This window comes from Helianthus annuus, chromosome 12, assembly GCF_002127325.2.
Source record: "Helianthus annuus cultivar XRQ/B chromosome 12, HanXRQr2.0-SUNRISE, whole genome shotgun sequence".
NCBI classification, from domain to species: Eukaryota; Viridiplantae; Streptophyta; class Magnoliopsida; order Asterales; family Asteraceae; genus Helianthus; species Helianthus annuus.
In genome coordinates this window covers 145,307,527-145,379,615 of record NC_035444.2, presented here as the reverse complement: position 1 = coordinate 145,379,615, position 72,089 = coordinate 145,307,527, and the positions used below count along the sequence as shown (strand labels likewise).

The window sequence follows — 72,089 nt, the reverse complement described above, 5'->3', positions numbered from 1 at the left end:
AAAACTCGGCTAGCGGTAGATAGACATCCCAACTTCCCCCGAAGTCGATAATACATGCCCGTAACATATCTTCCAACGTCTGTATTGTTCTTTTGCTTTGTCCATCCGTTTGTGGGTGGTACGCTGTGCTAATGAACAATTTAGTCCCCATTCGCTCTTGGAATTCGCGCCAGAAGTTTGACGTAAACTGAGTATCCCTGTCGGACACGATGGATATCGGTACCCCGTGGCGTGCCACTATTTCATTGGTATACACCTCTGACATCTTTTCGGACGTATAAGTCTCACGAATCGGAATGAAGTGAGCACTTTTTGTCAATCTATCCACAACTACCCATATAGTATCGAATCCGCGGTTGGTTTTGGGTAATTTGGTCAACAAATCCATTGTGATTTGCTCCCATTCCAAACTGGGATGTCCAACAGTTGTAGCTTACCGTATGGCTTTTGGTGTTCTGCTTTGACTTGTAAACAGGTCAAACACCTCTCCAGATACTTCACAACATCTCTTTTCATCCCGGGCCACCAATAGTTTTGCTTCAAATCGTTATACATCTTGGTTGCCCCCGGATGGATAGAATAACGGGATTTATGGGCTTCGTCAAGTAGGAGCGCCTTGGCTCCACACGAATTTGGAACCCATATTCTCCCAAAAAGAGTCTTTAACCCTTGGTTACCATCCGCCAATTCTTTAAGTTGGCCAACTATTCTTTCCTTCTTCACATTTTCCTCCTTCATTGCTTCAACTTGAGATTTCCGGATTTGTTCAAGTAAACCCGATGTTACAATTAGTTGAATTGATCGTACTCGAATGGGCGTATAATCTACCTTTCGGCTCAACGCAACCGCCACCATATTAGCTTTCCCCGGGTGGTAATGTATATCACAATCGAAATCTTTGACAGTTTCTAACCACCGCCTCTGCCTCATGTTTAATTCCTTCTGATCGAAGAAATATTTCAAACTTTTAAAGTCGGTAAAGATAGTGCATTTTACCCCATACAAATAATGCCTCCATATCTTTAAGGCAAATACCATTGCTGCCAACTCGAGGTCGTGTGTAGGATAATTCTTTACATGAGTCTTTAGTTGTCTCGAGGCATAGGCTATAACCTTGCCCTGTTGCATCAAAACGCACCCAAGACCCGAATGCGACGCATCCGAGTAAACTACCATATCATGCGACGCATCCGAGTAAAAACTCCATATCATCAACTCCATCCGGCAGTGTCAATACCAGAGCGTGGGTCAATTTTTCTTTAAGTGTTTGGAACGCTTTCTCTTGATCTTCGCCCCAAATAAACTTTTCGTCTTTATGGGTTAGTTTGGTCAACAGCGTAGCAATCTTGGAGAAATCTTGTATGAATCTCCTATAATATCCCGCAAGCCCCAAGAAGCTTCTGATTTCCGAAGGATTCTTCGGAGGATTCCATCTTGCCACAGCTTCTATTTTTGACGGGTCTACCAACACCCCGTTCGCACTGATAATGTGCCCGAGAAATTGCACTTCTCGTACCCAGAAAGCACATTTCGATAATTTTGCATATAATTTCTCTCTTCTGAGCGTCTCCAACACTTCGCGTAAATGGTTTGCATGTTCTGCTTCATTCTTTGAATACACTAAGATGTCATCGATGAACACTATCACCGACTTATCCAACATTGGTTTGCAAACCCGGTTCATGAGGTCCATGAAAGCCGCGGGTGAATTGGTCAATCTGAAGGACATCACGAGGAATTCGTAATGTCCGTACCGTGTACGAAAGGCAGTCTTCGGTACATCTTACTCCTTGACCTTTAACAGATGATACCCCGACCTAAGGTCAATCTTTGAGAACCAACTCGCGCCTTGTAGCTGGTCAAATAAATCATCAATTCTTGGGAGCGGGTATCGATTTTTCACCGTGAGTTTATTTAACTCCCGGTAATCGATACACACGCGCATGCTCCCGTCCTTCTTCTTCATGAATAGCACTAGTGCGCCCAACGCAGACACACTCGGTCTAATAAACCCCTTATCGAGCAGGTTTTGAATTTGAGACATTAGTTCTTGTAGTTCTGATGGCACGAGCCTATACGGTGCTTTGGCTACGGGTTTCGCACCCGGAATCAATTCGATTCCGAATTCTACCTCTTGTTTAGGTTGTACCCCCAGCAAGTCTTTCGGAAACACATCTGTATACTCTTGTACCACCGGTACGTCTTCAATCATTGGCGAATCCTTGTCTGGTTCGTTTGCGTATATCATGAACACTCTACATCCTTGTCTCATAAGTTTGTGAGCTTTTAGCATTGAGCATATCACGGGATTACCCCCTTTCTCGCCAAAATGGTAACGTGTTTTCCACTTGGAGACGTTAATTTTATCTCCTTGCGGAAACACACGACCTTCGCGTGATGTCGGGATAGCCAATCCAACCCGACCACCACTTGGAATTCCCCCATTGACATCGGAATCAAATCTATCGAGTATTCTTCACCGTCGATACTCATCTTGCAATCTTGACATACGTCACAGACAATAAAACTTTTATTGTAGCCTATTTCTACTTATAGAGGCATAGGTAATTTTGTCAATACAAATGAAGGATGTCGAATAAATCCATGTGAAATGAAGGATTTATTCGCACCCGTATCAAATGACACATGTGCGGGAATCGAATTTATCGAGAATTTACCTGAGACCACATCGGGCTCCATCTTTGCTTCGGCCGCAGTTAGCTGGAAGGATCTGGCCTTTGCCTTTGGAGTTTCTGTTTGCGAATCCTTGCCATCCTTCTTTCCAACCAACTCCGGGCACTCTGATTTCTTATGACCCGGCTGGTAGCACTTATAACAAACTGACACTTTTCCCGGGCATAACGCAGCTGTATGCCCTGTCTTCCCACATACGGGGCACGACTTATCCTTGAACTGACACTCGGCCTTGTGCCCTTTACCACAAACCTTATAACTCGGTGACCCGCTTTTCCCTTCATGTTTCTTAGACGACTCTGTTGTACGCGCCTTCTTCGTAGGGATTGGATTAACAACTTGTGCCTTTCTTTCACCTCTCTTTATTTGCTTTTTCAGCTATATCTTTCTTTCTCGAGCAGTGTTAATGATTTCAGTGAGAGTCTCGTATTTCGAAGGAGTCATAAACTCCCGATACTCTGCACTTAGCATATTATAGTAATAATACACTTTCTGTTCTTCGGATGTCACCAACTCATCACAAAATCTCAGTTTGTCGAGAAAGATCCCTGTGATCTTATCGATAGATTCACCTTTCTGCCTAAGCTGAATAAATTCTTTCTTGATTCGATTGATAACTGCCTTGGGACTGTGGTGTTTAAGGAATGGTACCTTAAACTCGTCCCAGGTTATTGCCCTTGCCGCTTCACTTCAAATTTCCTTTTTCTTGTTATCCCACGAATCCTTTGCTTGACCTCTAAGCTGACCCGTACCATAAGCTACGAAGTCGTTTGTGTCGCAGTGGGTTCTCTCAAACACCCCCTCAATATCGCTTAACTATCGTTGGCATATTATCGGATCCACCTCTCCATTATAAAGTGGTGGTTTACATGCCATAAATTCTTTGTATGAGCAGCCCTTGCGCTCTCAAGAGTTTTGCTTTGCTGTGTTGGTACCATCTTCCAACTTCTTGATTCTCTCTTCGACTACTGAAAGTACCGTGTTTTGGATTTTATCTATAAAACCGGATAGGCTATTTTCAATTGCCTTTCCTACTTCCTCGGCAATCACTTCTTTCATTTTCTCGGTGACTATCGACACCGCATTATCATTACCTTTTTCCGTCATCTTTGAAACTGAAATGTTTACACCAATCGTCAAACATTTCATCTATAATATATACTTTATTTGCTTCGGATTAGCCAAGTTCGTAACTTGCTTTAACCGTTCTCGTTTAGTGCACTTTCCGGGTTTGAGTGTGTTAACACGCTCTTCCCGTGCACATCGATTTATATTTCCCTTCTACATTTAATAAGTCTACTAAAATAATTAACTCTTACCACATGTTTGATCAAGCTTGAATCGAACACACCTTGTTAAAAACCTTGAGCTCTGATTACCAACTTGTAACACTCGTCTTATATTTCCATTATTTTATTATAAAATATGCACTATTCAAAACCAAAATGCTTAGTTATCATAAACTTAGTTAATAAGTTAAGAAGTACATCATTATAATGTTTAACATAACCAACTAGTTATTTAAAACATTTGACAATCAGTAGTGTTTACAAAACAGACATTGTTTAATACAAAACTAGATTAACGCGGATGTTACAAAATTTGGTGTTCGGTTCTTGCGTCCTTGCTTGATCAGCATCCGGAAATGAGATGAGCATTACCTAAGGTCAAAACCACATCAATTATTAGTTTTGACGATGTTATAATAAGCATATACAAGTCCTATTACCATACACATAACAAAAAAATAAAAATCTTAATTTATGGTCTTTCGCGCCACGCGCCAGACTCAGGTGAAACCTTCGCGTGCCGCAGGCGGCCTCGCGTGTCGCGCCAACAACAAGTGTCCCTGTCGCGTGGCGCGGGGGAGTATGTTTTCCAGCAGGTCCAGTTTCTGGACTTACATGTTTGCCCAGCTCCGAAATTTCTTAAAATCTAGAGTTTGAAAGCTCATAACTTTTTATTTACATGTTCATTTTAGTCGATTCTTTTTCCTACGCATCCGTAATAAAATTACGGATCTATCCTTGTAAATTTCACATAATGATAACCCGGTTTATGAACAATGGATCACAAAATCCTTGTTTCGATTATTCGACCCATTAACTATGTGTACCCATTTTTCATTATTCAGTTCTTTAGTGTACTAGGCTTGATTACCCAATTCCCGGGCTTGTAAACCTTGGCGTATCCATGTCATTACATGGGTTTATGCTCGCATTAAGATTTCATGCTTGTTTTCTCAAAATTTCAAGCATGCCCCTTCATGCAACACTTGCAATTGACTTCTACCATTCAACCCGATATTTCAGATTTGTAAACTAATCTTAGCATAACCAACCCATTGGCGTATTGCCCTCCAACATTAGCACTATATGAGACTTTCAAGTCTCTACAACCATAATCGTTTTAAAGACATCGTTTTGACCCATTTGGTTGTCAATTGAAAACCATCACTTTAATGACAAGCCAACCCATTTCCAACCATTATTTTGACCCATTTGATTGTCGAGTGAACTTCGCCACTTCAATGACACACCAAACGAGTATACTACACTATGACACCATTATCACACTAATTTCAAACGTTTATGCATAATGTAACGGGACTATAGTTACGTACCTTTAGAGCACTCCCTTCAAACACGTATCCCCTCCGGCTTGTCCACTCGACGATCCGGATTCTTTGCCTAAAGAGTTCAATTCACAACCAATTTAGAACTCTTTTCATAATCTTTAACGCATAATTCGCTATAAAAATCAAACCTGCGTTTTTATCTGATTTCTAACATTTTAATCCTCACTTAGGCATTTTAACGAACACCTAGCGGGTCTAATTTTTATCTAGCTAGAATCAAGTTCATAACTTGTCATTCTTGCCAATTTATTCACACATTTCGGTTCCATCATGTCAAGCATGCATACAAACATTAAAATCAACATATAGATACCAAGTAATACTACTTGTGATAGTTATAATTCTAGTATTCATCCTATTTTGCAAAACCCACTTAACCTATGAATGGGTTATCATAAATTTCATAATTTTAGACATGATTCCTGCAATTATCAACTAGTATTCATTCTTAAACTTGTTTTCATTAAAAGTTTCATCTATACGTCACATAATCAAGCTCAATTTCGATTTTCACAATTAACCTATAATTTAAGATGAATCAAAACATCAAGATTTTGCATACCTTATGATCCCTTCAACAAGGTGATCACTAATTCATGCTTGAAAATCTATTTGAAACTGATTTGAACCTCCAATTTGATCAATTTAGCACAAGTTAGGGTTTGGTGGGGGAGCTCTTGTTGGCCCTTGTGTTTATGATCGACCAGACACACACACTAAGTGTGTGTTTGGTGTAGATTATTTTCTTTTAATCATTCAAGTTTTCAAATTAACAACTTAAGTCCCTCAATTTTATTTAACTTATATTTTAGGTGTTTTAATCCTATTATATGTTACCACAAGACTCGTAACTAACTGGGTTATTGATTCCTAGTTAGTTTGTTCTTGTTTATTTAATACTTTATAATTCTAATATAAAGTTTTATATTTTCGGGGTGTTACATTGCACCTCAAACCGGGGGGTGGCACCCATAGTGAAAGATTTTCGATTGCCCTGTTGAAAAGTGATTTGAAATTGCATGATTGATGGAAAGTTTCATGATATTAATCGAAAATAGTAAGAAACTATCAATTACTAATTTATCATTAGTAGTAACTGATCAATAATTTGTCACCAATAATTAATAATAACATATAATCAATTAGTAACCAATCATCAACTGTATAATTTGTGCTCAAAAGCAACATGATCCATCTGTAACAACTACCATATGCAACACATGTATTGTTAGTACTCATCATGGTCAATAGTAACTTGGGGTATCAAAATTAAGTATGCATCAATAACAATTTGGACGATAATTAATAACCAATTTACTTCAACTAATTCTACTAATACTAAAGAAGTTCCCAGTGAAGGGTTTAATGATGGTAACTAATAATTGCTAACCGTTTTTAGTGACCAATTGACATACTCTTTAACAAAGAGTTATGTTGTTTCAACAAAACGTTATGATGGTTCTATACCTATATAAGGAAAGTCTTTAGGCAGTTTACATATATTTCTGATACATATTTTTCATATCATTCTTCATTTCTCTTTGAATTATCAGATTAAAGATCTTAAGAGCACAACCAAAATACTTATATCTGAAAATGAGAATACATGATTCAAAGAGAATATCTCAGGTTATTCCAACTACAAAACCTAGAAATTAAGACATCCCAAAAAATGCATAAACAAATAACCTATGAAGTTGTTATTTCTTATCAGGTAAATTACACATACATATGGTCCCCTTGGTAAGGTTATATTTTGCTTTTGATATCAGCTTTTTAAAAGCTAAGGAGAAGGTCCCAACTTCTCACCTAACAGTAACACTTTTGGTTATTTTCATTAACTGGTGTTAACAATTGTGCTAAGTTTGTGTGAAATTATAATTTACCATGTTTTTCCTCATCTCACGTGGCCTAAACTCCTCCACGAATGGCTTCCACTATCCTCATACCTCCATTATCCTCATCTAAACCAAAAGCCTTGCAACAGAAATATTTCCACAACTGACAACAAAATGGAGCATGTAGTTTATGTCGTAACTGATCATAAATAACATATTATCTTTTGCAATGACAACGAGAATATGTTCCACAATGGTGGGAATGATTTGTATAGACGATGACAATGAATGACGTATTCCACAAGTATGTTATATATGTTTTGTCAATTGGTCTTGATCTTGTTCGAAGATTCAAGTTACAAATTCCCAATCTTTAAGTAATGTAACTTTGTAAATCTCATTAGTCAAAAGTAAACTACAACTAGAGCAAAGAATTCCCATCAAACAAAGCCTCATGTCAATGGAAGCATATTCTTTTCGTATAATCAAATTATGGAACGCAACATCCTAAGTTCGGTGAATATAATTGAAATATTTAACTTCATATTGTAATGACATACTTTTTTGTTTGTGACGTGTTGGCCTATGACAATCTTAAATTGCTATCAAATTTGGACTCACGATGGTAGAATATACTGAATGTTAGGCCAAAAGTGCATATTTCAAATTTTGTGATAATCCAATCGATAAAAGTTGAAAGGCTAGTAATTAAAGATCAAACTTGATTCAAGTTAATTTTATAGGATTCTCATCCCCTCTTGAAGTCAATTCCCATGAGGACATAAAACCAAATATCCCATGCATGTGTAGTGTGTGTTTAATTAGGAACCAAGAAAGAATATTATGGCTCACAATGAAGGCTCAAATCATTAGTTAAGCTTACTTTTGACATCCTCAAGTGACTAGATTCATCACAGAAGCATTTGATAATCTTCTATCCATACATTCTATCCAATATGATATTTCAAGAAAAATATGAACCCAACTTGAAAGTTAAGAAATTAATGGTTGTTAAAGTGTTTAATCATTTAGAATCTCCACTAATGTGTTATACAACATATAAATTATATCAAATACGGCGTAAAATCAACCCTTTTTCAGTACTAATGTTGGAAAAAGCTTGTTTCTTTGTTTCTTTTTAATTTACAGGGTCAAAAGAGCATAAACGCACAAAAGGAGCAAAATAACAGCAAAAACCTACATAAATACAATGAAGGAGGATTGACACAACTCGCCAAGCCCCCATCCACATTCAAACCAGAAAATAACAAGATCAGAAGCTCTAGCATGGGGCCGTGCCCAAAGCAAGATTCTCTGCAGAAGAAAAGACAACATCAAAGGACAAACCACACCACCAACACGAAGCCGTTCTAAGGCAACACGGGGCATGGTCAACTCTAAGATTCACGGAATTTGAGATAGTACAGCAAGTACAATGGCCACAGGCCGTGCCATTGACACACGGGGCCGTGTTAGTACAAGACCTGACACTACAGTTAACGAGAAAGAGAGAGGAGGATGGTCACGGTGCCATGCCAGGCAGGCACGGGCTATGTTGATCGTCTGACTTCAGCTATAAATAGGGCAGCTTGGTTCCATTCTAATCCATCCCTTGGCAAACCACTTCTATCGCACTTGCCACCACTCCATCACCACTACAACACCAACATCCACCACCATCATCCATCTTCCATCATTTAGAGTGTGTAGTAGTCTGGGGATCTAAGATCGATCGTAAGAGTTCTTGTCAAACAAAGGCCATGCTTGGCTAAACTCTTACATCACTCGGTGAAGACAAATATTTTATGTATTACTTTTTGATGTCCAATCTTTGGCTCCTTTTTATTAGGGTATGTATTAGTGACTTTAATAACTTGTTTTTTATATTGAAGGCGAATTTATTTAACTATTCTTCATATGTTGTTGATTCACATATTCATGTCTTTACGGTCCATATAAAGCACGCTAACTACTTGGAAGGGGGTTAGATGGGTGGTTGGGTAATTTTATGTGTCGTTCAGTGTATAGATCCTGTGAGAACTTGGTTCAAGCTTAGTAAGACTTCACGAGTGGGCGGTACTGTTCGCCTTGGGAGAAGTAAGAAACCACTTGAATCCCTTATCTATAAACTACTATTAAAACTTTAAACCAGCCTTGCAAGGACTGTATCCTTGCTGACTCAGACCAAAGGGTTGAGGGTAACGCTGCCTGGAAGGGGGCCTACCACTTTTCGCATTAATAACTTACTTAATTTTCTTTCAATAATCCGACCTTGTGGGACTGTATCATTGCTGACTCAGACCAATAGGTTGAGGGTAATGCTGCCCGAATTTATAACTGTAAGTTGGTCCGAGCTTAAGTGTGTGTAAAGTTTATTTATAAAAATAATAAATGTCCGAGATTATTAATCATGTATATGAGTGTATGGGTTTACATCATGAAGGGTCCGAACTTCTTTAGTTGGGTCCGAGTTTCGTGTACATATATATATATATATATATATATATATATATATAGGGGATGGTTCAAATGAAAACCACTTTTAACGCGAAAACTCGAAAACTAACTAAAAAAAGCCTAAAAAACACACAAAAATTTTTTTTTTTTTTTTTTTCAATTTTTTTAATAAAAATCGCTAGTTTTTATATATATAAAAAAAACTTTTTTTCAAAAAAAAAAAAAAAAAAAAATTTGTGTAGTGCACATGTGTAATAATACACATGTGTAGTACACAGACACATGTGCAGTATTACACATGTGCACTACACAAAAAATTTTTTTTTTTTTTTTTTTTGAAATTTTTTTTTTTTTAATAAAAAAACCTGCGAAAATTTGATTGAAAAAAAAATTTTTAAAAAAAAATTTTTTTTGCATGTTTTTTTGGCTTTTTTTAATTAGTTTTCGAGTTTTCGCGTTAACTAGTGGTTTTCATTTGAACCTTCCCCTATATATATATATATATATATATATATATATATATATATATATATATATATATATATATATATATATAGGGTAAGGTTCATGCGAGAACCACCCTTATTGCAAGAACCGTGAGAACCAATGTGAACACAAAATAAAATCTAAAAAAAATTAAAAAAGCACTCAATTTTTTTTTAATATTTTTCTTCAAAAAATCGCTATATTTCGTTATCGTAAAAAAAACGTTTTTTTTTGACTAACAGTTATCCATGCACATGTGCATATGTATCATTAGTTCGACAAATTCGGTAACCCGTTATCAGGAATAGACAATTGCACTTTAATTTACAATACCATTAGTAATACACTACTTTTTACATTAGCAATATTCAAAATGCACATGTGCATCATTAGGTATAACCATGATATAACGTGTTTTGGTACAAAAAGTTTGTGATTTTGAATGGAGAAGTAGGCCCATATACATGTTTTTTGGTTAGTTATATCTAGTGGTTGATGGTTTGGTTATAGTTGTCAATTTATGATGTAATATGTTGATTGGATGGTATAAATGTTGTTTACATACATGTAATAAAGTGAGAATATTATTAATGGTATTGTATTATGGATGGTAGGACGTAATGGTATTGTATTATGGACGGTAGGAGGTAATGGTAGTGTATTATGGATGGTATGATAGATGAAAGGGAAAGTGTTTTCAAAGTAGTGTACCAAAACACCTTATTTCATGTTGATACATATAAATGCACATGTGCATTTCTAATATTGGTAATGTAAAAAGTAGTGTATTACATATGGTAGTGTAAATGAAAGTGCAATTGTCTAATATGTGTAATGAATTACGGAATTTGTCAAAGAAATGACAAAAATACACATGTGCATGCTTGTGTATTATGGATGGAATAATAGATGAAAGAGAAAGTAGTGTACCAAAACACCTTATTTCCTGTTGATACATATAGATGCACATGTGCATTTCTAATATTGTTAACGTAAAAAGTAGTGTATTACAGGTAGTAGTGTAAATGAAAGTGCAATTGACTATTATTTGTAATGAATTACGGAATTTGACAAAGAAATGATACATATGCACATGTGCATGGATAACTGTTACTCGAATTTTTTTTTTTGAATTTTTTTTTATTTTTTATTAACAAAATATAGCGATTTTTCCAAAAAAAAAATAGTAAAAAAATTAAAAAAAAAATTTTGGGTGTTTTTTAGATTTTTTTAGGAATTACTGTTTGTGTTCACACTGGTTCTCGCGGTTCTCGCGGTTCTCGCAATAAAGGGTGGTTCCTAACGGATCTTTGTCCTATATATATATAGGATAAGGATCCGTTAGGAACCACCCTTTATTGCGAGAACCGCGAAAACCAATGTGAACACATGGAAAATTTGTAATTAAGTGACATATAATAAAAAACACGTGCTCCTCTTATTTCCAGCTCCTGTTCACTATCGTATTTTACAAACTAGGGTTTCGTTGGAGATCTTGCTTAATCGACGACGGCGACTGATCTCTCCAGTTTCACAGCGGCGACATACACATTTTACGGCGGATTCACTTGGGATACTGATTACGGTGTTGGGGATACTTATTTCAGCTACACATGGCTTCGTCTGACTCATCTCATGTCGGAGTTGAACCTAACGCATCTGATGATCATCATACAACATCTTCTGCATATCATCCACATCCCGATGCTGGATTTGGCGGCCCATCTGATGTCAATGTCAATCCAATTTCTGCCATCGGTCCGTCTGATGTTGATGTCAATACCTTACCTGCCGTTAATCCAAATGAAAGTCGCAATCCTGTGTTTACAACAGTTGCAAGTCGACACACCATTCATGGGTTTGAAATACAGACGCTTGATTCCATGTCTACATCAGGCAACGTAGGCTCTGGGACTGCTAATTTACCTGATCAGTCATTATCAGTTGACACCACATCGACTGGTAACACCACATCGACTGGTACAACACCTACAAGCACAGAACATCAACACTTACAATTCATTCGGTTTGAAACTAAGGTATTTATATCCATTTTATGTAAATTGTGACTTGTTCAATGATATACTCCTTTGCAGCATGTTCACAACTGTTTTATGTTGTAAATTATAATTACTCAATATTATATGCACATGTGCATTGTGTTGACTGCTTGTTCACAATTGTTTTATGTTGTAAATTATTATTACTCAATATTATATGCACATGTGCACTGTGTTAACTGCATCATATTACAAATTATTCATCATATTTCAAATTATGTTACATTGCAAATTTATGCACATGTGCATTATGATTGAAAAAAATAACTTATGACCTCATACATTAACTGACAATGCACATGTGCATATTAATTAAAATTCTACTAGTCATCCGTATATCATGTTGACCATTTTTTAATTTATTAATTATTTCTCACAGAAACAATTACGGCTGCCATACATGCTACACCTAACGGCACCCCGTATTGGATACCTGAAGTTGATGTTAAATACCTTCGTGTTATAAACAGTACATTTACCCATTGGGAAGATATTGTCATGATGTACAATACGTATGCTACACAATCCGGATTTTCTACTCGTATCGGCACATCGAAGAACAAAAAATATCATGACAATCCTAATATGAACATCCGCACTCATAGATATATATTATGTTCGAGAGAAGGACAACCACAGGTCACAGAATCTGACCCCAATGCTCCATCCAAGAATGCTCCAACCAAGTATGATAAATCCAAGAAACAACATCAACGAAGCCGATACACAGTTTCCGGGTTCCGTGCGCGTATCAAAGTGAGTTATGATCGTGCCACCGAACAATACAAAATATACAATTTCATCACTGCGCACAACCATTGTATGATTGGCAGCGGCAACGCCAACATTTTAAAACAAAATAGGAAACTCGGCTTTGAAGAACAACAGTTCATCCACAGAGTTAGCCTTAACAAAATAGGCCCAAATGTTGCACATAACATCCAAGTATCACTTAAAGACGGACCTCATAATGTTCATGGCACGGTAGAAGATTTCAAAAATTGCTCTAGAGATATACATTTATTCATTGGTGAACGCGATGCATACATTATCTTACATACCATGAGATCCCGAGTTACCAATCTTAAAGATTTCTATTTTGATTGTGTCATAGTTGATAATGAGTTGCGATCGTTCTTTTGGGTTGATTTCGTATCATTGCGAAATTACGAGGCTTTTGGTGATGTGTGTGCATTTGACGCTACGTATGACACCAACAAGTAAGATACCATACTTTTCAGCATGTGAAATTTTTAATAATTTTTTAACATCATATGTTTTATTTATAGGTACAAAATGATTTTTGTGCCATTCACCGGAGTTGATCATCACAAGAAATGTGTTATCTTTGGCGCTGACATGTTATACGATGAGACTATAGAGTCATATACATGGTTACTAAACACCTTTCTGGCTACACACAAGAAACAACCAATATTTGTTCTCACTGACCAAGATGCATCAATGAAACAAGCTGTATCAACCGTTTTCACAAACTCTATCCATCGTTTATGCATGTGGCACATAATGAGAAAACTTCCGTCCAAGGTAAACACTCTATTTTAATATTAACACGATTCCAATTAAACCATATAATATGATTAACTAATTATATTTTTTTATTATTCACATATCTTTATTTGTAGATTTCAAATGACATCCTTGATAATACTACCCTTCGTTCATCAATACATAAATTCGTGTGGAGTTTATTCATCACACCACAAACATTTGAAGAAAGATGGCATGTATTAATGGATGGATATCATCTAGACAACCATCCTTGGTTGTGTGAGATGTTTGCTATACTGCATGAATGGGTCCCGTGTTATTTCAGAGAGATACCGATGCGTTGTTTGATGAAGACTACATCAAGATGCGAGAGCTCAAATGCGCGTTTTAAAGTTAACTCATCAGAAACTAACAAATTATTTCAATTTCTAATGTGTTTCGATAACAGTATTGATGCTCAGCGGCACACACAACGAGATCTCGAATTTAAAAGCGACATGTCGAACCCTCGCTTATCCACCGGTCTTCGTATAGAGGCACACACGTCCGAAATATACACATGGTCCATGTTTCTTGAAGTTCGAAAAGAAATATACATGGGCATGTTCTATTGCATGCCAATTGAACGTCCTGGATCGACCGACGTAAAAAAATACACTGTTCGTCACTGCAAATCAAACATGTCTTATGTCAATGAATTCGAGGTATGTTCTTACTATCCAATATGTTTTAATATTCAATATACACAACATAACATTTATATATTAATATTTTTTAAACATTACCATTAGTGCATATTACCCTCAATACAGCTATTTATACAACTAATATAACTGTTTGTCTGATTATCTTGTTATGCACATGTGCATGTATCATCCAATGTATTTGTGCAAGTTACTCTCAATATACCATTAATGCATGTTACTCTCAATATAACTATTATAACTTCACTATAACTCTTATAACTGTTCGTCTAATTATTTTTTATGCACATGTGCAAGTATCAAACATTGTATTTGATTCACTTGTTCTATTGTACACAATAACCTATTCACCTGTGCATATTACCCTTCATGTATACACTATTTTTACAATATATGTTATACACATGTGCAGGTATCACTCAATGTACCTGAACAAACAATAAGTTGTACATATCTTGGGTTCACTCGTATTGGATACCTATGCCGACATGTATTCTGTATATTTCGTTACAACCGAATCGAACGAATACCGTCCCACTACATGTCCCACTACATCATTCCACATTGGAAACGAGATGCGCTCCCGTCAGTTGTGCATAGCATATCTAATATGTATTCAACCGACAACATCGAGTTTGCTATCATCAACAATGAAATAATAGATTTAGTCACCCAATGCACAAACCGACTCAGACGCAATCCTGATCATTTACGTTCATTGTCTTCTGAAATCAAACGCATCAGAAACCGCATTTTCGAATCGTTCCCATGTGATCCTCAGCCTCGTTCCGTCCAAAAAACTGCAAACATCAGTGACATTTTAAGCATACCTGCAACTCTAAGCACAAGTGTCCACCCTCCTCAAGGTATTAGAAACAAATGTTGTGGGACCAAAAAACAACGGACCGGCCCCGGTGGTCAACAAATTAAAGATAAACGAAAGAAAGCTGGTAAACGACAAAAAGTCGCCTGTTTATGCAATAAATGCAACAAGTACGTATTTGACCATGATTCACGCAACTGCGAGAAAATCAAGGCTGCCAAACTTGCCGCACGAGCAGCTAAACGTGTCGCTGCTATTGCCGCTGGATTACCCGCACTGTCTGATTCCGATTATGATGATATTGATGTTGATCTTGATGACACCGATGACGACACAACCGATGATGCTGATGATGCTGATGACACCGACGAGCACACTTATTCTGATTATGGTGCATCTAAAGACCATGCCCGCATGAAAAAACAGTCTGAACCTGAACAAACAACTCTTAGGCGTGAATTTACGAAAACTCGTGAACCTGAGCACACTCTTAGGCGTTCAACCAGACGTCGTAAATCATCCAACCCAACTCGTGAACTTTGATTTATCTATTATATATGGCAACCTATTATATAATGCAACTTATTATTATTGACATGAATTACTGAGGAGTTTCATTAGTTTCTTATTATGTTTGTTATTTGAATATGCGTAAAATTTGATTACTATGTTTTTTAACTGACTATTTATGCGTCTTTCATATATTCATTATTACAATCTTACTGTGTTTAATATTTAATGAAACAAAAAAAAATAATAATAAACAAAAAATGCATGTGTGCATATATGCTTTACATTTTGTTATGTTCTACACATTCACGAACATATCCGGATGTAATACATTACATATTATATCACGTGTACATTCTATCACTTTATATAACAAATGTACATTTTCGCATTATGCACATGTGCATACCCACAATACATTACATACCATATATATATAAAAATGTACGTTTTGTCGCTTTGACACTTCATTCACCTGTGCATACCCAACATTTCATTTACTAAACAACGTAATATAACAAATATTACCAATCATATCTATTTGTAACATATTATATCAAACATCCAATTAACAATTAATATCGTTCCTTAACAACTATATTCAACATTTAATCATCACCATGCACATGTGCATATCAAATCAACCATAACAAAATCCAATTATCAACTAAGTATCAACTGATGTAAACCAAACATAAAACGTGAAATAATAAAACATAAAACGTCTAACCATGCACATGCGCATATCAAATCAACCATAACACAATCCAATTATCAACTAAGTAATTATCAACTAAGTACCATCTGATATCAACCCGCATCACAACAACTATCCACGTCTAACCAAACAAAAACATAAAACCTCTAACCAAACAAAAACATAAAATGTGAAATAAGTTGTAACCTACACACACAACCTATATTTTCTGATCCGTTTTCCACTTGCTAAGCATCCTCCAACATTCATCTTGTTTCAACGCCTCTTCGTTTAACATCTTCCGCACCCTTTCATCTTTCATTCCATGTATCGTCTCCTTTGCGAGCTCCATAACGGTTCCTTTATATACGTTTGCATCTGACAACAGCAGCTTTGTCGCTATTTTCATCCTCAAATTTTCCAGCTGCATCTTCTGAATATCTTTATTGGTACTAAAACCGCATTCAAATCTAACATCACTACCTTTATACATTTCCATGTGTCGCATCGCGAACACACCGCAGTCGTTAAAATTGTCAGTCGTTTCCCATCCCAGCCTCTTTCTCGTCACATTTGCGTTCACCATGCATGATGCCGTTGGATGTCCGACATCTTTCAAATACCCAACAATGTAATGTTTCTGTAATGCATATATACATTGTCATAAATTAATATAATTATTCACAAATATAACACTAAATATAAAATACATACGTACCACTTTAGAAGGCGACCCTAAATTTCTAAAACTCGTTCCTTTTCCTGATGTCATCTTGTAAAACGCGAGGCTATCATGCATATTATCGATCACTTCAACCGTTGCGTTATCCAAATGAAAACAAATCAGGTAGAAATGTTTTTTTTCAATCATGGGTACGATTATAATGTTGAAATCTCTCAACTTCAACAGTTCGTTGTCACACTCAACCACCTCTTTCAGATGCGATGTTATTGTTGCAAACGCCCTTTTTTCCGTTTGTTTCGTTTTTAGCATATACTCCAGCTGCACATATTACATCAATACATGTCATGCACAAATAATACTTAATTTATTCACAATTGGTTTTTAATCATAAATTATGACACACTTACGATTGTGGTGGTATAGCACCATAACCTCCTTTTCCCTGACGGACTTTCTTTCTTCTCCATATAGTTCAACAGTGCTGCCCAACAATCTATTACATTTTGTGAAATCCACTTTCCTTCTTCGAGTGTATTTATCAAAAATGCTCTGGTTGACATTCCATGTTGAGTTTCAAATATATAGTTGCTGCATACATCACATACATTTCATTAATTTTCTTTTTTCTATGCACATGTGCATCAAACACATTACATGCATTATAAGCAATATTTATAATAATATAATTCATGTGACATATGGTGTCCATATGTCATAATGCATAACTGTATATGCACATGTGCATCAACCAACAATAATAATAGGAATCATAATAATAATAATAACAACATTAATAGTATTAGTAATAATAGTTATAATGCATATGTAAACTTACTTGAACGTCAACTTTATCTCCTTCATCTCCTGTTCGATGTCTATCTCCTCATCATCATTCTTTTTATCATTCTTTTTATTACGTTCTCCCCTATAACATAAGTTTGTAGTTCAGTTTGTCATAATGTCAACACAAAACATGTAATAAAACTATAACATTCGTAATTATACTTACCCACGTTTATCGTCCATAACCGTCAACAGATACTGCCATATCATTTTTTCATGATCATTCAATGGTTCATTCATTTCAATAACATTCCCATGCACACTTGATTCAACTTCTGGATCTGGTGAGCTCTGTGAACTTTGTGATAACAGCATGAAACTTGGTATCGAGTAATCAACTTCTTTTTTATCTTGCGATTTTCCCTTCACTTGTCCCTTAACTAGACCTTTATCCGCATCTGCCAACGTATCTGCCAACTTACCCGCACCTTCCATCTTAAACGTATCATCAGAAAATTTAGCTAACTCTATATCTTTATCATTTTTCATTAATCCTTCTACATGACCCGTCACGGTATCCACTTTGTCCTTTTCATTACCATCAACCGTACCCGTACTAATTATCAAATTTGCCTTTTTGTGTTCGCCTCTAAACACCTTATCATACTGTCTAACAAACTCTATGACACTCTCATTTTTCGGATATTTTGAACAAGCTTCATCCAACTTTTTAACTAGCAAGGCTTTCGTCCTCAATGTATCATCCATTAATCGTTGGATTGAACCCATATGTTCCTAATTATGAACACATATAAATGTAATAAAACTAATATGTGCAATTGAAATATCATTTTTTATATTCATTACATGTTATGCATTATTTGTATTCATTATCAGGGCCGGCCCAAAGGTAAGCCAAATGAGGCTTGGGCCTTGGGCCACCAAAACTATAGGGCCTCCACAATTTGATGAAACCACAGTCCATTTATAAAAGATTTAGGGTGTGGGTTATCAACAGATTGATGGTTGGTAGTGTAGTGGTTTTGTGTATGTATGGATGTTAGTGAGACCTGGGTTCGAATCCCTGCTTCACCATTTTTTTTTCTTGTTTTTAAATTTTAACATAATATTTCAAATAATTACACTTGGGCCCTTCAAGTTTAACTTTCAATCACATACATTTTTTTTTTGGGAAAAAGGCCACAAGATTTTACTTCGCCTTAGGCCACCAAAATGGTTGAGCCGACGTTGTTCATTATGCACACGTGCATTATATAAAACTAGTATAATTATTAACTTTAACGCTAACACCAAACCATTGTGCATAATGTGCATAAATTCTTTTTTATGTGTGCATTAACTTTATTTTAACTATTCTTTATTACATAACATTTGCATCCACCTTTTTTTTCTTTTTTACTATTAATTTACATGTGTGTTTTTTCATAAATAATTAATTATTATAACCAAATATGCACATGTGCATTTTTTCATACATAACATTAATCTGTTCATCACAAATTATGCACATATTATACAAACATCATCAATATTTTTTCAAAAATTACTCATTAACATTTGACTTATGTGTAACTAACATAAATGTTATATTATTATCATCAATTATGCACCTAATTATGCACATGTGCATTTTCTAACAAATTAACATTAGTGTACACATTTAGTATACTAATGAATAAATAATACATACCTCGAATGAGAATGAAACGGACTGATTTTTGCCATCACATATATCATCATTTTCAGCCATCTTCTTGTATCCCTTACCGCCAATATCTCCTACCTCATTCTCTCTGCCATGTTCCACCGTTTCATCCATCTCGTTTGCAACTTTATCCTCAACATACCCTTCCCGTAACACGCCTTTTCCTAACCCACCATTTTTTATCTCATACTTTTGCCTCCTGCTCAACATATCTTTTGTCCAGAATGATAATGGGCTCATTGTGCGGATCGAATTGATATCTCCACATACGGTTCGGTCCGCATAAATCATCTGCACATGTGCATTATAACACACGTGACAAACTTTCTTTTAAACAAAATGATAATAATACAAGAAAAAATAAAATAAAAAGGTACTATTTTATATAATAAACCAAATAATTTATATAATTTACAAACCTAACAATTAACTTACCACCAGAATTGTGAGCGCCCCATTAAAATATATTGATATATTATCCCGTTGCCACCCATCCTTGCTAATTTTGATCATGTCGCAGATATATTTGCACCAATTCACGTCTTCCACGACGATATCTTCACCCAAACATTTGAGAAACTCGGTTTCGCATGTCCCGTCCTTCTTTGTCTCCACCATCGTGTTCATGAATAACGCCAAAAAGTCGTATTTGAATAATATTACGTCATCATCTTGATTATCTATTATTCTTTCCACTATCCTGCTTGGTGTAATTGCACGCCCTTCATACAACTGGGTCCACTTAGCGTATGTCCCATATTTTTTATCCCCGTCTTGTTCTTCTTCTTCATATTGTTCTTCTTCTTCATCTTGTTCCTCATTATGTTCCTTTGTTTCTTCCTTCTTTTCGTCTTTCTTTGTTTTGTCCTTCTTTTTCCCTTTCTTTTTCTCTTTCCGTTGATAGTTCAAAACAACCTCACTGTTCTTTAACCCCAACAACCCACTGATTACATCCTCGTCCACCTTTAAGTTACCAGCATCCAATTTAATGACCATCTCTTTCCCTCTAAACTTACCCACCACAAAGTGCGACAATTTTTATGGCAAGCTGTCCGTTTTAAGATTCAAATTACTACCAAACCCCACTTTTTTAACTACAACCTTCTGTTTTTTAAACATTGCGTCCAACCCCATCAACATTTGATGTGGCGACAAACGTGTCCGTATAGATCTCCAGTTGACATTTCTACCAATTTTTTTGCATTCTGTCCCTTTAAAAAAAAATTTACTCCTTGTCTGTTTTGCGATCGTTTTAACTACTGGTGTTGTTGACTTTTTTGCTAGTTTCTTAACTCTCTTTGACGATATCTCTCCTTTCATTGAACCTGTTAATTAAAAAAATTAATCAAGTAAATACAATGTCTATATCAATGCAACAGTGCAAACACTATCACACTATCAGAAAACAATCAAAATTAGATTCCTAAATCAATGAAGCATCTATTCTATACTTTCATACTTCACACAACTCTTAACAAAATACTAGTAAACAAAAGCCTCCACTACACTAATTTTTTCATAAAGATAAAATATAACAGAACCAAACCAGCTACTGATCAATCAATTAGTTGTCCCTTTTTCTACTAGCTTAATCATTTAAACTTTCAGATTTCAGTTACAATTCAATCAGTAACATAAACTAACAGTCAGTCACATTTCATAAACAACTAATTCAACTACTAATTCAACTCCATAACATCGAAACCACAAATGCAACACAAATCCTAATCAAATTATATGCACATGTGCAAACACAATATCACAGTCAATTACAGTTCATAAACAAACACGAATCGAATAGATTTCAATTACAGTTCATAAACAAACAAATTCAGTAACATAGTAAGTAACATAGTAACATACATAGTAACATACCGAAATCAGAATATTTACTCGTAATCGAGTAAATTATATGCACATGTGCAAACACATTAACACATGTTATGATATGTTCTTACATACTAATGTATATGTGCAACTTAAAATTTAATTAAAAAAAATTAATAACACATACCATTAAGAACAGTGTTATCTGCCTTATTGACATCCTTGTCCTTATTGACATCCTTGTCACTAATATCTTTTAATAACCTTCTATTCTTTGTCGTGCGAACTTCAACAACACCTCCATTTGCTGTTTCCCCTTGTTTCCGCTTGTTAATCATCCTATTAGTGCCCTTGTGCACATCCTTCATAATTGTTTGCACACCTGCATTTGTAAACTTAACATGTTTATACAAATTATACTATCAACCAAAAAAACATTATTAATACAATGAAGCACATGTGCATAAAAAATGTTTAATTACCAATCAATTAAAATAATTATTATAAATAATCAACATGATATAACCTTTTTGTTTATTATTCATATTACCTTTCGTTGCGACTGTTGCATTTGCGTCCGCGTCCGCGTCGGGCATCTTTGACGATCCTTCATCTCTTGATTTTAATACAAATGTGACTTTCTTTGATTTTTTTTCCGATATTTTTTCCATTGCTGATATACAATTGACATATTTAAAAACGTGAAATACCTTAATAACTGTTAAATACTTCAATAACATAATATGACAGATTACGGACGTGTGCATATTAACATATTTTGCAAAAATATGCACATGTGCATATATGTATATGTATGTATATATTACACAACAACAACTTATTAACATATGTTAACATAAAATGCACATGTGCATAATATGTATTACAACAACATACAAATATAATACATTATTCATATGTTATTTCAAACTATGCACATGTGCATGTTGACTTATTATTACAAATTATGCACATGTGCATATATAATACTAAACATTTCCTTAATAACATATTCTGATAAACTTATATACTAAACATTTCCTTAATAACATATTCTGATAAACTTATGACGTCAACCTATGCACATGTGCATACCACTATATCACACAATAAAATACGAATTCCAAATCAATAAAATAATCAACAATATGCAAACGAATCAACAATATGCAAAAGAGTCAACAATATGCAAACGACGTGATATATATCTATGTTACAATGCATATTATGCACAAGTGCATACATATAAATGAATCAAATCTATATTATGCTACAAAATATAAACATATTTTATTACATTATGCACATATGCATAACTTTAGCTATGCAATTATAAATATGCACATGTGCATACATATAAATATTACATAACACATACCAAATCAAATATGAATCAACCAAAACTACAGTCGGCTACAAAAATCTACTTGAACAATCACGTAACTACCACACTGTCATATATTTACGAATCGACTATTATCATATACGGATTCAAAATTTTGTATGAATTGCAAATTTTCAAATCGATGCAACTGAGAATTGGTATTAACTTACAATTTTATACGACTTATGTTCTTCGGCTAATTCCTCTTCGTGTAATAAACCTCATCGATTATGATCGACTTTCCCTAATTTCGATTCGAATATGGCCGATTTGCCCTAATTTCGAGTCGACGATTAATGTGCGGCCGACGATTGCACTAGCAACGATGATCGTAGGTTGAATGTTGATGATGAACAGCTGGATTTGTGATCGTCGGTGAGCAACGGACTTGATTTTGTGAGGTTTTTTGGGAGAATTGACTGATTATGGAACTTTTTTGTTTCGATATGACAGTTATCGGACACGAGGTTGTATTATGGAACGTAATTAATTTCAATTTTCAAGTCCGTATCGTATAAGCGGGATTTTTATAATTTTTTTGGTTATTTACAAATTTGCCACCCGTTCACATTGGTTCTCGCGGTTCTCGCAATAAAAAGGGTTCTCGCATGAACCTTACCCTATATATATATATATATATAGGGGAGGGTTTAAATGAGAACACCCATCTTTTGTGAGAACCATGAGAACAAATCTCAACCACTCATTTAGTCCCCTCGTGTTTTAATTAAAAGGGTAAAGTGGTAATTGGTCATGGCTAAACAACATTTCTCCTGTTCTTATGACAATACGTGATCTTCAACCATTGTTTAATCAGATTTGTTCCATACGACCTTCAACCATTCTTCAATCGATTTTAGATCCATATGATTTTTGCATATTAAGGTATGTTCTTGCTAATCTTTTGTTTACCAATCAATTTCAGTCTTAATTCAACCTATCTTAGATCCATACGACCTTCAACTACATCGATCCTGGATCCATATGATTTATGCATATTTTATTGGAATTAGGGTTTTGTATTGTATTGAACTTCATATCTCTCATCATTATGTGTAGTTTCTATTCTTGTGTTGTATTTAATAGATGCTGGTTCTTTAACTTCATATTAAGTGGTGGCGTGTAGAGGGTATACATATTATGTGTTGTTCTACTTGAAGTTAAGCTTTTAGAGAGTACTATAGGTTATGAGGTGGAAGTGAATTCGTGAATTGATTGTATAATGAAGTTTAATCTTTGTAAATTTTTGTTGTTGGATTGAGGCTTAGTTTAGTGAATGTAATTAAGAGTAAGATGACTTAAGATTGGATTGTTTCTATGACTGTAATTAAAACAGAGCATAAAAATGAAGTTTTGGGTTCATTATGTTTACAAGTACATTTAGCTCTATGTATATCATATGATTATAAGCATTTGTTTAGTTTGAATAATTTAATACAATATTAGAGTTTATTTATGTTTTTTTAGATTTTGCATTCTTACATTGTGAAATCTTTTCATGTAACTAAACAACTAGATATACTGGTGTTTATAGATTCATCCAGTATAGTGTGTTTATTTATTCATTTGTTTTACACATGTGTAATGATGAATTAATGTTCAGGATAAGCTGGTGCAGGAACTAGCTAGGCACGTTTGATACTGTGAGGAGTCAACACGTGTTTATGATCTTGTGGTGAGCAACTAATAGCGTAAAAAAACCAAGACAAACTTTAAGATACCATTGGTGTTCTCGTTGTTTACATCTACACAACACGAAAGGAGACAAATAAAATCCAACGGCTGTAGTATTAACACTAGCAACAAGTGTCGCATGGTGACTTCAATGGGTCAACTCTTTAGTCTTAGTGTTATGATGGCAATAAGAATGATGGTGAAGCCTAGCAATACAACTAATCAAGAACTGAACGGAACTTTGTAGAAGTCAATTTGAATCTTGGTGGCCCTTTGAAAAAATAGGAGAAAAAAACTATTTGTACATGTTATTACTTCGATGTAATTAATACTTACGTTTATGTTTGTTATGTTGGTGGATTTTACATATTTTTTATCATGTCATTTTTCAAATATTATTATATGTACGGGTTTTATATTGTGTCAATTTATATTTGCATATGCGTGGTTGATCTACATGTCTAAATTGTTCACTATCGCATATCTATGTATCTCCTACACATGTGAAAATAATTATCCATGTGTAAATTGTTCTCCGTCACATATTTGTGTCTATTTTACATATTTGCAACTAAATTACACTTGTGTAAAGTGTATGCTGTCATATATTTGAGTCTGTTTTAAATTGCACAGTTGATTTACACATGTGTAAACTGTGAACTAAACAAGATAGTATATTATGTAAAAGGGGACAACGCCCTAGTAAATTTTGATAATAACAAAATATTTACAACCTACGGACATTAGGCTTCCCGGGATATACCCCAAGGAAGACACCAACCCCAAACCATTAGCTATGGTCTAACAATTAGAACCTAATAAGGCCCCGAGCATGAGCTAAACCAGAAATTATAAAACAACATATTCTAGACTTAAAGCCACACACGGCCCAAGTCCAACTTAACAATAAATCTATACAATCAAGTTTCAAACAACCTAAACTTTCTAAAAAAACAAAAAAAAAATCAAACACGACCAAAACATTAAAACAACTTCTAAATCGTAACATCCGAGAGTCCATCTTGAGCTTCCCAAAAACCCAAAAGTTGACGAAGCAACAACATCATCCTTTTTCTTCAACCTGCATAAACTCCAAAAATCCATACACCAAAGAATATCACCAACAAACACCAAACCCAACCTGATATTCACATCCGTAAACCAATATTTAAGTCATTTGTTTTACATGCCATTATAAACAATGAACGCTCTGACTTACGCATGTGTAAATTTATTTTATACGTGTAAGTTTCTGTATTACACATGTGTAAATTCTCAGTTACACATGTGTAAATTTGTTTTACAAAGGTTTTGTTTTACACATGTGTAAGTTTTTACTTTACTTGTGTAAGGGTTTGTTTTACACATGTGTAAGTGTTTATGTTTTACACATGTGTAAATTCCCAATTAAACATGTGTAAATTCCCAATTAAACATGTGTAAATTCTCAGTCAGACATATGTAAATTTGTTACAAAGTTTCTGTTTGTAAATTCTTAGTTAAACATGTGTAAATTTGTTTTACAAAGCTTCTATTTTACACATGTGTAACTGTTCCTGTTTTACACATTTATAAATTCTCAGTTACAATAAAATTTAATTAAACAACATTTTTAATATGCGCAAGTTGCAGGTTATGCAATTGCTTTCTTACACGTGCAAAAACAACTTACTTACGCACGTACAAACATCTTATTTACACATGTGTAAATTGCTTAATTACACAGGTTCAATATTAACTAAGATGATATACACATGTGTAAACAACTTATTTACACATGTGTAAACATCTTGCTTAATTACACAAACGCAATAGGAGCTAAGATGATTTACGCATGTGTAAATTGCTTAATTACATAGGTGCAACATTAACTACGATGATTTACACACGTCAAAAGATTTTTTTAAGCTTAAGCATGATAATGTACACCTGTGTAAACCTACATATAGATGATTATCTTTTACAACTTGAGGAAATATTTTATGTCCTTGAACAAGCTCAATTATCATGAAACAACAAGCAATGTGATTCCAACAAATATGTTAAGATCACAGATTCCAACATGGTCCTATTGATAGGTCTCACCAATTGTACTAATATACCATCATCAATCTGGATAAACTATAATATACACTTATAAGATATATCTGGATAAATTATAACATACACATAGACATTTCATCAAACATATTCTATAGCTACTCAAACAAAAAAAATCCAACAAAATCAACCCAATAGACACTTAGACATTAAGCCTTTATTTAAACACCTCATATGCAAAAACTTATACATAAGTAATTAAACAAAATCAATGTAATAGACACTTAGAACATTAATCAATTTCCTCATATGCAACTACTCGAACAGAGGTAACCCAACAAAATCAACCTAACACATACTTAGACATTTCATCAAACACCTTATGTGCAACTATTGAAACCCAACTATCCCTCTTACATCCTCAAATAACTCTCAAACCCCAACAAGATACAAACCAATATACATCAAACAAAACAAAAGAAGACCAAATACTCTTAATCAACAGCAAAACAACAATCAGTTACACCTTTGAAGATTAAAAGGTGAAGGAATGGAAAATCAATAGCTGCAACACACAAAGAAGGATCAGAGAATAAGAAACAAATTCACACCTTATCTATGGTATCGACGTCGGCTTTTGGTTTAGTTATCTCCGATGTCAGCCTTGTCTCCAGCATCGGAAAGAAGTTGCAGAGAATTTGGGGTTTTTGATTTCATGAGGATGAAGGTAATTTAGGGGCTGGTGGGTTGTGCAATGGTAATACGGTTTTTTTAAATATACTTTTACAATAATACCCTTTTGAGTCTTTTATATATAATTCCCTTCACCTTTAAACCTCTTTCAATCTTAGCCCTTGATTGAGGATGATCAATGGATTAAAATGGTTCCTAGTGTTCTCACAAAATTCCATGTTCTCAGGATAACCCTCCCCTATATATATATATATATATAGAGAGAGAGAGAGAGAGGGTAGGGTTCTAGAGTGAACACTAGGTTGAGAGTGAACTGTGTGAACTAATCTGGGCCATTGGATTACGTCGTCTAGAGATTTTTAAACATTAGTTATAATGTTGTAACTTCCTTTAACATAAATGAGATAAGGGTATTTGCGTCTTTTATAAATTTCATTTATTAAAGAATATAATTAAAGTCCCTAAATCTCGCTAGTTTCCGTATATACGAGATACACAACCGTTAGAGTATACATATGTGTACAGTCTAGCTAGTATCAGTTTATACAAGATACACAGATGTCAATTTATACACATGTGTACAGTCTCGCGAACTATCAGTTTATACAAGATACACAACTGTTAGTTATACATGTGTACAAAATTTTATACATATGTGTATTATATTCAGAAATGGTTACATATGTGTATATTAACAACATATAGTATATTATGCATGCACGCGAGTAGATTCATATAAAAATTATGAAATTAATGAAAAGGAAACAAGTCACATGTATGCAAAAATAAATAACTTTATCACATATTCAAAAAAAAAACTTAATGCCCAAAATAATTACAATTTCTGCAACATCCCGAAAATACAAATACTTAAATTACGATCATGTTGAAAATAAATAAGTAAAATAAACTAACTAGGAATGGCACTAACCTAGTTAGATGATGACTTATAAGTAGTTAAAGGATTAAAACAAAATAAAAACAAAAGTTAAGGGACCAAAAGTGTTTAAATTGAAACACACCATTGTGAGTATGCTGGAGATCGACTAAAGCAGGGGCGACCCAAGCTTCTCAAAACCCTAAGTTCATGTTATTTGATTCAATTGAAGGCCAATTTCAGTCCCAAATCAAAATCCGAACATAGATTAATGATCACCTTAGTGAAAGGGATCATAAGGTATGTAATTGTCATCTAAATTTCTGAATGAACATAGGAAATTCGAATTGATGATTGCATGTTAGTTGTTTGGAATGAAATAATGTCTAGGGACAAACCCTAGTCAATTACTTGATGAAATTTCGCCTATTTCGTGTGAAATCCATAATCACCATTAAAGGTGATAAGTGGGTTTTGTGAAGCTTGATAAACACTAGGATTATAGTGGTTGTTCTAGTGAAATCTATGATTTGTTAGTGATTTCAGAATTATAGAGGCTAAAATTTATGTTAGATAATTGATTGATGAAAATTTGGGCTATATGACAAGTTGAGAACTTGTCATATAAATGGTGTGAAAATTTTGCCCATAATGTGTTTGTAGAAATGCCTCAAAGAAGACTTAAAATGAAAATTTAAAGTTAAAACGCATAATTTCGATATTTCGGTAAAATATGCGATACATGATTTGCAAAGAGTTCTAAATATCCCATGATTGAACTCTATAGGAAAGGATACCGGAGCGTCAAGTGGACAAGCCGGTGGCGACTTGCGTTTAAAGGGCGTGCTTTGAAGGTATGTAACTTGATTTGTTACATTGAGTAATTTCGATACGTTTAGTTGCGTTGTAGAATGAAGGTTGTGAAAATTGAATGACAATGTTCGTTATTTGAAAACAATAGGTTAAGAATCGGCTAGAAGTCGTTTGGTAGTCATCATAATGGAGGATTCCGTAGATGAGCCAAACGGGTTGAATAATGGTGTAATAGTAGCGTTAGAATTATTAATAGTTAGCATAGGCGGTTAAAATCATACGAGCATGAAACCATAAGATTGGTAATAAAATGCCGGTGATAACAAGCCCCGGAAGTTGGGTAGAAAGCTCCCTATGTTTACTATTAAAAAGCTAGCTAATTGAGTGAAGTTAGAATGAGTCGAATAATTGCATAAGTGACTTTGTTGCTTACGGAACGGGTCAGTTGAGAGGGCAAGCCAAAGACTGGTGGGACAATAAAAAGAATGAAATAGGGGCCGATGCGGCGAGGGCCATGACATGGGAGGAGTTTAAGACGCCGTTTCTTAAACATCATAGTCCCAAGGCGGTCATTAATAGAATCAAGGAAGAATTCATGCAACTTAGGCACAAGGGCGAGACCATAGACAAGATTACTGTGACGTTTATGGATAAGATGAAGTTTTGCAATGAATTGGTGACGAATGAAGAATACTTGGAATGAAGAATAGAAGATATACTACTGCAAATTAAGCATCGATGATGAAGAATACTTGGGATGGATTGGCTATCTCAGCACCATGCAAAGGTCGTGTGTTTTCGAGCGGGAAACACGTCACTATCTATGGCGAAAAAGGAGGTAACCCCATAATATGCTCAATGTTGAAAGCTCACAAGCTTATGAAGCAAGGATGCAAGGCTTTTATGATATACGCGAATGAGCCCGAGAAGGAATCACTGAAGATTGAAGATGTACCGGTAGTACGGGACTACAAAGATGTGTTTCCGGAAGATTTACAGGGGATACCGCCCGAACGGGAAGTAGAGTTCGGAATCGAATTGATTTCTGGCGCAAAACCCGTAGCTAAAGCATTGTACCGGCTCGCGCCGTCGGAATTACAAGAGTTGATGTCACAAATTCAAGACCTGCTCGACAAAGGATTCATAAGGCCGAGTGTGTCTCCGTGGGGCGCACCGGTACTATTCGTGAAAAAGAAAGATGGAAGCATGCGCATGTGTATCGATTACCGGGAGTTGAACAAACTCACCGTAAAGAATCAATACCCGCTTCCGAGAATAGACGAACTATTCGACCAATTACAAGGTGCGAATTGGTTTTCAAAAATTGACCTTAGATCGGGATATCACCAACTAAAGTTCAAGGAGGAAGATGTACCGAAGACGGCTTTCCACACGCGATACGGACATTACGAATTCCTCATGATGTCATTTGGGCTGACAAATGCACCCGCGGGTTTCATGGACCTTATGAACCGGGTTTGCAAGCCAATGCTGGATAAATCGGTCATCGTGTTTATCGATGATATTTTGGTGTATTCGAAAAGTGAAGCTGAACATGCACACCACTTACAAGAGGTGTTAGAGACACTTAGACGAGAAAGGTTGTTTGCGAAATTCTCTAAGTGCGCCTTTTGGTTACGAGAGGTGCAATTCCTTGGCCATATCATAAGTGCCAATGGAATATTAGTAGATCCGTCAAAGATCGAGGCCGTGTCAAAATGGAATCCCCCGAATATACCTTCAGAGTTTAGAAGCTTCTTAGGGCTTGCGGGATATTACAGGAGATTCATTCAAGACTTCTCCAAGATTATGTCACCGTTAACTAAGTTAACTCGGAAAGAGGAGAATCATTTGGGGTGTCGAACAAGAAAGAGCGTTTCAAACGCTAAAAGAGAAGTTAACTCAAGCTCCGGTATTAATGTTGCCGGACGGAGTCGAGGACTTGGTGGTTTATTCGGATGCCTCATTATCGGGACTCGGATGCGTTCTGATGCAACGGGGCAAAGTTATAGCTTATGCCTCGAGGCAATTGAAGATACATGAAAAGAAGTACCCCACGCACGATCTCGAATTGGCTGCGGTGGTATTTGCGTTAAAAATATGGAGGCACTATTTATATGGGGTAAAGTGCACCATATTCACCGATCACAAGAGCCTAAAGTACTTCTTTGATCAGAAGGAGTTAAATATGCGACAGAGGCGATGGTTAGAAACGGTGAAGGACTTCGACTGTGAAATACACTACCATCCTGGAAAGTCAAATGTGGTGGCGGATGCTCTAAGTAGAAAAGCGGACTATGTCCCAATACAAGTGAGGTCGATGTAGCTTGTGGTGACCTCGGGTATACTTGAATGCATCCGAGAAGCGCAAGTAGAAGCAGTGAAAGAGGAGAACTGGAAGAAGGAAAGAATAATCGGCCAGTTAAAAGATTTACTGGATGGAAAGGACGGGTTGAAGACTCGATCCGGAAGAATATGGGTTCCAAATACTTGTGGGGTTAAGGCGCTTCTACTCGATGAAACTCATAAATCTCGATATTCTATTCATCCGGGTGCGACCAAGATGTACAACGATCTGAAACAAAATTATTGGTGCCCCGGAATGAAGAGGGATATGGTGAAATACGTAGAGAAGTGCTTGACTTGCTTACAAGTCAAGGCGGAACACCAGGAACCTTATGGAAAACTGCAACGCTTGGAGATCCCGGTTTGGAAATGGGAACATATTGACCAAACTACCTAAAACGATTCGGGGATTCGACGCCATATGGGTGATTGTGGATAGATTGACGAAGAGTGCCCATTTTATTCCTATACGCGAGACATATACTTCGGAAAAGATGTCCGAGGTATATACAAACGAAATAGTGGCATGTCACGGAGTACCGGTATCCATTGTGTCGGATAGAGATACCCGGTTTACTTCAAATTTTTGGCGAGATTTTCAAGAACAAATGGGGACGAAACTCTTCATTAGCACCGCCTACCATCCTCAGACGGATGGGCAGAGTGAAAGAACAATACAGACGCTAGAGGATATGTTACGGGCATGTATCATCAACTTCGGTGGAAGTTGGGATGTTTATATACCTTTGGCCGAATTTTCGTATAACAATAGTTACCATTCGAGTATCGGCATGGCACCTTACGAGATGCTATATGGTAGAAAATGCAGAACCCCGGTGTGTTGGGGTGAAGTGGGACCGCGTGAATTAGCCCATAAAGATATTGTCCAAGCCACTAATGAGAAAATTGAAGTGGTACGAGCCCATTTGAAAGCAGCCTAAGATAGGCAAAAGTCTTATGCCGACAAAAGACGAAGACCGATCGAATTTCAGATAGGCGACATGGTTATGTTAAAGGTTTCCCCATGGAAGGGTGTGATCAGATTCAGAAAAAGGGGGGAAACTAAGCCCGAGGTTTATCGGGCCATTTAAAATCACCGAACGGGTTGGGAAGGTGGCTTATCGCCTCGAGCTACCGGAAGAGTTGAGTGGGATACATGGCACGTTTCATGTGTCGCAATTGCGGAAATGTCTAGCGGAGGAAACAACTTATATCCATTACGACGATATCGAGGTGGATGATAGCCTGACTTATGCGGTAAGGCCATTGGAGATTTTAGATCGAAAGGTTAAGCACTTGCGAAACAAACAAATCGATCAAGTCAAGATCAAGTGGGAGCATAGGAAAGGTTCGGACACTACGTGGGAGTCCGAAGAGGAGATGCGACGTCTCTACCCTACACTATTCGGTACGTACTCTGGTTTCGGGGACGAAACCCTTTTAAGGGGGGTGGACTTGTAACATCCCGAAAATACAAATACTTAAATTACGATCATGTTGCAAATAAATAAATAAAATATACTAACAAGGAATGGCACTAACCTAGTTAGATGATGACTTATAAGTAGTTAAGGGATTAAACAAAATAAAAACGAAACTTAAGGGACCAAAAGTGTTTAACTTGAAACTAGTTTTAATAAAAACATTTTATTAAAACACAAACACACCATTGTGAGTGTGTTGGAGATCGACCAAAGCAGGGGGCGACCCAAGCTTCTCAAAACCCTAAGTTCATGCTATTTGATTCAATTGAAGGCCAATTTCAGTCCCAAATCAAAATCCGAACATAGATTAGTGATCACCTCAGTGAAAGGGATCATAAGGTATGTAAATTTCGTAGAAAATTCTCGTCCAAATTTCTGAATGAACATAGGAAATTCGAATTGATAATTGCATGTTAGTTGTTTGGAATGAAATAATGTCTAGGGACAAACCCTAGTCAATTACTTGATGAAAGTTCGCCTATTTCGTGTGAAATCCATAATCACCATTAAAGGTGATAAGTGGGTTTTGTGAAGCTTGATAAACACTAGGATTATAGTGGTTGTTCTAGTGTAATCTAAGATTTGTTAGTGATTTCAGAATTATAGAGGCTAAAATTTATGTTAGATAATTGATTGATGAAAATTTGGGCTATATGACAAGTTGAGAACTTGTCATATAAATGGTGTGAAAATTTTGCCCATAATGTGTTTGTAGAAATGCCTTAAAGAAGACTTATGAAAATTTAAAGTTAAAAAGCATAATTTCGATATTTCGGTAAAATATGCGATACATGATTTGCAAAGAGTTCTAAATATCCCATGATTGAACTCTATAGAAAAGGATACCGGAGCGTCAAGTGGACAAGCCGGTGGCGACTTGCGTTTAAAGGGCGTGCTTTGAAGGTATGTAACTTGATTTGTTACATTGAGTAATTTCGATAATTAGTGCATTTTTAGTTGCGTTGTAGAATGAAGGTTGTGAAAATTGAATGACAATGTTCGTTATTTGAAAACAATAGGTTAAGAATCGGCTAGAAGTCGTTTGGTAGTCATCATAATGGAGGATTCCGTAGATGAGCCAAACGGGTTGAATAATGGTGTAATAGTAGCGTTAGAATTATTAATAGTTAGCATAGGCGGTTAAAATCATACGAGCATGAAACTATAAGATTGGTAATAAAATGCCGGTGATAACAAGCCCCGGAAGTTGGGTGGAAAGCTTCCTATGTTTACTATTAAAAAGCTAGCTAATTGAGTGAAGTTAGAATGGGTCGAATAATTGCATAAGTGACTTTTATCCATTCGGCCCGTAGGTTAAATTTTCGGTATGATAATTGTAATAGGTATGTTGGTAATGAATTTACAGACGTATGGGGAAAAGAATCACCTAAAACGGACTTACGAGTCAAAAGTTATGGTCAAACGAAGTTAAAAATCTGAAATTCCCGAGCTGGCAGCAAATGCAGGTCAAAAACCTGCACTTGCTGGAAAAACATTTCCCCCGCGCCATGCGGCAGGATCCTTTAGATCCCCCGCGACACGCGACAGCTGCCGTGATACGCGACAGAATGACCGGAACCTGCCGCGACTCGCGGCAGGATAACTTTTGAAATTTTATTTTGTTTTTCATGTTTTGATGCTAGAACTTGTTTGTATGATCCAATTCATTGTCAAAACTAACATTTTGAATGGTTTTGATTTTAGGTGATAATGGGAATCTTACGGATGGCGGTCAAGCAAGTAGTCGAAGAACCGAACACAAACTTTTGAGCTTCCGCTTTATCTTAACTTTGATAGACAATGTTTTTGGGATGTAAACAATTTGCTAAACAACTTATGAACATTGAATTAGTCGGTAGTTGACTAATGTTTGGTTACTTTAGAACTTTGCTTTTGGAACTTATGTTTTAATATAGATGTCTTTTAGTTAAAATCATATGGATTTTTATTAAATTCAAGTAGTAATTAGAAGGGTGTTACAATTTCAATCTCAGAGAAATTTTTTAATATTTATTGAAAATTATAAAAAGTTAAAAACAATATATCATGATATCTATATATACGGATAATAAAAGAAAATCAATATTTAAGTTAAAACTAAAACAAAATCTATGGATAAAGAAATGAGTGCTATGAATACTTGGAAATTAAATAATTTGTAAATAGATATTTCAAAAAAAAAAACATTTGAAAAAGATAATAGTTTTGTCTTTATCGTCTACATGCAATATTCATTAATCAACTTCAACACGTTAGCTGAAGATGTAGAATGATAATGTCGTAATCCATGATGGTCTATCAAAATATAAAGCCCTTTAATTTTTTATAATTAAAATAATAGAGAAATAATTAAAAACGAGAGAGATAGAATGCTAATTGTATTGATGAAATTTCTTTAAAATGTATCAAATAAATTTGTGTTTTGAGTTGTAAGTTGAAAATTTTTCTTTTCTTTACAAATTTAGAAGCAGGTTTTCGTAAGGATACGATGAACTTCCAGGTACCATATTACCAATTTTTATATGATTTATAACTAATCATCAAGTAAAAGAGGGTGTAACATGCTCATCCTGAGATCATAGAATCAACACTGACCCTTTCATAACCATTTTTCAATTTTCTTTTCCATGAATCCATGTTTTCCTCTAAAATGTAATATTAACTTTTACACTCACCAGGCATAATATTTCACTTGCAAATTGCATAATTGGTGATTTATGTATCATTCATCATGGGGTTGCATTGTTTAAGATGGTATAAACAATTTGAATGAAGTTATAAACTTATTATTTATATTGAACGGTGTGAGGGGTATGAAAAGGGGACATGAAGTGTCACGTGACGGCAACGTTAGTAGGGTGGTGACGTAGAGTAATGGTATTGGTTGTTTATTTAATTTTTTTTCAACACCAATACCATCACTCTACGTCACCACCCTCTTGCCCTTCATGCCGGTGGAAATCTCGTGCCCTCCCCTCCATGCCATGGCACGGGGCGTTGTGCCGCCATGGTGGAGGCCTACACGCCAAAACCACGCTCCCACACCGTGGAGTCTTATTGAGAAGTAGAATTCGAATAGTGAAATTTGAGTTATTTGATTTTTTTTCTTTTTCCGATGTATTTGTTTTTTTTAAAATACTTTAAATCCTAAAAAATTCAAAGTTTTTTCATTTGTTAAACCGCGTGTAGATGCGGGCTCTAACCTAGTATATATATATATATATATATATATATATATATATATATATATATATATATATATATATATATATATATATATATATTACCTTTATATAATAATGGGATCACAAAGAGTATCCGTAAGTTTCATATATTGATTTAGTATTTTTTTTTTTTTACTTTCTTTAATATAAAAAAATATCTAACAAAAATTTTTATATACGTAAAAAGGATGTTATGGATCATTTTGATCCATAAGTAAAAGCTTCTATTGTTATTATTATTATTAACTTATTATTATATATAAACAAATGATAATATCCATACACTTAGATATTATTTTTTTTATAATAACAATATATATATATATATATAGATATATTAAATGCTAAAACCTTTGAATTAAACTACTTAATTAATTTATCGGGTTTTAAATACTTTAGGGTTTAGATTGGTAAAATCCGAAAATTATAGATGTTACACTAGATGTGTCGTATGTCATTCGAAGAATTGCCAGCATGCACTATTGTAAAGTAGTTAAACCACTTTACCTCTCGCATGCTATCGTAATGTGAAAAAAGGGACGATACCCACCAAATCATCGGCTATATGTAGAGCAATATGCTACGACTCATTCAGAACCGACGTCTAAATTGTTCGTCGATGTACACGGGGTTTCAATAAAGTAGTCGCCACCAATCATTATGAGCACCTACAATGTTAAATCTAATTACTATTACAATATTAAATCTAAAAACAAACATTATATAAAATATAACTACTTATAATATTATGTAACAACGAAGAGATGAGCCATGAAGTAGAAAGAAAATTAGAATGTTGTTTGTGTAATGTAAAATGTGAAATTGGAGAGAATACTAAGAGAAGTTTTGTTAAAAAAAAAATTGATCTCGTTGTTTAAACAAGGATAAAATGGAGTTGTTTAAACAAGGATAAAATGGATATATAATTTTTTTAGTATAACTGTTGAAATCCACAAGGTCGAAAAAATTATATGATGTTCGGGAGGAAGCCCACAATCTCACCTAACCATGCTTCGAGAAAGGGAGGAGGGCGCAGTGTTCCTCTCTATCCTGCTCCGATGTGACACCTCCCCGTCCACCTTTCCGTTGCCATAACTGATAGCCTAAAATCAACAAACATAATTTAGGTAAAGTTGCTAAATAAGGTTATGACAAAATCCTAAAGAAACCCTCCACGTTTTGTGTTTTATTTTATATTTTACTTTCATCTCCATGAAACATTGCTAAATATGTCATTGTCTCTTTTACAAAAGTTCCCATTACAAATTGTTTTTAATCCGTTTGAACCATGTTCTTAGGTTGTAGAGCCTTGCCCCAGAATCCTAAACCTTACCTGAATGACAATGTTTTATCTTCACTTGACTTGTTGAGATGTTTTGTGGCACTAGTTACATGAATACCATGAGCATTTGCACGATAATATAGTTTCTTTCTTAAATATGATTCATATTTCTCATAAATATCTGACAGACACTGAGCCTGGGGACATTTGCATTGATCAAATTATTAATGTATATACACATTTCGATTCAGAATGGTTTTTTTGTCTAGTTCACTGTCCTCTTATCTTTAATGATACCTTCTCTCTGTCTATCTACTCATATTTAGTGGGTCCTTTATAGCAGAAATCTTCTCATGAGTGTTTTGATAAAGACGAAATTTGCAGGAGAGACGGAGTTTTGCCGGTTCCAGCAGGCTAGCTTGTCGCCCTCCCTGACGATTAAGACATTCTCACCGTACGTCTTTCATCTATTTATCATTACAAGTAATGACAGATCTACTTTACTAATGCCATAATGATGTGTACAAATTATGAGATCAGGAAACTCATCGAAAAAGATATAGCTGCTGTTATATATTCCTCCTCATGGCCCAAACTATCTACACACTTGGTGTGTAGATAGTCACCCCAAAAAGGTGTTTTTTGTCCTTATGTGCACATCCTGCAGTGTCGAACTGTGGTCAAAACACGACGTTTTTGTCCGGTTAACCAGACAAAGACTGACGGGTGTCTGACGGGTCTGTTGACCGGACCAAAACGCCGAGCTTTGACCGCGTTTTGGTCCTGTCAACCAGACTGGGTGTCAGTCTTTTGTCTGGTTGACAGGACCAAAACGCGGCCAAAGCTCGGCGTTTTGGCCCGGTCAACAGATCCGTCAGTCTTTGTTAGGTTAACCGGACCAAAACGCCGCGTTTTGGCCACAGTTCGACACTGTAGGGTGTGCATATAAGGACAAAAAACATCTTTTAAGGTGTGTAGATAGGCAAATGGGTGTGCCAATAGGTACACCCATATCTCATTACATTTCACGTCATCTTTTATTATTCGTTTGATAAATATAAATATATGTAATACATTAAGGGCGGTAGGGGTGGTGTAATTACTCTTACAGATTATAATTACATTACAATAAGATTAAATTACAAGTTTTGTACTTTATCTTTGTATCAAATTGCCAGCTTTCTTCTTTACCTTCAAAACTGACTGGTTTTGTATAATGTTTCATAATCTTACACGTTCGGTCCTTTAGTCCAAATTCAGTTATAATTTTTGGTTAAATCTACTCACCAAAGGGTATTTTTGTCTTTTTACCTATATATTTAATATTATTATTTACAAAAATAAAACAGAATATTTTTAAAAAGACAAAATATTATTACTCTCTCTCTCCCTCTCTCTACCACTCCCTCACTCTCTAACACCATCAACCACCACCTCAAGCACCCTCCCACCTCCCACTAGGGGTGTTCAAAAAAATTCGGATCCGAAACCGAATCCGAAATATCCGAAAATTCGTATCCGAAATATCCGAAAACCGGATAATCCGAATTTTCGGATTCGGATATGAATTTCAAAAATTTCGGATAATCCGATTATCCGATATCCGAAAACTAATTATTTTTTTTTTATAAATATATATGGTATATGAGCATTATATTTAGTTTGAAATATTGTAAAAATTAGTGAATAATTGTATTCATATGAATGAATTTATGATCGTTTTTAGTTTTAAATGTTAGAAATTTGGAAAATCAAATATAAGTTTAGTTTTAATCTATACACGAAACGGATTTTTTTATTTTTATTTTTATAAATTCGGATATCTGTTTGGATATCCGAATCCGTAATTTCGGATATCCGAAATTTCGGATACGGATTCGGATATCAATATTCACTATCCGAAATATTCGGATATCCAGTTTTCGGATATCCGAAAACCGGATAATCCGATCTTGAACACCCCTACCTCCCACCCGACCCCCCGGACTTTTCGCTCAGTAGTGTTATGTATGTACGTTTCGTATAAAATTTTTTAGGTATATACATTTTCGACCCGCCTATGAAAATTTTCAAATTTCGCCACTGCGTCCCACCACCCCCAACCTTTACCAACACCACCCAACCATTTGGGGAATAATAATTTTGAAAATGTGGAAGTTTAATCTTCTAAAGATGAAGAGTTTGCAGAATTTTATTCGCCTAGAGGATCTATTGGTACCGGATCTGGTTCCAAAACCACTTTTGGTGGAGTTCCGGTGGAGAATTATGAGTCCGGGAGGATAATTGGGTCGGGTTCGTCGTCTTGTTCTTCGTCTAGCTCGGGTTCTCCGGTGAGGTCTGTGCCGGAGCTTGTGTCAGTTTAAACCGCTTCGCCGCCGACTCGAGTAGTTCCTCCGCCGCCTCCGGCACCGGCGAAGTACTAGGAATCTCATAGTCTGAAAACACCTGTGTCGGTTCGTCCACCGGTTTTAGTGACGCCTGCGAGACCCGTGCCTGTGATCAACGATAAAGATCAACCGGAGGTGTCGCCGATGGAACCATTGCCGGAAAATCAAGAAAATCTTAAAACACCAAAACCGAAACTGAAACCTCAAGCACCAACACCACCTCAAGCACCTCAACTCTGTAAGCATTTTCATTTTCCTCATGTAATTCATGAGTATTGTTGGAATAGATAGAGAGAGAACAGAGTGGTAGAGAGAGAATAGAGTGGTAGAAAGAGGAGAGAGAAGAAAGAGAAGTTTTATCTGTTTAAAAGGGGTGAAAACAAGTGGGCAGGGGAAAAGACTATTCTACCTTCGTGTGTGGTGCACGTGACATCATTTAACTGATATTTCTAACTGGGTTTGGACTAAAGGACAAAACTTGTAAGATTTTGAAACTTTAAGTACAAAAACAGTCACTTTTGAAGGTAAAGGACACCGTCTACAATTTGTACAAACATAAAGGACAAAACTTGTAATTTACTCTTACAATAACTAAACCACTAAATAACTACATGTAGTTCATGGTTTTATAGCCTAGTGACATCATTCGGGTAGGATAAGGGTTTGGGACAATATGTCATGAGTTCGATTCCCACAAGGGGGTTTTTTCATATTTATTGGGTTTCCTCCTGAATTGTTGTATACGCATTATGCCTAAATAAGATGGACATGATCGGATGGTTCCGTTGGTGGTACCATGATACTCCAGTGATCCGTCAGTGATCCAAATTTGTCGTTCAAAAAATAAAGAGAAACCGTAATGGTGTTTAACAGCCCAATGCTAGTTTGGCATGTGGGCGTTAATGGACTATACATAGCCTTAGTACAATGAAGTTGAATAGAAAGAAACTTAATCAAATCATACCTCCTAATTTTGGTAAGGACTAATCTTAACTAGAGGAGTAAACAAGTCAAGCCACTTATGAACTACTCGAATTCGCCTCGTTAGATCGAATTGAACCAAGATTAAACACATTCGAGCTCGATCTCAAGCCTAAAAATAAGGTCATTTAGCAATCGAACCTGAGCCTGAGCCTCATTTATTGAGCTTGGGTAGGCCCGCAAGTCTAACGAGTCTATTATTTATGTACATTTTGATTAATCTATTTATATATTTTTAATTAACAAATTTTTATAAATTTATGAGAAAAATATATATTATGCTAAATTTTTAGTTATAAATATAAACATGTATATACACACACAAAATATATATAAAAAATTTATTAAAAGTTTAATAAGTAATAAAGGAGCCAAGCTCAAGATTTAAAAACAGAAATTGAAACATGTCGAGCTTGAGCTTGAGCCCTTGTAAGTTAAACGAGCCGAGCTCGAGTTTAGGTGACCACCATAGGCTCGACTCAACTCGTTTACACTAGGGATGAGATCGGTACGATACCGGTACCATAAATACCGTTACCGAAATTGAGGAAATGTGGATACCGATTACCGTACCGTATTATAGATTCAGTACCGGTATTTCGGTACTTTACCATATTGGTACCGCTTTGTGTCATCCATTATTTTACCTAAAGAAATTTCATGTGCAACTCATCCATCCATTATTAATTGAACTAGAGTAATATATAGAAGAATGTAAACAAAGGGTAAACATATTACGTAGTCAAAAAAATCAAAAGGTAAACATCCATGGGTTCGACTTTTAACATCCAAATTCCAACATGTCTAAAAAACCATCATAATTAACTAAAAATAACCAAACAAAAGAAATTTGATATTGGTTTTTGTAAAACAATGTTCAAGAAAATATAACTTCATAGTGGGATCTAAGATAATAGCAAAATACATAAAGTCATTATTAAATTCGGTATTAATACCGGTATTTACCGAAAAATACCGGTACCGATACCATCTTTTACCGATACCGAATTTAGAAAAATCTATTACCGATACTGGTACCGTTTATGATCGGTACGGTACGATACCAGTATTTCGGTAAAAAATCTCATCCCTAGTTTACACCCTTAACCTAACTAATCTATCTAATAGTCTCCCCTGGATAGAGTTTGGCTGTGCTTTCGCGCGATAACTATTCGAGTTGTATTTACCGGCATATAATTATATATAGCAATTGGAAAAACCCAATATCATTAAGTCTCCAAGTGAATTTACTTCATTTGAAGGGAAAAAGGTAACAATTGAGCTGTCGTGTTCAATGATGAAGGACCACTTATTTAATTTTAGGAAAAAGATATGTGTGTTTGTATTTGTCTTGTTTGTATATGGTTTACGACATCTCAAATAGGTTGGTTTATCATAATTGGTGTTTCCTGCAAATTGGTGACCATTGGACCATGAGATCGAAAAAGATATAGTACACCACATTTATGATGAAAAGGTACCAACATGAGTTGTTTTCTGGATTGATTCCATAATGCTAAAAGAAGAGGAACATCCCTTTTTGTGTGGGAATTTTTATACTTGAAAATTTTGGATATATAGAACTATTTGATTCCACCAAGAAGTGCTACTTGTTTCAACATTAAGAAGCCAAGAAAAACACACTTGGAGATGACATTTAATTCCTCGATATAAATGAGCTTGCAACCCTTGATACATACCCATTGATGCGTGACATCATGAGACAGGCACGTGTCTAGCATAGGCATAGAACACTCAACAATACATGGAACCTCTCAACGTTTACTTACATATTAGACAATGGTGGCAAAATGAGTAAAATGATAGAATCCTTGTATACAATTTATAGACCTCTGGCATGAAGCAGCGTTGACCACACTGCCTCGGGATCTCTTAGCCGACGGCGCACTGCTTGGTGAACGCTTGTCGCCCCTTTAAGGTTTTTTAACTCCACAATGAATACATAAGGTTCTTTGACATATTAAATACGGCAGTTTTAAAAATCCATATCATGGAACCCTCCTGATAAAATGTTGCGCAGAAAATAAAATATCAAGCCTAAACTTAAAAATTGGCTCACTTTACAAAGGGAGAAAGAGAGGACTCAGTTTAGTTCCATAAGGAAACAGATCAACATCCTTGATATTCAAGTGAAGACTTGCACTTTGAGTGATGGTGCTTATTAGAATATTGGAATGCAAGATAGGGTATAATTCAAATATATGAAACTTGGTGCATGAACCAAGATACGATAATGTTGGAAGTTTTTCACTATTTCAAGGACAAGTTTAAGAAGTCGGTTACGAGAAGGCCAGCTGGCCAGGTATTAGTTGTAACAGTGTAAGGAAATTATCACAAACACACGAGCAATCTTTGACTCGACCCAAGAGATAAAGTTAGCGGTTTGGGAATGTGGTTACGACAAATCACCTGTGCCTGATGGTTTTAATTTCCACTTCATCAACGGTTGTTGGGATGTGTGGGAACAGGGTTTCTGGATAGTATTACAAAGTTTTCACGTGGATGGTAAAATAATAGCTAAAAAGTAATAGCGCAACGTATGAAATAAGTCGTTCCCTCGGTCATCTTTGGGGAGCAATCGACCTTTCTATCGGGTCAAAACATCATCTACGAGCTTCTAATAATAATGAGGTTCTTTCCTAGTCAAAGAAAGGCAGATCAAGAGTTGTGGTTTTCAAGGTGGACATAGAGAAAGCTTTTGATACAATTAATTGAAACTTCATTGATTCTAATACTAAAACAAATGAAACCCCCCCCCCCCCTCAAAAAAAAATGAAGATTGTAGATCAGTGGTTGTTCAGCATTGGGTTGCTCCTCGGCTCTTGTTAATGGCATCCTTACTGTTAGAAAAGGAAAAAATAATTTAGAAAAATTTATGGATTCCTCAAGATCTCTCCATATTTATCAAAGTCTTTCTTTTTTTATTCTTCTTGTAAAGCCTATAAATAAAGGCTAGTTTTTTATGTTTTTGTATGGAAGAAATATATATCAATAAAATCAGTTCCCTTTGATTATCTTTTTCATCTCTGATTATCATTTACAACATGGTATCAGAGCAGAGTTTTTTATCCGTGAAACATCTTACTCATCTTCTACAATCAATCACAACCAAAATCAAAATCAAACCAGAAAAAACCAAAATCAAACATCAAACCTGCCGTTTCCTTTTCCTCCAATCCGTATCGAAAACAACAACAGCAGCAGCCGCCAACATCAGCAGTTGCCGTCACCATCACCGGAAACTCCATCTCCGGCCAGTCACACCAGTAGTTGCCGTCACATCCATCGCCGCTGCCGCCGCTGATAACCGCTTACCCCAACCACCGCAACAACGGAACCGCCATCCAGATCCGCAACCATAGAGTCCGATCGCAAGAGAAAAGAGCCTGCAGCTTTACCTGCAACCGCTGCCGCAGATCATCGAAGCCACCACAAACACCGTCACGAAAAAAGTCCAAAATGTCTTCTTCTTCCGACAAAGTTAGGGCTTTACACATACTGATTAAACACGAAGGATCTAGACGTAAGGCGTCATGGAAGGATCCAGAAGGTCGCATCATTAGCAACACCGCCAGCGACGCTGCAGTCTCTCAGCTCAAAGCGCTCCGAGACGACATACTTTCAGGGAAATCGAAGTTTGAAGATGTGGAGTCTCGTTATTCTGATTGTAGCTCTACTAAACGCGGTGGAGATCTCGGTTCGTTTGAAAGGAAGCAGGTAGACGATCTTCGGTTTGTGGCTGAACTAGGTGCAGTTGGTTCAAAAAGGAATGAATGAAAGAAAAAACTTCTAGAAGAAAGGAAAACGGAACACAAAGAGGCGAAGGTCTCCCTTTTTTTAATAAAAGAAAATATTAAAAAAAGGAAAAAAAAACAAGTATTAACTCCGCTCAAAAAAATCAAAGCTCAAAAAAAATGATAGCTCAAAAAGAATGATAGCTAAAAAAATCAAAGCTCCAAAAAAAAAAATCAGAGCTCAAAAATCCGCTCAAAAAAAAAAAAACCCCAAAACCCAAAAAAATCAAAAACCCAAATCAAAATAAATGCCAAAACCCAAATGGCCAAGTTGAATTTTTTCAACTTGAGGGGAAACCAAAACCCAAAATAGGGTGCCATGTCAAGAAGACGGTAGCCTCAATCAAACCAAAAGTTACCATGTCAAGAAGACGGTAGCCAAACCAAAAACCAAACATAATCAAAACCAATCCAAGTTGAATCGTGGCAATCTCACAATTCAACTTGAGGGGGAGTGTTAGAAAAGAAAAAATAATTTAGAAAAATCTATGGATTCCTCAAGATCTCTCCATATTTATCAAAGTCTTTCCTTTTTTATTCTTCTTGTAAAGCCTATAAATAAAGGCTAGTTTTTTATGTTTTTGTATGGAAGAAATATATCAATAAAATCAGTTCCCTTTGATTATCTTTTTCATCTCTGATTATCATTTACAACACTTACCAATAAATTCCAGTGTATAGGATAGTGAATGTCGTGTGGTATCCATTAATGAGTCGAAGCAATTAAATGGCATCCAAATTGGCCTACAAATTACATAGTAACTGTTAGGGCCTGGTTTTTATTTTTTATGGATCCGATATCCTGATGCATATTCTGGATCAAGTATACTTGATGTGTCTAATAAGTGTTCTCGATATTTTATTGTGTTTATATGCAGGTAAACTGATAGTGGACTGAGTCTAAGCTATAATCTCGCTGGAAATGGTTGAGAAGCTGCACGTGCTCATTCTACAACGGTCATGGGACGAGGACGTGGGCCTAGGACGTTTATCGCATATTTTGTTATTTATGTTGTCTTTCTTTTATTAAGGGGTCGATCAAGTTTAACCACGGATAACAACTTATCACCATCACATCTCACACACTACTACCATACGAGCTCTGCTAATACACACTTAAATTGTATCAAGCTTGATCGATTTCCGAAGTTGTACTACACATTATTGTTTAATAGTAAACGGTGGTAGATAGTTTTCACCACCCGAGATTTTTATGTCGGCGATCTTCTAGAGATCAAGGGTATTTCCTCGTATAAATCTCTATGTTCGATTACATTTACAGCCTTACACTCGTTACCTCACATTGTTAATCAGATTTTTGACCAAAACAGTAACTTGGTGAGGGAGTCCATTTTGCTAATTAATATAGCAATAATAACTAAGTCGAAAAGGTAACAAACCCCACGTAAAAATAGAAATTAATAAACTAAAAAAAACTATAATGACTTGTTTTATGTTTAGATGACTTGTATATTATCATGCACAACTCCATTTAAAACAAAAATTACATCGAAATGTAGATAAAACTAAAACCAATCAAATAAATTATTATTCATGCGGCTTTATAATAATAATAATAATAATAATAATAATAATAATAATAATAATAATAATAATAATAATAATAATAATAATAATATAATGGTGGTGGTGGTGGTGGCCGTTAAACTAATTTATAACGTATACGGTTTATTAAACTAATTTATAGTGTATACGGTTTATTCAAAGTAAACTATAAGGGTTATTTTTTGTTTTTACTAAGGCTCTAAGAAAATAAAAGTAAAAAAAAAAAAAAAACCTGAGCGACAAATGTTATTCATATACTTTACACCAATAAATTGCTCCATTGCCCATATTTGAACCCAAGAACACTTCTTTTAAGAGTTATACGCCTTTACCATCCACAAAAATAAAATAAAATATATTTCATACAATTAAAGCTTTTGTACAAAGTGAATGTCACATGACATCTACTAGTTGGTCTAAGCAATTAAATTAAATGGATACCCAACTATTGACTTACAAATTAAATATTAATTAACTTTGCCAGAGGAGTTCATTTTGCTAATTAATACAGAGATAAGTCTTGAGATGTTGGTCTAGTGATCAAAATGTATGCCCTCTATAATGGAGACGCAGATTCGATTTCCGTTTGGGCCATTCTTAGGGACATTTGGGTAAAGGGACGAATCAGGGTTTTAATACCAGGTTTGAACCTGACTGGAGCGAGGTTATACCTTCAAAAATCTGAAGGGTTATAAGACAAGCGGTCTAAACAACCGCTTAGACTTTCGAACCCGACCCGTTTGGTCGATCATTAGGTTCCGACCAAACATATTTTGTGACCATAGTTGTATAGGGAATAACCTTCCGAGGTTATACCTTATGGTCACTTCGTTTAGTTAGTTGTATGATAGGTAATTTATATGCCTTAGGAAAATGACCAAAATGCCCTTTTTACGCATAATTTCATTTTAAGCATATGTAACCTAAATTTTGACAATTAAACTGATTAGGTAACATTATTAGGCATATTAAGGCATATAATACTTGTCATAGGACTAGTTAGGTGGTCCGAACGCGTTTCACGCAAACGACGCGTTAAAGTAGCGTAAGCTACCTAAACGAGTCATAATGGGTCGTAAGCACTTAGGTTAGGTTTCAATTTAGAATGTAGGCTTTGTTAAACCATATCATATGAGTTCCAATACTCATTTGGTTTTCGAGACCTCATCCTATCCAATCTTCCGATTTAGGTCCGGTTTATATACATAGTTACCTATATTAGGCGCCGATTGATTTCCATGATCCCTCTAGCTTTGCTTGGTTGTTATTCAAGACTTTTAAGCATTCTCAAGTGAGTACATAGTTCCCATATTTTACTGTTTTCGATTGTTTTGGGGTGATTCATATGTGTTAAATGATTTCAAAGTTTTTAACGATGGTTTTAAAAATGATTAAGATGGTTTATATTAAATTAATAACGATTTTGATAATGTGAACAAACTTGTTGGTTGTAATTACATAACAAATAACATTCATTAATTTTGGCCGAACCGACCAGTATTAGGTTATGTTACCATAGGATCTGACAAATCCCGTTATCAGACTGCACCCATGGTTATGTGTGGGGGTTATGTGGGTAACGACTGAATCTATGATTGATAATTTACCCTTCGGTGGTTTATTAATGCGAGATTGGCGATAGGCGAGTTGCGAAGGTTTGGATGTTATTAGCGAGGCGACCAAAAGTAGTTTTCACAATTAAAACGAGAATGATTTAAACGATTGAAACGATTTTTAACGAGTTAAACGAGTTGGATAAACGATTGGTTTTTGGGTTGTGATTAGATAATAGGATGGGTGTAATGTGATAAAAGCATGGTAGATACGCTGCTGGTACTTCTTATATATAAGTGTTTTTATCATATTACATTCCGTGGCATTATTTAGTTCACTTGGTTAAACGATTTTAAAACGATGTCACATAACGATGTTTTCGAAAGGATATAAACCATACGAGTTTTATTAACGAGATGATTTACAATTTGGTTTTCTTAAATAAATGTTTTTGGGTTAAGAATCATGGCTACGAGATTTTACAAATTATAACCAACTTGATTTGAGTTGGTTAATTATGTTGCAATACTACACACATTTCAAAACAAGGTATTTAACTTTTGACTCTTGTAGTCTAATGAGGTATTGCAATAGGTAAACTAGCCATGAATCCGACACTCTCATAAAACCTATGTGCTCGCCAGCATTTCTTTGCTGACTTTGTTTTTACATATGTTTCAGGTGTTGTTGAATGATGTTGATTGCTAGGATGCATGCTCACTTAGGACTGGACGAGGCCTTAGTAACTTAATAACAATGATAGACTATGTTTAACTTGTTTGTTTAAATTTCAAGACAATGTAAATGGTTAATCTTTAAATAAAACAAAACTTCAAATTTCCGTGTGTTACGAAACAATGATTCTGATACAACACTCTCCGACGATTCCGCCGTGATTTGTTTTTTACGTGGTCAGGGTGTGACAGTTCTGAGCAGAATAAGTTTACACACGAGATTTTTTAGCATTCAAAAAATACAGAGATAACAATGAAAGATTTTACACTTTTACCGTAAGGATTTAAATTTTAAATTATTATTTAGATAGTTATTATTTATTAATGTATTTTAAATCTTTTTTGAATTATATTTAAATCGGTACTTCAGAGTTGGCTTTTAGCATGATTAGACGATTATAACAGTTCTTTTATTCTCATATAGCGTTGGAGCATCGATACTTCAAAGTTGGCTTTTAGCATGACTAGACGATTATAACAATTCTTTTATTCTCTCATAGCGTTGGAGCATTAGTACTTCAGAGTTGGCTTTCAGCATGATTAGACGATTATAACAGTTCTTTTATTCTCTCATAGTGTTGGAGAATCAATCTATACTGCATAGTAGGGTATTATAAGGCGTGAAAAAGTTTGATAACGCCTCAACACCATATTTTTGGGTATTATAGGGGAATGAAGAAGGGGACATTTCTAATATAATGCCCAACAGAAAAAACAAAATGGAAAGTAATGATTCAAAGGGCGTTAACAGGCGTTAATCCTTACACAATATTTAAAGAGGCATTATGATGCTGATGTGACGAAAAATGTCACTTGAATGGCATTAACCATTAGTCCTTCTATAGTTGGGCTTCATATTGTGCCTAACCCATCCTTAACGCCCTATGGCGCCTCCCCACACCTGCCCGAGGGGCGCCATACCACTTCAACAAGCGTCCCTCGCGAAAATTATTACGGGGAAACACATTTGCCTCTCCCTCACACACACACATATATATACATACATACATATATAACCCCATATCTATATAATCCGACACTTAATACACATGTTATATAACCCCCTATAACTCCCACATCTCAACTTTTTATCATAAGTTAAACATATCCTAAATATCCTTTACATAGCTTAGAAATAGGCTTTGAGGTGTTTGGTGCGCAAAAATAAACTTTCTTGATCAATAGGGACTAAAAGCGTCAAAAAGTGCATAAGTTTGCATTTTCGCGCCTATCTTACGTTCTGAATATATCCGGACATCCAAAAATTTTTGTAATCATTAAAATATCTTACTTTAGCGATTGGCATGCTAAATTTCCATTCGTCGCTTAATTTGGATCGTTTTTGCGTTCGTTACGACTTCCGTCGTAATTAACCGAACAACGCAACCATACGACCAAACGAACCGACATCCGAGATATTTTTGAGCATATTTTAAGTTTCCTATACTTTAACTTCATTTTAGAGCCTTGAAATGAGGTTAACGGGGCTTAAACGTGTCAAAAATGCATCGAAAACCAAGTTTTAGGCCTGCAGAGACTAAAACTGCCAATCTGCCAAAGTTTGCTAGGAGTGGGGCGTAAGCCCAGGCCTATTCTTACGCGGCCCGCTTCAGACCTTCAGCACAGAAACATTGAATCTGGTCTTTGAGCCTGTTTTGATGGTTTTTAACCCTTGATTTTGGATGATATGGGCTAGATTTTGATGGTTTTTATGTACCCCTTGTATTACAAAACCTTGTGCCCACATGTATAGCCAAGATCGAAGCACGATTTACGAGCGACGATCCTAACGGTTCTCCGAAATCTATATAAACCCACTTGTTTTCTTTTATTTCTCACACTTTGATCTGAGTTTGCTCTAAGTTGAGGTTCAAAACTTCATACCTGAGTATTCTTAGATCAAATCTTCCTAGCTTGGACCCTTTGTAAGTTTCTTTCGTGCTTTTATGCGTAAAAGTCAAATAGTGTATGACTTTCTGCTTTGACCAGTCTTTGGTCAACACGAAGTTTGTTTAAACTTCGCAACGTGAGCGTAATCACGATGGTTATAGTCCCTTGTGACTATACTTACTGATTACCACGTTGTTTAGGCATAGTGACAAGTCATAGTTTCGGTCAAAATGCGTATTCATGCGTATTTTGCAACCAAACTATTCTTGGGTATCAAAACCGTTTGTTTTGATATCAAACTTGTTTTCTAACTTCGTTAAACATGTTTTAACGTGTTTAACTCGTCACTTTTAGTTTAGTGCTTATATAGGGTTATAAGATAAGCGGTCTAAACAACCGCTTAGACTTTCGAACCCGACCCGTTTGGTCGATCATTAGGATCCGACCAAACATATTTTGTGACCATAGTTGTATAGGGAATAACCTTCCGAGGTTATACCTTATGGTCACTTCGTTTAGTTAGTTGTATGATAGGTAATTTATATGCCTTAGGAAAATGACCAAAATGCCCTTTTTACGCATAATTTCATTTTAAGCATATGTAACCTAAACTTTGACAATTAAACTGATTAGGTAACATTATTAGGCATATTAAGGCATATAATACTTGTCATAGGACTAGTTAGGTGGTCCGAACGCGTTTCACGCAAACAGCGCGTTAAAGTAGCGTAAGCTACCTAAACGAGTCATAATGGGTCGTAAGTACTTAGGTTAGGTTTCAATTTAGAATGTAGGCTTTGTTAAACCATATCATATGAGTTCCAATACTCATTTGGTTTTCGAGACCTCATCCTATCCAATCTTCCAATTTAGGTCCGGTTTATTTACATAGTTACCTATATTAGGTGCCGATTGATTTCCATGATCCCTCTAGCTTTGCTTGGTTGTTATTCAAGACTTTTAAGCATTCTCAAGTGAGTACATAGTTCCCCTATTTTACTATTTTCGATTGTTTTGGGGTGATTCATATGTGTTAAATGATTTCGAAGTTTTTAACGATGGTTTCAAAAATGATTAAGATGGTTTATATTAAATTAATAACGATTTCGATAATGTGAACAAACTTGTTGGTTGTAATTACATAACAAATAACATTCATTAATTTTGGCCGAACCGCCCAGTATTAGGTTATGTTACCATAGGATCTGACAAATCCCGTTATCAGACTGCACCCATGGTTATGTGTGGGGGTTATGTGGGTAACGACTGAATCTATGATTGATAATTTACCCTTTGGTGGTTTATTAATGCGAGATTGGCGATAGGCGAGTTGCGAAGGTTTGGATGTTATTAGCGAGGCAACCAAAAGTAGTTTTCACAATTAAAACGAGAATGATTTAAACGATTGAAACGATTTTTAACGAGTTAAACGAGTTGGATAAACGATTGGTTTTTGGGTTGTGATTAGATAATGGGATGGGTGTAATGTGATAAAAGCATGGTAGATACGCTGCTGGTACTTCTTATATATAAGTGTTTTTATCATATTACATTCCGTGGCATTATTTAGTTCACTTGGTTAAACGATTTTAAAACGATGTCTGACGGGTGGTCCTTTGGACAACCCTTAAGCTTGTTAAAAGATGAAATAATCCTCCACTTAATCGTGTAATTATCTTGAATTAGATAACTACCGTTGCTTATGTTTCAGGTGCATTTCGGGGGCTAAGAGATGGATTAAATGCAGCTTTGGGGGCTTTGGTGATGAACGGGTCAAGAGTGGAACAAGAGACGAAAGAAAGAAGAACATTCAGGTCATCACCGTAAATTACGGTCCCACCGTAATTTACGGTGGACCTGAAAATCAAATGGTTCCCACCGTAACACAGACTATTTTCACCGTAGCACTTTTATGTTCACCGTAAATTACGGTGATGCCGTAATTTACGGTGGAGTCTGCGAGAAAAACTTGTAACTGCCACTTTTAAGTTAGTTTTGGGGTGTCTTTTCATTATCTCTGATCATTGGACGGTTTTGGATCATCATTGGGGCGATTTTTGGCTGCTTGCTTGGTTTGTGAACAATTCTTATCATTCGGTTTGTATTTTCGATTCGTATGAACATTAGTTTGATTATGATGATGATTCACCGAGCCATGTCCGGCTAAACTCTTCGGTGATCATCTTAGGTGAATGTTTCTTGAACTTTTGTGTGTTTTAATTCTGAATTTCTAGAATGATAACTTGCGTTGCTTGAATATCATGGTGTATGTTTGATTGTTTGTAATTTGTTAATCGATATTGCAATTTCTAGTCTTAATCGTACGTTCTTGGTGCCGTTGGCAATCGAGATATCACGGGAAGGGTTAGGGTTGGTTATTGATTAATTGGTCATCGGGAAACAACCTCGCGTTTATATAATCCGAGTACTTTGTTCCCTTTTATCACTTCAATCATCTATATACGAGTTATGTCTATGTAACTCTTTCTAGTTGGAATTACACACAATTGTTTAAAGAAACTGAAACCTAAGGTGATCATTGTTCTCTCCTAATTTGTTTTACAACCAACTTTGATTTGAATTAGTTTTTAATTTAGTTTTCTAAATCAACAATCTAAACTCTTGAATTTTAATTTCTGCAATTTAGTCTAATATTAGTTTAAGTACAAAGCTATACAATCAACACATCTTCCACATACTCCCTGAGTTCGATACCCTACTACCCCTAACTACAGTTGTTTGGGGATTAAATTTGCGTGACCCACGACATCACGTCAAATTTTGGCGCCGTTGCCGGGGAGTAGTGCGCAACGTGTGTTAGTTTAATAGTTTTGTTGTTATTTTCGGGTTTACGTTGGTTGTGTTTAGTGTGCAGGTACTTCAGGTGTATGCATACTAGAGGCTCTCACAGGTCATCACCGCTATCGTTTGACCCAGAAATTGAAAGAACGCTAAGACAAAACCGAGTTTAGTGCGAGAAAACAAAATCATTGGTTCACCCACTTCACCCATCACACCGAGAAACATCATAGCTGATTCTCAGATTCCACCTACAACCAGTCAATCATCCTCATCCTTTATACCTACTTCCACCCAACTATCACCAAACACTACATTACCTAATACCACTGCTGAATTTACACCATCCAACGTCACCCAACCAATCACCACTCAAACTGAGCCTACCATCACCTACAATCCATCCACCACAATCCCACCATTATCTCACTTCTTTCCCCCAACTACGGGTCAATCATCATCCACCTTCACAATTGCACCCAATTCAACTATCGTGCATACTACTTCATCTTTTAGACCACAACAACAACAATCGGGCTTTCAGTATTCGACCATCCCATTTGGGCAGACCTCGGGAATTCAAGGAGATGGTTATGATGAGGGATTTGAAGATTATGAGGGTTATGAAGATGATGGGTACGGTTATGGAGGTTATGGTGATCAAGGGGAGTTTGGGTATTTGCAAAGTCAATCTCAAGGGATGGCAAGTGTTGGTGGAATGCCACAACAACAAATTATACCACAACACATTCGGCCAAGACCACAAGGGCCACCAATACAACAACCTATTCCATTGCAACAAGTTCGGCCACAACATGTACAACCATAATTTCAAAGGCCGATTCAATACCCACCGATGCCCCAACAACCAATTGCACCACAAGGGCCTATACCAAGACCAATGGGTCCTATTCGTCCAAGGGGTCGATTGGGTGTTCCAAGAAGGCATCTTAGGGAACAAGCAAGGGGAATAGAGGCACATTTCAGGCCAATCATTACTCAAAACCCTTCACCGGTGGTTATCCCTCACAACAACCAAGGGAGAACTTTTGAAGTAAGAACAAACTCGTTGCAAAGTTTACCGAAGTACAAAGGGTTAGCAACGGAGGAGCCGTATTTCCATTTAGAGGCCTATGACTCAATTTGCAACACTTTTGGGAGTCAAGGTTTTTCGGCCGATGAAGTCAAGTTGGTCTTATTTCAGTTTTCTTTGGAGGATAAGGCAAAGAAGTGGTTCTACACTTTGCCTTCGGCATCTATTTACACTTGAGGGGAAATGCAACAAACTTTCTTAGACGAATTCTATACCGCCCAAAAGACCAATGATGCTAGAAAGGGGTTGAGGAGCTTCCAACAACAACATGGTGAGATGTTCCATGAAGCGTTTGAACGATTCAATATGATGATTAAAAATTTCCATCACCATGGGATTGAATTGTGGGAGTTGATGAATGCCTTTCATGAGGGGTTGAGTGCCGAAGACGCACGTGATTTGATGTCTATCACCGGTGGGACTTTTGGAACAAACTATGAGAATGAAGATTGGGAGTTCTTGGAAAGCATGGCAACTACATCAAAGAGAAAAGCTCAAGCCTCGAGAAGAGCCCGACCGACCACTACCCGACCGCAAGTGCACGCCATAGATGATGGTAATGTTCAAACCACTAACCAAATATATGATGTATGTGCTTTGTGTAATGAAATAGGTCATGCGGCTGAAAATTGCCAAGGGATGTTGGACGGGCAATACGAGGAAGTCCATGCGGTTCAAGGTCAAGGTCAAGGAGGAGGTGGTAGGAACTACAACAACATGAATTCTAATACCTACCACCCCGGATTGAGGAACCATCCGAACTTTAGATATGGGAACCCTTCAAATCAAGCAAACCCAAATTTTCAAGGTAGTCAAGGTAATTTTGGTTCACGACCATCTTACAATAATCAAGGTGGATACCGAGGCGGAAATAACCAAGGTTATCAAAAACAATACCCAACGGGTCAAGAACAAGGGGGTCTTCGGGTGGAAACGAGGTGATGGAGATGTTGAAGAGCATGCAAATGGAGATGCAAAAACGGAACCAACTTGACGAAGTGCGAATGCAAAAAGATGAGGTTCGTGATAAAAGCATCCAATCACTAACAACCCAAATGGGTCAATTAGCAACCGATGTGGCGGAATTGAAGAAAGGAAAGGGTCAACTTCCAAGCGACACTAAGGTAAACCCTTCACATGGTTCGTCACGAGGTAATGTTAATATTAATCATGTTAGTGTTTTAAGAAGTGGGAAAGAATTTAAAGCCAATTTGTCACCCGAATTGGTTGAGGGGGTGGTTGAGGATATCACGGGAATTGAAAGTGATGATGAACTTTCACCGGTTAAACCAAAAGAAACAATTATTAAAAAACCCGGTTTAAGTGAAAGTGAAAAGAATGAAAAAGTTGAGGGTGAACCGAGTCAAGTTCCATTTCCATCGGCCCTACTTGACCCGGGAAAGAAAAATTTTATTGTGTCGAGAGGTCCTCAAAAAGAGGAGATGTGGGATATGTTCAAACAAGTAAAAATAAATCTCCCACTCCTCGATGCAATAAAACAAGTCCCCGCTTATGCAAAATTCTTAAAAGAATTATGTACACAAAAAAAGCAAAACAAGAAGAAAGTGCCTAAGCGGGTGGATTTGACCGGGCAAGTAAGTGCGGTGTTGAATGGAGAGCTTCCTCCTAAGCTCCAAGATCCGGGCACGCCATTGATTAATGTACAAGTTGGTAATTTTCAAATGGCTAAGGCGTTGCTAGATCTCGGAGCCGGAGTTAGCATTTTACCGGGGGGCTTATATGACCAATATGACTTTGGTCCATTAGCAAGGGTGGAGACGACGGTTGTTTTGGCCGATTTGTCTCATAAGTTGCCTCGGGGTATGGTTCAAAACGTAATTGTAAAAATTGATGAGTTTTATTACCCGGTGGACTTCTTAGCTTTGGATTACTCATCGGCGGACCCTAAACAACAACAAAATATAATTTTGGGTCGGCCATTTTTAAGCACCGCACATGCTATTATTGATTGTAGATTTGGTACAGTTGATATGGCTTTTGGAAATCGAAAAATGCGTTTGAATGTTTTTACTAACAATTCTAATGCTAACGGTGTTGATGAGTGTTTCATGGCAGACATAGTAGATGGATGCAACCCGCATGAGTATAAGGAGGATGGTTTGGATATTTGCATGTGTGACTTTTCTGAACAGGTACATGCTTATGCACTACGGGTTGAAGAGGAAGCACAAGATGCTATGGCAATGAAAGAAGGTAGACCACCATGGACCCACCAATTCGAGGGTCTACCGGTGGAGATCGATTCGGGTACAAAACCATCATTGGAGGAACCACCAAAGTTGGAGCTCAAGGACTTGCCTAGCCATTTGAAGTATGTATTTTTAGGGGATAATGACACTTTACCGGTCATTATTGCCTCTAATTTGGAGTTGGCACAAGAGCAAGCATTAATGGAAGTTTTAAACGCGAACAAGGGTGCTATTGGATGGACGATTGCCGACCTCAAAGGAATTAGTCCATCCATTGTCATGCATAAAATCATCACGACCGAAGATGCCAAACCGACACGAGAAGCTCAAAGGCGGTTGAACCCGAACCTAAGGGAGGTAGTTAAAAAGGAGGTAATTAAATGGTTGGATGCGGGAATCATTTATCCGATTTCGGATAGTGCTTGGGTGAGTCCCACCCAAGTTGTGCCTAAGAAGGCCGGCATTCAAGTAGTCAAGGATGAAAGTGGTGAACAAATTGCCACCCGACCGGTTACCGGGTGGCGGGTGTGTATTGACTACCGAAAATTGAATGCCACCACTTCTAAGGACCATTTCCCGCTACCTTTCATTGACCAAATTATTGAAAAACTGTCGGGTCAAAAATATTATTGCTTCTTAGATGGGTATTCGGGTTATAATCAAATCGCCATACACCCGGATGACCAACACAAGACCACCTTCACATGTCCATATGGCACCTTTGCGTTTAGGCGAATGCCATTTGGCTTGTGTAATGCTCCGGCAACGTTCCAACGATGTATGATGAGTATTTTCTCGGACATGGTTGGAGAGTCGCTCGAAGTATTCATGGATGATTTCTCCATTTTTGGCACTACTTTTGATAATTGTCTCAACGAATTGCAAAAGGTTTTGAAAAGGTGCGTTGAGAAAAATTTAGTGCTAAGTTGGGAGAAAAGTCATTTCATGGTGCAAGAGGGCATTGTGTTGGGGCATGTGATTTCGGAAAGGGGGATGGAGGTGGATAAGGCAAAGATACGGGTAATATCATCTTTGCCACCTCCTAAAAATGTTAAGGGTGTAAGGTCATTCTTGGGACACGCGGGTTTTTATCGACGTTTCATTAAGGGTTTTAGTGTTATCACCAAACCCTTATGTAACTTGTTATTAAAAGATGTCCCGTTTGATTTCACTAACGAGTGTATGCAAGCTTTCACTGTTTTGAAGGAACACTTGGTCAAGGCGCCTATCTTGCAACCACCCGATTGGTCAAAGCCGTTCGAGATAATGTGTGATGCGAGCGACACCACTATTGGTGCAGTTTTGGGTCAACGAGTTGACAAGAAACCGGTGGTTATTTACTATGCAAGCAAAACTTTATCCGAAGCGCAACTTAACTACACCACAACCGAGAAGGAATTACTAGCGGTGGTGTATGCTTTGGATAAGTTTCGCTCGTATATTTGGGGAAGCAAGGTAGTGGTTTATTCGGATCATAGTGCGGTCCGGTACTTGATGGAGAAAAAGGATGCGAAACCACGTTTGATTCGGTGGGTCTTATTATTACAAGAGTTCGATCTAGAGATCCGAGACAAGAAGGGAAGTGAGAATGTAGTAGCGGATCATTTGTCTCGGATTCCGGTGGAGGGGACCGATGATGTGAGTGAAATCAATGAAAGTTTCCCCGATGAGCAACTTTTAGCCGTGTCCACTTTCGTTGCACCGTGGTACGCTCATTATGTCAACTATTTAGCCACGGGTGCCATTCCAACTCATTGGACCAAAAAGCGTCGACAACAATTCATGGTCCAAGTGAGGCAATACATTTGGGATGAGCCGGATCTCTTCAAGATCGGACCGGATCAAGTTATACGGAGGTGTGTGCCCGAGACGGAAGTGTTGGAAATCTTAACTCATGCCCATTCGTCCACTTGCGGGGGTCATTTTAGTGGGCATAAAACAGGCTATCGGGTACTTTCTTGTGGGTTTTATTGGCCCACTATTTTCAAGGATGCAATTGAGTTCGCCCGAAATTGTATAAATTGCCAAAAGATGGGTAGCATATCGAAGAGGGATGAGATGCCACTACAACCAATCTTGGTTGTAGAGATATTTGATGTATGGGGTATAGATTTTATGGGTCCGTTCCCGAATTCGAATGGTTTTCTTTACATTCTTGTGGCGGTGGATTATGTCTCGAAGTGGATTGAGGCTATTGCTACACGAACGAACGACCACTCGGTTGTTTGTAAATTTGTTCAATCCAACATCTTCTCTCGCTTTGGAATCCCGCGGGTTATTATAAGTGATGGTGGTTCACATTTCAAGAACTTCAACTTCGGAAAATTATTGAAGAGGTATAGCGTGAACCACCGAGTCGCCACACCTTACCATCCGCAAACGAGTGGACAAGTCGAAGTGTCCAACCGTCAAATCAAGGAGATTCTCATGAAGACGGTAAGAACGGATAGAAAGGATTGGTCGAGCAAGTTAGATGATGCTTTGTGGGCATACCGTACGGCCTACAAGACTCCGATTGGCACAACACCTTACCGGATGGTGTATGGTAAGGGTTGTCACTTGCCAATGGAGTTGGCGCATCGGGCACATTGGGCGATCAAGACAGTCAACGCGGATTACGATGAGGCGGGTAAATTGAGAAAGTTGCAATTGAGCGAGATAGAAGAGATTCGAGATGAGGCGTACGAATGTGCATCGGCTTATAAGGATAAATTAAAGAAAGTGCATGACGCGAAATTGCGAAAGAAAACGTTCGAAGTGGGGCAGAAAGTTTGGTTGTACAACTCACGATTGAAGATGTTCGCGGGCAAGCTTAAAAGCAAATGGATGGGTCCGTATGTTATTCGAAGAGTTGGGCGATTTGGTGATGTAGACATCCAAGACGAGCAAACATTGAAACAACAAACGGTGAACGGTCACCGCTTGAAGCCGTACTTGGAGGGAAATGACATCAACAACTTGGAGCTTGACAAAGCGGGCTACATCTTACACCCGGTCGATGAGGAACAACCATGAGAGGCCCAGGTTTGGTGGTAGTGTACATAGTAGTTTTGTTTTGTTTTGTATAATTGCACAATTGCCATAGTTCCTCGAAGTCCGTGTTCGAAACAAGTGTGGGGATGTTCGGGTCACGAATTGCTCTTACATTGTGTTGAGGACAACACGGGATTTTTGAGGGGGTAGGGTAATTTTTACAAGTTTTTGAAAAAATTAAAAAAACATAAAAAATCGAAAAAGTTAAAAAAAAATCTAAAAAGTTTTACACAAAAACTCGAATTTTGGAGAACCAAAACTGCCCAGTATGCACCGTAAATTACGGTATGGCCGTAATTTACGGTGGTGGTTGAAATAAGTTGAGCTTTACGGTAAAATTCTACTGAGTTACGGCGGAGATTTGAGGTTCAGTGTTTACCGTAAATTACGGTCATACCGTAATTTACGGTGGAAGTTGGAATGTTTGGGGTTTTACGGTGTAAGTCTACTGTGTTACGGTGTAGTTTTGATGTTCAGGTCTCACCGTAATTTACGGTGAGACCGTAAATTACGGTACGCAGAAATGTGATGTCGGTCGTTTGGGGTTCCGCACATAAAAAAAAATATATAATAAAAACAAAACCTGGTCACGTGAAGATAACCCCATCCACCCATTCTCCTTCACTTTACCATCATCTCTTCTTTTTCTCAAGACCCACCACAACCTCCATAGTTCTTCTTCTTCCCAAACCTTCCATCCTCCATAACTTTCCAAATTCCTGTCCAAATCAAGTGAAATCTTGGTCTAACTTGACTAATTTTTCACAAGATTGTTGACGAAAGATCTCTGAGAAAACGCACTTTTAGGGCCCGAATTTGAAACCCTAGTTTGAGATAATTTGGGGGTTTTGGAGTTTTTGGTTTCACAAGCACTCTTCCATCTTTAACCAAAGGTATGAAAGCTTATTGTGTATATTTTGGTGCTACATTGTGAAAAGTAAGGGATTTAGGTTACTTGTTCATGCCCACTTGCTTGTTCTTAGATATGAGTATGAAATTGCTTATTTGAACATGGTTTCGGTTGTAGATGTAGGATTTGTGGTTAAAGTAGTGAACTTTTGGGATGTTCTACATTGTAGAGACACCATGCCCAATTTTTGAAAAATTTTTGAGATACTTTTGGTTCACTAACATCTACAACCATGATAACAAGCAAGTGTGGGGATGTTTTGGAAAAGAAGGTTTAATTTTGTGTTTGTTTTTGTTGCTTGTCCAATGTGTGTAGGTAATGGCTAAGACAAAGGAACAAGCGGGATCAAGTTCATCATCATCAAAAGGCAAGGGCAAACAAAAGGAGCAACCACCAAGAAAGAGGCAATATATGGGTAGGGTTAGTGAAAGCGAAAGTGAAGGCGAAGAAGAGATGGCGTTAGACCCGAGTGAAAAGCCGGTATGGAACTCGGGGTCTTTGGATGATCAACCCGAGATTTGGCAGCCAACACTTTACAATGATTGCATGAATAAGTTGAAAAACAAGGCAGCCGCGTTTATTTGTGAGAAAGAAGTTGATGAGCCCCAATTTGGCCAGTTCGGGGTGTTTGCTAAGTTTCGCGCTTTAGGTTGGGAAGGGGCGCTTAAATGCTTCGACAAAGACAAGAGTAACCTGTTTATGACAGAGATTCAAGAGTGGATGGCAACCTTACAATGTCACAATTTTAACAAGCCATCACAGATGAAGTTGATTAGGAAGGTACATGGGGTACCGGTGGAGATGTCATTCGACACGTTGAAGAGGCTGGGGAAGTATGACAGTCTCCCGGCTAAGGAGTACATGATACCCACACTTGATGACTTATTGCTTAAACCAGAAAAGCATGTGAGATGGAACGACATGTTGGCAGCATTGTTTTTGCCCGGTAGATACAGTGGTGTTCTATACCGGAAGAACTTGAAGATTGAAGCTAAATTGCTGCATACAATCTGCCTTCTCAATGTCATTCCAAGAAGGGGAGACAAAGAACAGGTGAGGTACCCAGAGATACCCGTTCTTTATTCGTTGATGCATGGGTCCCCACGCTTCCCGATACGTTACCTTATCATGCACCATTTATGGATCTGCCGGAACAAATATGGAAGAGACATCGTCCCGTATTGCCGCATAATTACGGGTCTGATGAAACAACAGAAAGCGCTAACATCCGAAGACCGAGGTTTGACAAAAAGGCACCAGCCTTTTACATTGGATAGGTTGGGGAATGTTTGGACGTATACTCAGTCAGAACGTTATCATAAGTTGAAATCGGAAGGTCAACGGTGGAGGGCATTAAAATTGGGTGCAAGAGAGTTGTTACCGGGAGAGCCGGATGAGCCGGAAAGTGATGAAGAAATGGTTCCGAGTGGGGACGAGGATTATGCGGACGAGCCGCATGGTGGTGCAAATGTTGGTCTAGGGGGTTTTGGTGGAGGTCATGGTGGTATGTTCTACGACTATGCGCAACAACCTTATGAGCCGGGGTGGGCTTATAGTGGTTCAATGCAAGAGGTGATTGAAAGTCAACGTCCGCCGGCATCTATTTTTGATACATGGTCGGGGTCGGAGAGGACGTTGTATGATCAGAACACGAGGAATAGTGCAAGCATAGAGCGGTCGTTAAAACATAGCTTCGATCGCCATGAGGCATGGAACCGTACCTTCGCATACTCTCGAGAGGTGGATACTAATAATAGATATCATGATGATCAAATGAGACGGATGCATGCGGATTGGCATGCTGGAAGGCTGGTGGTTGAGGATCCACAACATGTGGACTATGCCTCATTGCCGCCTTATGATGGTAGCATTTCATATCCGACTCCACCACTCCACCATTCTCAATGGCTTGACCCAAGGCAACAGGAGGGAGCGCAACAACAAGCAGGGAGTAGCAGTGACGCATTCGGATTTGGAGAGTGGAATGATATGATGTCATCCATCTTTGGACCTCCAGGACCGCGCTACTATTAATCAGGTGGTATTCCCTCTTGTGTATAGTTTGTACATATTTTTGGTTTATGTTGGTTATGGTAGGGAGGATGGGTGGTGTTTGATTATGTGGTTGATTGTTGGGTTGGTTTTTGTTGGTGGTGTCATGTTTAAAAAAGAAGAAAAAAACATAAAAAAATATAAAATGAAAAATACAAAAAGAAATTTGGGGTTCGAGAAAAAAGCTTTTGTTGATGGTGAATGAGTTTAGTGATCAAAGCCTCCCAAAGCCATACATTGGGGTCAATGTATCCCAAGTGTGGGGATGGGGGGAATTTTTTGGAGTTTTTGAAAAATTTTGAGCCAAGCGGAATGATGTGAAAATTTAAACGCCCTAATTTACCCCAAGTTGATGCACCGGCAACCCTTGATACCTTTTTCATTCTTGGTGAGAGTTGTAGCCACACTTGTACATAAATAATGATTGTCTTTGATGAGAGTGGCTACGGGTGGGGGTGCATTAGAACTTGTGCTTGAATGCGATTTGAATCCTTAGTTAAACATGAATGTAGAAAGGATAAGGGCATTAGGTAGCCTCGTCGTTGGTGTGAGCGAGTGTGGGACTTGGGGGGTTGGACCTCATAAGTATATATATGAGCATGGTAGTGAGAGGGGTGGGGGTTTGGACATTTAGTTGCCCATTTTGTGCCTTTAAAGCTTATCATTTGTTCCCCCTAGCTACTTACTTAAAAAATTTACCCAAATTTGGCCCGGTCTTATAGTGTTTTGTGATAGTAGTAGTAGTTTGTTAGTTTGAAGAAAATATGGTTAATGCGTTATTGTTTAGTTGTTTGCCTAGTTTTGAAAAAAAAATCAAAAAAGAAAGAAAAAAAAAAGAAAAAAAAGAGAAGTTTATTGTCTTGTATATAGTAGTTAAGTTTGTTTGTTTGTTTGCTATGTTTGTAATAAAAAGACCGGGCCGAATTTTCGCTACTTCATATATATTACATTCCCTACCTATACACCTAGCCGCGTTACAACCTTGAAGTCCCTTTGATTTGCATTCATGTTTGACCCATTTTAGGAGAATGATCGATTTAGGTACAAGCTTATGATTGTGCATCTACCCGTTTGCCTAGTGTGTGTCTAGCTTATCTTTGCTAGTTTTCACTTGTAGCCGAGAGGAGAGAATTTGAGAGGGGTGCATTGCTTGGGTGTTAAAGAGGGGTTGGTAAAGAGATTGCATGTTTGATTGGTTTAAATTGATCACTTGTTTTGAAATCATTTTGATGAGTTGCTTGGGACAAGCAACGGTTAAGTGTGGGGATGTGACGGGTGGTCCTTTGGACAACCCTTAAGCATGTTAAAAGATGAAATAATCCTCCACTTAATCGTGTAATTATCTTGAATTAGATAACTACCGTTGCTTATGTTTCAGGTGCATTTCGGGGGCTAAGAGATGGATTAAATGCAGCTTTGGGGGCTTTGGTGATGAACGGGTCAAGAGTGGAACAAGAGACGAAAGAAAGAAGAACATTCAGGTCATCACCGTAAATTACGGTCCCACCGTAATTTACGGTGGACCTGAAAATCAAATGGTTCCCACCGTAACACAGACTATTTTCACCGTAGCACTTTTATGTTCACCGTAAATTACGGTGATGCCGTAATTTACGGTGGAGTCTGCGAGAAAAACTTGTAACTGCCACTTTTAAGTTAGTTTTGGGGTGTCTTTTCATTATCTCTGATCATTGGACGGTTTTGGATCATCATTGGGGCGATTTTTGGCTGCTTGCTTGGTTTGTGAACAATTCTTATCATTCGGTTTGTATTTTCGATTCGTATGAACATTAGTTTGATTATGATGATGATTCACCGAGCCATGTCCGGCTAAACTCTTCGGTGATCATCTTAGGTGAATGTTTCTTGAACTTTTGTGTGTTTTAATTCTGAATTTCTAGAATGATAACTTGCGTTGCTTGAATATCATGGTGTATGTTTGATTGTTTGTAATTTGTTAATCGATATTGCAATTTCTAGTCTTAATCGTACGTTCTTGGTGCCGTTGGCAATCGAGATATCACGGGAAGGGTTAGGGTTGGTTATTGATTAATTGGTCATCGGGAAACAACCTCGCGTTTATATAATCCGAGTACTTTGTTCCCTTTTATCACTTCAATCATCTATATACGAGTTATGTCTATGTAACTCTTTCTAGTTGGAATTACACACAATTGTTTAAAGAAACTGAAACCTAAGGTGATCATTGTTCTCTCCTAATTTGTTTTACAACCAACTTTGATTTGAATTAGTTTTTAATTTAGTTTTCTAAATCAACAATCCAAACTCTTGAATTTTAATTTCTGCAATTTAGTCTAATATTAGTTTAAGTACAAAGCTATACAATCAACACATCTTCCACATACTCCCTGAGTTCGATACCCTACTACCACTAACTACAGTTGTTTGGGGATTAAATTTGCGTGACCCACGACATCACGTCAATGTCACATAACGATGTTTTCGAATGGATATAAACCATACGAGTTTTATTAACGAGATGATTTACAATTTGGTTTTCTTAAATAAATGTTTTTGGGTTAAGAATCATGGCTACGAGATTTTACAAATTATAACCAACTTGATTTGAGTTGGTTAATTATGTTGCAATACTATACACATTTCAAAACAAGGTATTTAACTTTTGACTCCTGTAGTCTAATGAGGTATTGCAATAGGTAAACTAGCCATGAATCCGACACTCTCATAAAACCTATGTGCTCGCCAGCATTTCTTTGCTGACTTTGTTTCTACATATGTTTCAGGTGTTGTTGAATGATGTTGATTGCTAGGATGCATGCTCACTTAGGACTGGACGAGGCCTTAGTAACTTAATAACAATGATAGACTATGTTTAACTTGTTTGTTTAAATTTCAAGACAATGTAAATGGTTCATCTTTAAATAAAACAAAACTTCAAATTTCCGTGTGTTACGAAACAATGATTTTGATACAACACTCCCTGACGATTCCGCCGTGATTTGTTGTTTTACGCGGTCAGGGTGTGACAGTTCTGAGCAGAATAAGTTTACACACGAGATTTTTTAGCATTCAAAAAAAACAGAGATAATAATGAAAGATTTTACACTTTTACCGTAAGGATTTAAATTTTAAATTATTATTTAGATAGTTATTATTTATTAATGTATTTTAAATCTTTTTTGAATTATATTTAAATCGGTACTTCAGAGTTGGCTTTTAGCATGATTAGACGATTATAACAGTTCTTTTATTCTCACATAGCGTTGGAGCATCGATACTTCAAAGTTGGCTTTTAGCATGACTAGACGATTATAACAATTCTTTTATTCTCTCATAGCGTTGGAGCATTAGTACTTCAGAGTTGGCTTTCAGCATGATTAGACGATTATAGCAGTTCTTTTATTCTCTCATAGTGTTGGAGAATCAATCTATACTGCATAGTAGGGTATGATAGGGCGTGAAAAAGTTTGATAACGCCTCAACACCATATTTTTGGGTATTATAGGGGAATGAAGAAGGGGACATTTCTAATATAATGCCCAACAGAAAAAACAAAACGGAAAGTAATGATTCAAAGGGCGTTAAGAGGCGTTAATCCTTACACAATATTTAAAGAGGCATTATGATGTTGATGTGACGAAAAATGTCACTTGAATGGCATTAACCATTAGTCCTTCTGTAGTTGGGCTTCATATTGTGCCTAACCCATCCTTAACGCCCTATGGCGCCTCCCCACACCGCCCCGAGGGGCGCCATACCACTTCAACAAGCGTCCCTTGCGAAAATTATTACGGGGAAACACATTTGCCTCTCTCTCACACACACATATATATATATATACATACATACATACATATATAACCCCATATCTATATAATCCTCCACTTAATACACATGTTATATAACCCCCTATAACTCCCACATCTCAACTTTTTATCATAGGGGATGGTTCAAATGAAAACCACTTTTATCGCGAAAACTCGAAAACTAACTAAAAAAGCCTAAAAAACACACAAAAATTTTTTATTTTCAATTTTTTTATTAAAAATCGCTAGTTTTTTTTATATAAAAAAACTTGTTTTCAAAAAAAAAAATAGCGCACATGTGTAATAGTTCACATGTGTACTATTACACCTGTGCACTACAATTCTTTTTTTTTTGAAAAAAAGTTTTTTTTTATATACCTAAAATAGCGAAAACCGGTATGCAAAAAAAATGGTATGTTTTTTAGGTTTTTTAGTTAATTTTCAAGTTTTCACAATAATTAATGGTTTTCATTTGAAGCTTCCCCTTATCAAATAACCCCCATAAAAGGAGTTAGATGGTGTTACCACTACACATGTTCTTACGGATAGTCTTACAACATTATGTTCACCGTTAAAAAAAGATTATGTTCGAAGTTATGGAAAGACGACAAACATAGTGGATGATTTGCCTAATCAAAGATTTTCTTGAAAAATGTAATTTCACATATTCCCTGTTACGGAATTCATAGTGGATGATTTGCCTAATTAAAGATTTTCTTGCAAAATGTAATGTCATATATTCCCTGTTACGGAATTCAACAGAAAATGATTTTTTGTAATTTTTAACTTTTTAGATCTTCACTTAAATACTATTTTAGTCTATCTGGTTCATTCAAAATATTTATTTCAGTTCCAAAGAATTTTTTGACTTTTTTAATTTAACAGTTTCATATCAATTTTGATCCAATTCACTAACTTCATCTAATTTTTATGTTAATATTTCATGAAAATACCAAATTACTCTTGGCTTATTTTAAACTAATATTTTATCTTTCTATACTAATAAATGAGATCGTTTTAACCACGTAATATGATAATTTTTTATACACGTTATAAGAGATATTATATATATATATATAGAGGCCGGTTATCATACAAATACTCTAATCGTACATTATGTACGCTACAACAACAACCGTACGATCATCTCATTAAAAGCGCGTGTTTAAACAATTAAATTAATCAAATTAAAATTAATAAAAGAAACCGCCAAGGTTAGAATCGTCCATAGCGAAAACAAAACCCCTGATAATCAGCACACAATAACTCAAAATCATACCGTAAACCCAAAATCAAAACATTGCATTCTCCTTCTCCAAAACATTCCCTACTACTCTCCATTGCGATTTCAACTACGATTCCATGAATATTGAGAAAAGAAGCAAAGCAAACAACGACAGACCACAAGCAAAGAAGATGAATCCAGGTATCTATTTACATTTGCGATTTAAAGTGTAATATACAGGAGCTTTAAAATCAAATGCGATTTTGTTTGTTTATTAACGTTTTAACTGAAACATATAGTTTTATAACATTACATATTGATAACAACTTCGATTTTGCTAGGGTTTATTACTGGTATATTTATTTATTAGATTTTGCATTTTTTATGCAGTTGTCTTAATGATACTGATAGATGTGCGATATCATATAGGGTTTTGTTGTGGTTTTTATAACATTTGCGATTTCATATGATAAAAAGCTAGTATGTCGAAGGTTTTTTGTTTTAGGTTAGATTAAACTTGCGAATTGATATAAATGCAAATGCGATTTTATATCATAAGTTAGTTGTATTGTTTATGATTTATAATGATTGATAGTTTAGGTAATGCTTATGTAACAAATGCGAAATCATAACTCATATATGCGAATTGATAAAATAACACATGCGAATTGATATCTAACACATGCGAATTGATGACTTGTTGTACATGATTAACTGATAAATGCGATTTTGTAAGTTTTTTTAACTATAGCATGCGATTTTGTAGAAATAGAATCTGATGATGACTTTGAAGGACCAATATCAACTCTGATAAAAATTAACAAGAATAGAAAGAGATTGGTGATTCAAGAAAGTTCAGAAGATGATGACTTTGTTAAGCCACCCCCAAAAAAGAAAAAACATGAGAAGAAAGAAGATAAGAGGAAATCAAAGATACACACAAAAAAACATTCAAAAAAGGGGCAACAACCTAAAACAGAACATAGAGAGTTTCTCAAATACAGCAATGAAGCAATACTGCTGAGATGCCAACCTAACTCATATATGGATACTGTTAGAAGATTTTCAAAAAAACAGATTTATGATGTTAGGGATATGGGGTTTGGAGCTATTCTGGATATCAACATCAACCATATTTCGACAAGATTGGCATATTGGCTAGTGAGAAACTTTGATGAGAAGTTCGATAAGCTAAACGTAGGAAAACACCAAATAAAAATAACATCGGACACAGTTTATGAGGTATTTGGAATACCAAAAGGTCCAAAGAAGGTTGAAATAATAGCCGATAAGAGAAAAGTCAAAAAGCAAGAGAAAATTGAAAAAAGTCAAGAACCGGGAAATACGGTCCGGGATACATTCATCCGCCAGTGGGGACAAAACGCGAGAATTACCCATGGCTTAATTGCAAATACAATGGAAAATCAAAGAGACGGAGGGAGTCTGTTTAAATTAAATTTCCTTGTATACTGGATGACGTTCTTTGTAGAAATTACAAAGGCAACACTTGCAAATGATAGATGTTTGCTCGGTGTAGAAGATGTTGAGGAAATAAAAAATCTAGATTGGTGCTCATATCTACTCGAAACCTTGCGCCGGACACGAGCGGGCTAGAAGAACTATAAGATACAGTTCGTAGGACCTGTTGCCTTTCTTACGGTATACATTACTACATTTAATAACATATTTAAAATACTAGTTTGATCTTTTATATAATTAAATGATCTTGCGATTTATACAGCTTCTATACACGCATGAGTACAACAAAAAGCTTAACCTGTTTGAGAAAGCCGTGGAGATGCCGGTTATTCGTTATATAACATCTTCAGAGATTGATAAAGTCGAAGATCATATTTCGGATAACGGACCTCTATGGATATCAAGTGAGAGTGAAGAAGAAGAAGAAGAAAGTGAAGAAGAAAATGAAGAAAAAAATGAAGAAGAAGAAGAAGAAGAGAGTCCTCCGGAGGATGATTATACACTACGACCACCGGTTGACACGACGATAAGCTACAAAAGAAGGAATGCGCGCGCAGTACAAAACGAAGAAACCAGGGCAGAGCCAAAAGATGATGAGATCATTGATGATTTCATGGATTTCAGTTTTGAAATCCATGAAATGTCTCAGATGAACATTGACTTTGAAGTTGGAACGCAGACACAGAAAATAATGGATTATTGCAACACTCCTGCTCAACTTTCACCATCGGTATTCTACGACACAACCCACGAACAACAACTAGAGGCTTCGAGAGCAAACAAAAAGGTAAGTGTAAAAAAATATTAATTTAAATTATTTAACTTAATCAATTATATTTAACTTCTATATTGATATTAAAGAATCTGTTGAAAAATATGAAAGCAAATGTCAAAAAATACCTTAAAATGGTTCGAGATGTTCAAGAGATGAACAACTTAGTGTCAGAAGCAAAAACTAAGTGTTTTTGGGATCCGGAGGTTATGAAGGCTTGTAAAGAGTGGGATCAGACGCTTCAGAATAATCCCATTTGTCTGCCACCTGATCCGGTTCAAGAGCATGAAACTGCAGCCTCTCCTGTTCATCAAGAACCTGAAAACCCAGCTTCTGAGGTTCATCATGAAGTTACTACAAACGAAGAAGGTAGAGAGGATGAAGAAGCACAAAAAGTAATATCCAATGTTTTGGTACAATTGGCATCAGAAGGTAACACATGCGAACTCAATATTAACACATGCGATATAATATAAAAGTTCACTAAAAATTATGCATTTGCGAAACCTATGAAAAACACATGCGATACTCTCAAAAACACTTCAGATTTGATTTCGCACACGATGTCATGTATACCCCTGCGATTTTGATTCTGCTGTATTAAATAAAATAATTTGAATCTATAGGTAGACTGCAACCAGATGATGGAGGAGTCACAGACACCCTTATTGCAAACATTCAAATAGTGGAACCAGGTGTATATGCTTACCAAACAACTGCCAATGGTAATAAAACCCTTTACTTTATGAGAAAAATTAAACATCATAAATTATTGTATATCTTAAATTACTCTGGCATGCAGAAACTGGTGAAAATGAAACTGTTGTCGAAGAGACAGTGAACTTGGCATAATCTACACAAAAAGTCCAGGAAGAAGTGCCAGAAAAAGACCCTCAACAACTCGATACGGACGTTGAAGTTGAAAAGGAAATGGAACCTGAATGCCCTCAGGTAACTGCTGAAGAATTGCATTCAGTTGAGTTGGTTTTGAGCATAGGACCAACATTGGAAGAAGATAAAGGAAAAAAACAAACTAAGGGGAGAATTACCACAAAGCCAAAGCAAGTTCCAAAACAAGTTATACCAAAAGGGTTAAACGAACTGCTTTATAAGACAATAGAACAAGCAAAAATAAGAGGTGATAAAAGATGTGCAGAGCTTGGAGACAAATTTTGTTCCCCTTACTGCAATAGAGTGGTGAACATGCATGAAGCACTCTTGACCCAAGAAATGAGTGTGATCCGCTTCACATTTGCTACCTTTGCAGGCTTGCAGTAAGTAGAAAAACATATATCAACAAACAAACATCTAATAAAAATATACACAAAACAAAAACTAATTATTTATTTTATGACTGGCAGAGAAGAGTTTTACCGATCAAAAACTGAGGTTGCAACATTCAAAGCTGTGTTTGAAAGCTTCTACAGGGAACAATACGTAGCATCGAACGGAATAGATGCATTTGTAGATATTCTAAACCTTGAAGAGAAGAAAAGGGATAGAAAATCATCACCACACAGATTCTTCTTGTATTCCACAATGATGGTATGTTTTCATATACATTTTGTCATTTGAAATTCTAAAAAGTAAATGCATATTAAATGATTTCGCAAACTAGTTATATCTAAATCGCATGTATTATGGCAGAATCTTTGCTTTTGAAACATTTTCATACTGTTGTAATTTCGCATGTGTTGTATATACTATTCGCATGTGAAAAAAATCAAATGTTTGCCTTTCTCCTACTGTTGTAATTTCGCATTTGGTACATACACTATTCGCATGTGAAAAAAAAAAACCATTGTTTGCATGGATTTGACTCTGGTTACATAACATACAGCCGAATATCTGTTACGACGAGGAGAAATACACAGACAACCAACGACTCAAAATATTTTCCTCGAATTTTGAAGACATGTTAAATAGATATGAGGTAAAAAAAACTTGAATCGGTTGACCTGGTGTTTATTCCGGTACTTCTAGGTGACCACTTCTATGTCTTGTGCTTCAACTTAAAAACCGGCAAAATTGAGCTGATTGACAATTCAGCTGCAAAACAAGAGTTTAAGGAAAGATACAAGGGGCTTCCAGACACACTGGTAATACAAAAACCTATACAAATACATGTTATATTTTATGTAAAAGCTACTAACACAATGTTACAATGTTACAGAGAAGGGTATTAGTTTTATACCTACAAAATGCTTTAAAACCAACACCGGCTATAGAAGAACTTGCAACCTCAGTGATAGAAAGAAAAGAGATGGATTGGAGGACGAAGAATAACGGCGTAGACTGTGGAGTGTTTACGATGCGTCACATGAAAACGTACAAAGGAGACCAAAAACCATGGGTGACAGGATTTGTGAATGTAGATGAAGTAAACAACAGACAGAAAGCACAACTTCATCTCCTAAGGACAAGATATCTCAGCAAAATCATTCTATCATAACACAACATGCATCGTCAAAAAATAATTAAAATGGCCAATGCTTTCGACAAAAGGCCAGACAAAGAGAGGTATATGAAAGATCTGGATAAGAT

At 36.5% G+C, this 72,089-nt stretch overlaps 2 protein-coding genes and 1 long non-coding RNA gene across 3 annotated transcripts; 2 read left to right on the top strand and 1 right to left on the bottom strand.

The window, feature by feature from the left end:
* Positions 1-25,173: 25,173 nt before the first annotated feature.
* Positions 25,174-27,267, bottom strand: LOC110891748. Its single transcript, XR_002565525.2, has 2 exons — positions 27,150-27,267; positions 25,174-25,579 (listed from the first exon to the last, which is right to left on the bottom strand). It is a non-coding gene; the product is annotated as an uncharacterized LOC110891748 (long non-coding RNA).
* A 16,637-nt stretch (positions 27,268-43,904) lies between these two features.
* On the top strand, positions 43,905-44,451 carry LOC110891749 (peptidyl-prolyl cis-trans isomerase Pin1). The gene has a single exon (XM_022139338.2). It carries the CDS (start codon positions 44,106-44,108, stop codon positions 44,421-44,423), a length of 318 nt encoding a protein of 105 aa, XP_021995030.1. The 5' UTR covers positions 43,905-44,105; the 3' UTR covers positions 44,424-44,451.
* A 26,024-nt stretch (positions 44,452-70,475) lies between these two features.
* LOC110887743 lies at positions 70,476-71,520 on the top strand. The gene is made up of 3 exons (XM_022135315.2): positions 70,476-70,819; positions 70,907-71,090; positions 71,386-71,520. The coding sequence occupies exons 1-3, from the start codon at positions 70,476-70,478 to the stop codon at positions 71,491-71,493; spliced, it is 636 nt and encodes a 211-aa protein (XP_021991007.1). The 3' UTR covers positions 71,494-71,520.
* The last annotated feature ends 569 nt before the right edge of the window (positions 71,521-72,089 follow it).

Bases quoted from the DNA above. Each gene is read 5' to 3' on its own strand.
- LOC110891749 (XM_022139338.2), top strand. From the start codon at position 44,106: ATGTCTTCTTCTTCCGACAAAGTTAGGGCTTTACACATACTGATTAAA.
- LOC110887743 (XM_022135315.2), top strand. From the start codon at position 70,476: ATGGAACCTGAATGCCCTCAGGTAACTGCTGAAGAATTGCATTCAGTT. The intron at 70,820-70,906 runs GTAAGTAGAAAA...TATGACTGGCAG, and splicing joins GCTACCTTTGCAGGCTTGCA to AGAAGAGTTTTACCGATCAA. The intron at 71,091-71,385 runs GTATGTTTTCAT...CATAACATACAG, and splicing joins TCTTGTATTCCACAATGATG to CCGAATATCTGTTACGACGA.